Below are 72,089 nucleotides of genomic sequence, written 5' to 3' on the forward strand. Positions count from 1 at the left end.
ATATCAAAGGAGCAATTATACTTGTCGATCATAATGGTGATACCTAAGGAGCAACTATACTACATCGTGTCAGTGATATGACAATTCTTATATTTTTATAGTCATTATTTTATTAAATATATATTATACTCATGCAGATGTCAGCAATTCAGCATACATATCTATAAAGTTCTTTAAAGGAAGCTCATATGGAGTGGAGCAAGGCTACTGATGGTTTTTATGTATTCCCCCTTGTAAGTTGAATATAAACTAATGTCTATTCATTTTTCAGGTTATCAAATTAGGAAAAACAATGACATACCTAATACCCCAAATATTTTTGTTTTGAAGGCAAAAGCTTTTAAAAACTCTTCTTGCAGTTGCGTGCCGAACTGCTGCTCAATTAATAGAGCATCATTGGGGTCAAAGACCATGCTTTAGTTTGGAACTTCAGGTCTGGCATTACAGGGATATGTCTCAATCTAAAACCGGTAGCAACAAAAAAGTGTTTTGGCCTTTAACTTTTTTGCCGCTATGGTTGCATTTCAGGTAAAGACAAGTATGGAGTTGTCATCCTATTAGAAACTTATCACCTCTACGGGTTACAAATCGTTAGATGAGGAACTTAGTTATCAGCATCAACATCTGTCGTTGCTAACTTGCAGGAACTCTTACCATGTATATTCTTTTTTACTCCTTGTGCTAAAAATGTGCTATACTACATCCCTTCTGTCATCTACAGAATATGTTAATCTGGTTTGTCTGTAGCACATCGAATTCATGTATTTACATGCATGTCCCTGCTCATGTCTCCATGATCTAACTTGTTGCTGTAGTACATGCAATCAAACCAGATTTGCTTGCCATCACCTCTAGCATATTCGGCAGGAGCGGCCAACAACAGCCTGTATCCTACGCGACCAAGCAACTGTCTCACAGATCCATGGCTTGAATCTCTCAGCCAGAAAGTACAAAAATATTGTTGTCCAAGAATATTGCAGAGATTATGAATGTAAATGCCATGATCTAACTTGTTGCTGTAGTACATGCAATCAAACCAGATTTGCTTGCCATCACCTCCAGCATATTCGGCAGGAGCGGCCAACAACAGCCTGTATCCTACGCGACCAAGCAACTGTCTCACAGATCCATGGCTTGAATCTCTCAGCCAGAAAGTACAAAAATATTGTTGTCCAAGAATATTGCAGAGATTATGAATGTAAATGTTTTCTATGTTGGGAGAAAAGATACTCCATAATGGTGTTATAACTTAGGAACCGACTGTGGTCAGGGGTCCACCACGACACGAAACGCTAAGGGGTAGGAGGCGATCGCCAGGGCGATGCGACTACGCTAGGGTTAGGGTTTTGCTGCTCGGGGGTGGTTGGAATCGGGCCGAGATCGGGACGGCAACGACGCTCTCCCGGACTCAGGCCTGCGAGTTTGTGATCTCTGTCGTGGAGCAGTGCTATGGCAGGGACTACAGATCGGAAGGAGGCGGCGACATCAGGGAAATCCATGACCACCCCTTCGACGAAGGCGACATCGACGTCGGCGAACAAGGATGGTGGGACTGCAAGCGGGGGATCCTCCAAGTCCCCTGTCGAGAGCAAAACCCCGGATCCGGCCGTGAGTCTTTCAGCAAGGTTAGGAGGCATGGTGTTGATGGTGTTGGGGAATGTAGTATTTCAAAAAAAATCCTAAGATCACGCAAGATCTATCTAGGAGAAGCATAGCAACAAGCGGGGAGACTGTGTCCATGTACCCTCGTAGACCGAAAGCGGAAGCGTTTAGTAACGCGGTTGATGTAGTCGAACGTCTTCGTGATCCAACCGATCCAAGCATCGAACGTACGGCACCTCCGCGTTCAGTACACGTTCAGCTCGATGACGTCCCTTGAAATCTTGATCCAGTTGAGTCCGAGGGAGAGTTCCGTCAGCACGAAGGCGTGGCGACTGTGATGATGAAGTTACCGGCGCAGGGCTTCGCCTAAGCACTACGGCGATATGACCGAGGTGTGTCACTTTGGAGGGGGCACCGCACACGTTAAAGAGAAACTTGTGTGTTCTAGGGTGCCCCTGCCCCCGTATATAAAGGAGGGCAGGGGGAGGCCGGCCGGCCCTGTAGGGCGCGCCAGGAGGAGGGAGTCCTACTAGGACTCCAAGTCCTATAGTAGGATTCCACCTGGAGGAAAGGGGGAAGAAGGAAGGGAGAGGGGGAAGGGAAGAAAAGGGGGGCGCCGCCCCCTTCCCCTAGTCCAATTCGGACCCAAGGGGGGCGTGCGGCCAGCCCCTTGTGGCCCTTCCTCTCTCCCCACTAAGGCCCATCAAGGCCCATTAGTTCCCCTGGGGGTTCCGATAACCCTCCAGCACTCCGATAATTATCCGGTACCTCACGGAACTCATCCGGTGTCCAAATAACATCGTCTAGTATATCAATCTTTATGTCTCGACCATTTCAAGACTCCTCGCCATGTCCGTGATCTTATCCGGGACTCCGAACAATCTTCGGTCATCAAATCACTTAACTCATAATACAAATCGTTATTGAACGTTAAGCGTGCGGACCCTACGGGTTCGATAACTATGTAGACATGACCGAGACACATCTCCGGTCAATAACCAATAGCGGAACCTGGATGCTCATATTGGCTCCTACATATTCTATGAAGATCTTTATCGGTCAAACCGCATAACAACATACGTTGTTTCCTTTGTCATCGGTATGTTACTTGCCCGAGATTCGATCGTCGGTATCATCATACCTAGTTCAATCTCATTACCGGCAAGTCTCTTTACTCGTTCCGTAATGCATCATCCCGTAACTAACTCATTAGTTACATTGCTTTCAAGGCTTATAGTGATGTGCATTACTGACAGGGCCCAGAGATACCTCTCCAATACACGGAGTGACAAATCCTAATCTCGATCTATGCCAACTCAACAAACACCTTCGGAGACACCTATAGAGCATATTTATAATCACCCAGTTACGTTGTGACGTTTGATAGCATACAAGGTGTTCCTCCGGTATTCGGGAGTTGCATAATCTCATAGTCAGAGGAACATGTATAAGTCATGAAGAAAGCAATAGCAATAAAACTAAACAATCATTATGCTAAGCTAACGGATGGGTCTTGTCCATCACATCATTCTCTAATGATGTGATCCGTTCATCAAATGACAACACATGTCTATGGTCAGGAAACTTAACCATCTTTGATTAACTTGCTAGTCTAGTAGAGGCATACTAGGGACTCTCTGTTTGTCTATGTATTCACACATGTACTAAGTTTCCGGTTTAATAAAATTCTAGCATGAATAATAAACATTTATCATGATATAAGGAAATATAAATAAAAATTTTATTATTGCCTCTAGGGCATATTTCCTTCAGATGGACAAGGAGGTAGAAGGCTTTCTGTTTGAAGATCCAAACCCTCCCGTTCGCAAGCTTCGCGGGTGGTCTGCTGTGGGTAAGGTATGCTCTCCCAGGACGATGAAGATGAGTGATGTTGAGAAAACCATGTCGAGGGCGTGGGGATTGCATCGTGAGGCAAAGTTTGCTGAGATTGGCCCGAATATCTTTGAGGTTCACTTTGGCAACGAGGGAGATTGGAGGCATGTGCTGCAGAACGGGCCATGGCAATTTGACTTCAGTACTCTCATCATGAAGGATATGAGGGTGATAAGAGACCGCCTGAGATGGTGTTCGACAAAATTGATGTATGGATTAGGGTTACAGATCTGCCGCCCGATAAGAGAACTGAAGCGTTTGGTCGTGCCCTAGGCAATTGGTTGGGAGAGATTGTAAGAGTAGATGTGGACAAAGAGGGCTTTGCAAGAGGACGGCACCTGCGGGTTAGAGCAAAGATTCCTATGAGGGAGCCATTGGTGCGAGGATTTTATTTGAGGAAGAAAAAAAGGATGAGGGGAAAACGTGGTTTGATTTCCATTATGAAAAAGTACCACACTTTTTGTTTGTAATGTGGTAGGCTGGTGCATAACAATGGAGTGTGTGTTCCACCTGTTGACTCTTCACAGCAATGGGGTGGATGGTTAAGAGCATCACCAGGAAGGAACATATCAAGCAAGGAGGGATCGATGGGTGCAGCAGGAAGCAGCAACAACAGTATGAGCAGCGCCCACACTGGTGAGGCGTATGCCAGACACTATGATCATCCGAAGGTGCGAGATATGCCCACTAAGCGCAACTTAAATTCTGAATTCTCACGTACGTCTAACCCCCGCACTGGCGGGGGCAGCCGTATCTTTAGAGATGAAGTGAACAACCCGAAGAAGGATAGTGAAAGCACGTGAACAACAAGGAACGTGATCTGCTTGATGACCTAGAGGAGCGTCGCGAGCAAGACCTAAGGAACAAGCTCATGGAAAATAGCCAGCAGCGGATGAGAGAGGATGACCGACAGATAGAAAGAGAAAGGAAGGGAAAGGACAAGGTGGGCTACCAGCGAGGAGCACACGCAGGCGGGGCGGGTCGGGGTTATCCACTGGGAAAACTCGATACACATGAAACCCGTGAGAGGCGCCGGGGCTACTATGTACGTAGGCCGAGGAAAGAATGGGGGGAGATATCGAAATGATTCTTATGACAGTAGGAAGAGGCGCCCAGTACAAGTGTGGGTGCCCAAGGGCAATCTTGACAGGCAGGGGGATGGTTATGGTTTTACCCGTGATACGAGAAAAAGGACCAACTCAGTGTTTAACCGCATCTCAGAGAACAAGTTTTCAGCGGCGGACCCTGGTGCTCAGGGCCGTCTAGATTAATGAATCTCCTTGCCTGGAACTGTCGAGGATTGGGGTTGGACTCGACAGTTGGCGAGCTTCGAGACCTGATTAGGTCCTACAACCCAGCGGTGGCATTTCTATGTGAGACAAAGAATAGGGCAAGAGCTATGGAGAAAATCAAATGGAGTCTGGGGTTCTGGAATGGTGTAGCTGTTGATTGTGTGGGTCGGAGTGGAGGCTTGGCTTAGTGGTAGAGAGATAATGTTAGTGTCACTGTTCGGGCATGGAGCTAATATTTCATAGATGCAAAGGTGGTGTGGGAAGGAAAGATCTGTAGATTCACTGGTTTCTACGGAGAGCCATGCAGAGAGCAGAGAAAGAAGTCCTGGGATGCCATTCGCTATCTTCGTGCTCAGGACAATTTACCACAGATTTGCATGGGTGACTATAATGAAGCTATGTTTCAGTCCGATCAACGAGGGGGCAATCCAAGGAGTTTTTTACATATGGAAGATTTTCGTGACTGTTTGGCTGACTGCGGACTTGCGGACTTGGGTTACTCGGGGTACCAATACACTTGGGACAACAAGAGAGAGGGGGATGAGAACGTTTAGGTGAGACTGGATCGGGCTACATGCCATGATGGATTTCTGGAACTATTCTCGGAGACCTCGGTGGAAAATATTATGACCGAAGAATCGGACCACCAAGCTTTACTGGTCCAGGCTTTGGAGACGGCTCCAGGCTCAGATCATAGAGGTGAGAGACCATTCCAGTTCGAAGAGGCATGGCCGAGGCATGATAAATATGATGAGATGGCGAAGGAAGCGTGGGAGGCGTCGGCCACGGGCAATAACAGCCTGGCCAGAGTCTACCAAAGATTGGGAGCCATGACGGGCAGTATGAGGAGATGGGCGCGGGAAGTGTTTGGTTCGATTCGGAGGCAGATCGCGAGACTGAAAACGCAGCTGACGAAGGCGAAAGAGCGAGCCGTACATAGTGGCTACCAACAAGAAATTAGGGAGATTGAGGAGCAACTACGTGAGATTTATGAGAGAGAGGAAGTGTTCTATAGATAGAGATCCAGAGTCGATTGGTTGCAAGCAGGCGATCAGAACACAAAAAACTTCCAAAATAGAGCATCACATCGTAAGAGAAAGAACACAGTTAGAGCTCTCCAACGCCAGGACGGGTCGCGCTGCATGGTGAACGAAGAGATGAGGGATTTGGCTGCTGGTTTCTATGAGAATTTGTTCTCCTCGGAAGGATTGGCAGGGGCGCAAGAGCTTCTTCAGCATGTGGAGGCCTCGGTGACTGAAAACATGAACGCAAGTCTTACTGCGGGATCACAGACGAAGAAATAGAGGTGGCATTGTTCTAGATGGGTCCAACAAAAGCGCAAGGACCGAATGGACTCCCAGCGTTGTTCTACCAGAGGCACTGGCCTCGGTTACGTGAGGATGTTTGTAGGGCAGTGCAGAGTTTTCTTCAGGGAGAGACGACACCGGCAAATTTTAACGACACAATTATTGTTATGATCCGAAAGGTTAACTCTCCGGAGCTACTGACGCAGTTTCGTCCTATTAGCCTCTGTAATGTGCTGTATAAGATAGCAACAAAGGTGTTGGCTAATCGACTCAAAGGAATTTTGTCGGTTCTTATACCTGAGGAGCAAAGTGCGTTTGTGCTAGGGAGATTAATCACTGACAATGTTCTTATGGCGTATGAGTGCGTTCATGCAATACGAACAAGAAAAAGGAGGAAAGCTTTTTGTGCGGTAAAGTTGGATATGATGAAGGCATGTGATAGAGTGGAGTGGATATTTCTCGAACAGATGCTTGCTAGATACCGGTTTGCTCCAGAGTGGATCTCTATGATAATGAGATGTGTTACTTCTGCAACTTTCTCAGTGAATTTGAATGGAGGTCTGTCGAGGAGATTTGTACCTTCACGAGGCCTTCAGCAGGGGGATCCCCCCTCTCCCCATATCTCTTTCTCTTTTGTGTGGAGGGCTTCTCTGCTCTTTTGAAGAAGGCCCAACAGGAGGGTAGCTTGAAGGGGGTGTCGTTTGGGGGCACTGGCCCCCATGTGACCCACCTTCTGTTCGCAGACGATAGTATCATGTTCTTGGAGGGCACAAGGTAGAATATGGAGACCCTAAAAGATATTTTACAGAGATATGAGGAGGCATCAGGACAACGTGCAAACCTTTAGAAATCGGCCATTTTCTTTGGGAAAGGATGTCCGGATGGGACAAAGAACGAGTTAAAACAAACTATTGGGATAGAGGAGGAGGCTCTAAGCGAGAGATACCTAGGCTTACCAACACTGGTTGGGAGGTCAAAAGACGGTACGTTCAAATATGTGACGGAGTGTTCGAAGGGCAAGGTTAGCGGATGTAAAGGACATGGGCTGTCCAAGAAGGCAAGAGAGGTTCTCATAAAATCAGGCCTCCAAGCAACACCTACATTTACCATGAGTTGTTTTCACCTCACAAAGAAGATGTGCCGGAATCTGACTTCTATCTCTTCTAAATTCTGGTGGGGTGCAATGAATGGTGAACGCAAGGTGCATTGGATCGCTTGGGAGAAGATGTGTGCTGCCAAAAAATATGGGGGGCTCGACTTCCGTGACCCTGAGGCGTTTAACCAAGCTCTCCTAGCGAAACAGGCTTGGAGAATCCTTCAAGTCCCTGGATCTCTATGTGCTCGAGTACTGAAAGCACGATATTTTCAGGAGGACTTAATCCTCTCTGCCACTTGTCCATCAGTGGGTTCGTTCACATTCCGGAGTATTCTTCATGACAGAGACCTGCTGAGAGAAGGACTGGTGTGGCGCATAGGAGATGGATCAAGGGTAAATATTCACCACGACAATTGGATCCCGAGAGTTGGAAGCATGAAGCCGCTCGGCCAGGAATTTGTATGGGGCATAACAAAAGTCAGAGACCTCCTGCTCCCCAATGGAATAGACTGGGATGTTGATCGGGTTGATGCAATTTTTGCGCAGGATATAAAGAGGATTGCAGCTGGAGGGCCAAATTGTGAGGACTTCTTGGAGTGGAACTTTACTAAAAACGGTGTGTTCACGGTGAGGTCAGCTTATCACTTGAGAATGTCCATGAACAAGACGAGGTCTGGACGGCCGGAACCCTCGACGTATTTACATGCATGTCCCTACTCATGTCGCCGTGACCTAACTTGTGATTGTAGTACATGCAGTCAAACCAGATTTACTTGCCATCACCTCCAACATATTCGGCAGGAGCGGCCAACAACAACCTGTATCCTACGCGACCAAGCAACTGTCTCACAGATCCATGGCTTGAATTTCTCAGCCAGAAAGTACAAAAATATTGTTGTCCAAGAAGATTGTAGAGATTATGAATGTAAATGTTTTCTATGTTGAGAGAAAAGATACTCCATAATGGTGTTATAACTTAGAGGTGGGTCTCTTTTCTGTATTTTTGCCTTTGAATTGGATGTAGCTACCTTGTCCTTGTGCAATTTCATGGAATGATTTGTGTAGTTTTTAATGGCTAACCTTCATTATAAAATATGAGTAGCACTATTCTAATCCCAGGATTAGAATAACTATTCGGATCACGGTGCCCCGGGCGACGAGGTCCTCCCCGAGAAAAGAAAAACACCCCGGACCGGCGCACCTTCCCCCAACCTTCCCACGCCTGCCTCCACCCGCAGCCGCCGCGGATCGCCACCGCCTCCAATCGCCGCCGTCGTGGATCCCCGTCGCCTCCGCCCGTCACCGCCGCCCAACCCACCGACGCTGGCCTGCCCCCACCCTCTAGTGGGCTGCCGCCCCTTTCTCCCGGATCTGCGAGCCCCAGCGACCACCAGGACCTTGCGCTGCCACTGGCCACCACCAGAATCTCGCGCCGCCGCCCACCACCACCAGGATCCCGCGCCGCCCCCCACCACCACTAGGATACACCCATCTACGCGCGGATCCAGTCTTGCCCGAGGCCACTCCAGGACGGAGGAACACATGTCAGAGCCGCTAGCGCTGGGACAGGCTCGCCGGGCCTCACCCGACAACCTCCTCCCTTCTTCCTTTGGTGCAGGTTACCTGTCGTGGGCTTCCTGGCCAGAGCTCGCTGGCGACAGAGGAGGGGAGCTCTTGCTCAATTCGTGTGGTGTGGGTCTCCCGTCCACCAGCGCCGCCCAACATCTCCCCTTCCCCAGTCGACGCCCCGGGCTCCGATGTGGACGACCCCTGATGCCCCTCGCGCCGTCCACTCCCTTTCCTGCTCCCCATGGCTATGAAGTTAACTGAACTTCAGTATGTTAGATATTTTAACTTCAGATAACAGAGTGATTGCTCTACTGTACCACCTACCTTCAGATTATTACAGTGGCCTAGGTTGTGTGTTCAGGGAATGCATCTTGTGTTCTAAATCATTTGCAGAATATGTGATGAAATGTTGCTAGTTCCTGTGTATTTTTTATTCCACACTTCTGGGCCTACTTAGCAAAAATGCATATGCGCAATCTCTAATGTTTACAACTTAAAAAGTTCAGGAAAAACAACAACTGTGGAAGTTCAGATATGAAATTGCATGATGTTTAGATATAGAAAAAGGACTTTTCTTCTTTGAAAATGTTAACATGCTCTGGCCAGATGATTATGGTGTTCTGTAGAAAACTTGGACAAAAACAATGAAATATGTTTGCTAACCGAGTCCTATTTTAAAAAATGCATGTAAGACGTATAATAAAAAAAGCAGACGGTGAGCTGAGTGATTTTGTTGTCTTTAATTTCAGCTAATATGAGAAAGAAAATTTTCAATCACTCTCTCTCTCTCTCTCTAAAGTTCACTTAAGAATTCACGTGAGAAGTTCAAATAAAAAAAAACATAAGTTCATATATAGTAAAACTGGTTTAAGTACATTTTTCATAGTGAAAGCATACATTCTAAAATTTGGAGAGCTCGTGAAAACAAAAACCGCCACCAGAAAAACACCAACAACAGCTCAAAAAAGCAGCTCTTATGGCTACGCGCACAAACACACACACTTTCTTGTTGATTTGCAAATTCTCTAAAAGAAAAACAAAGAAGAACGATAAAGTAAACACATTGTTTGATGTTTTTTTTAATTGAACCCACTACTTCTATATGAAGAAAGTGAGATCACCTTTGATCCTCAAAAATAAAAAAAGTGAGATCACCTAAAAAATGGATGTTTCATTAATATGACATATAACTAAAAATACATAAACTAAAAAATTCCGCAAAACGGAAACCTTGAAAAGTTCACTCAACAAAAAGCTGATGGTTTAGCGAGAAAACAAAAAAAAATTGAATTTTTTTAAGAATGTTTAATGTGCAAGTTTTTTACAATTTTAATTTTTTTATTATAAAAAGCGATATTTCTCATGTTTTTCAAAATAAACCAAGAACTTCAAATAAAAAAGCTAAGGAGTTTGGTGTTTTTATAAAAAACATATTTTCATCATTACCAAAAAATTGAAATTAAGAAGTTCAAATTAACATAACAGAGGAGTTCTATGTACAAAATATTCAAATTCTTCTTGTTTCTAGGAAAAATGAAAGTATGAAGTTCAATTTAGAAAAGTTGTTCGATGTTTTCTTAAAATTTGATTTTTTACCTAAGAAATAAAACTAAGAATTCAAATTAAAAAAGTAGAGAAGTTTGATTTTTATAAAAACCTAAGATTTACATACTCGAAAGAATTAAAAAAAAGATTTCTTTAGTTACTAAATGAATAAATCAAGAAGTTCAAATTAAAATAGCAGAGTAGTTCGATGTTTATATACCAAGAAGAACAGAAGAAGTTCAAATTAATATTAATATAACTCAAAATTTTCCCGTTACTAACGATTAAACAAAGAAGTTCAATTCCAAAAAACAGAGAAGTTCGATATTTATTAAAAAATAGAATTTGTCCCGTTACTAACGAATAAACCAGGAAGTCCATATTAAAAAGATTGAGAAGTTTGATGATTATAGAAAACTCAGATTTTCCTCGTTATTAAAGAATGGAAACAAGAAGTTCAAAAATAAAAATAACAAGAAGTTCAACTTTTAAAAAATAGAGCACTTGAAAATTTCATAAAAAGGATTAAGAAAATCATATTAAAATTCATAAAAAAACTCAGATATTTTCTGTAACCGAGAGAAGTTCATATTGATAACTGCCAGAAGTTCACGTACTACATGGTGTGCATTTGTATTAAGAAAAGAATAAAAAAGCAAAGGCTAATTTTGTTGTTGTTATAAGTTCAAGTCCTCCGTCGGAGAAAGTTAAAAAATTATTGTGGGAGTGATATGTACAAAAGGAATATCATATGTGTAACACTAATGAATAGATGAGAAAGTTACAAAGGAAAATACGTCACGGAAGTTCAACTGAAAACAGCAGGAAGTTCAACTACTAAAGTGGATGGATTTCAGATGAAAAACTTTTAAAATCGTTGCGAGTATGAAAGAACGATCAACATGGGAAAGTTGCATGTTTACAGAAGCTTTACACCGGTATATCACTTGCTCAATTCCGGTTAGTGTTTTGGTGAGTGGATGTAGATCTACGGGCAAAAAAGCACATGAAAAACAGAGTGAACTTCAGGTAGACATGCCGAGAAGTACAAGTTCTTCACGAGGTGCATATTCGAAGAATCTGCTTCGCAATAAAGGCAGAACGAATGATCCCGCCGTTTTCGAAATTACTTGAAAACGGTTAGGAATCAGAGAAAACCATCAACATAATTTTTTTTCGCATTTTTCGTAGCTTTTCAACGGTATATTATTTGCCCCATTCCGGTAATGTTTGTAGAAATTACAACGAAAATTCGTTTTTAGCCATTTTCAAAATTGACTTAAAACAGAAAGGAACTGGGAGAAATAATATATACCAAAAAGTTTCACATTTACTCAAGCTTTCCAACGGCATATCATTTGCTGCATTCGGACGTACGGTTAAAAAATTAGCTTGAAAATACGAACTCGGTGGAACTTGTACCGTTTTCTAAATTACTTTTAAACCGTTCAATATTAGAAAAACTTTCAACAAGAGAAAGTAGCGCATTTTCATAAGCTTTCCAACGCCATATCATTTGCCTCAATTGGATTAGCCGTTTAGAAATGCCATCGAAAATACTAACTCGGCTGTTCAGTTTGCAAAAGTTTACGATTTTCCATATTACTCTTTAACCATAGGAAATTAGAGAAAACTTTTAACATGTGGAAAAAGCGGTTTTGCAGCAGCTTTCCAATGCCATATTGTTTGCCTCATTCTGGTAAACGGTTTAGAAATACGATCGAAAATACGATTCACGTTTTTTGTATGAAGAAAAAACGGTTTTCAAAACTGCTCTTAAACCGCTTACATTTTGCCAAAAATTTAACTTGGGTCATGATACTGGTGTCCATAGCTTTCCAACGGTATATCGCAAGCTCCATTTGGGCAAAGTTGACGGAAGTTCAACCTAGAAGTGGGAGAAGTTCAGGTTGAACAAGTCGGACAATAAAATTGCAAAAAAACAATTTCATCACGACCCGAGAACAAAATCCGCCAATGAGCGAGATTCCTATTTAAAACGGTATTTAGTTGCTAAAAACGTTTCTAGATTACACTAACATCATATAGAACACGACTAACAGAATAGTTCGCGGGGGAAGCCACGATTGCGAAGATAACCTGAAGGTCGGGTTCGTACAGAGGGAAGTTCAGACGCGTTACTCAGGCAGTTCAGGTTGTGATCAGAATATTATTCTGATCCCGTGATCAGAATAGTGTTTATGTATATATATATCATCCATTTTTTTAATATTATCTATATTTATTTTAAAATGGACGGGCGCAACAATGCACCCATCAACGACCTAGTGTATATGAAAAATACGGCCGGACCTGGCCTCGATCTACTCATACGATGCTACAATGTGTAGTCGTCATTGGATCTCACATCCAATGGTCAGCCCCAGAATATTTTCAGAAAAGCTGTTCGGGAAGCCCATAACCGTGCCCTAATCCACAACCCACAGATATTGGCCGTTGGATGTGAGATCCAACGGCCGAGATCACATCATAGCATGGGAGCATTTTAGCTCCCGTATCACCTGATATTTTTCCCAGCTTATACCTGTCAATTTCCTTTCCAATCCGTGTCTCAATTGAGGGCGTGTTCGGTAGCCCTCTGGAGTTTCGATTTTGATTAGATATTTTTTTCTTTTTTTAGTAAACTGGCATTTGAACCGGTCGGCGCAACTCCCGTATCACCTGATACTTTTGGAGTCGCGCCGACCAGTTCAAATGCCAATTTACTGAAAAAAAGCAAAAAAATATCTAATTGAAATCGAAACTTTTGACCTAGAAGCTGGCTCGAGGCTACGTGCAAAATCGCGGAGCTGGAAATAGCTGGCTCAGTGGAAAACTGGGAAGCTGGAATCGGCAACAATTATGGGCGTATGCCACTGCCAAGTGATCGATGAATTGCACCAACCGTTCCCTCGAGGCCCCTCCACCTCACCCGCCCTGGCCGCCGCTCTGCACCGACAGCGCCGGCGCCCGCGCTTTCCACCGCCGCTCCGCACCTTCAGCCCCGGCGGCCGCGCTCTCCACCGCCGGTCGTCCGCCGCCGTCGCGGACCGTCTCCTTCGTCCCCGATCACCAATCCCCGCCCTGCTCGCCCTCATCCGCCGCTCTGCACCGACAGCGCCGGCGGCCGCGCTCTCCACCGCGGGTCTGCACCTTCAGCGCCGGCAGCCGCGCTCTCCACCGCCGGTGGTTCGCCGCCTTCACGGACCGTCTCCTCCGTCCCCGACCACCCATCCCCGAGCAGGCACTTTCTGGCCTTTTTACCTCGTCAATCGCTCGCAACGAGAAGCTGCAGCACCGAACGGATCGCTCACTCCTGGAGTTGGTGGGAAGCTGGCTGCTCGATCTGGGCGACGGAGTTGAGGATTTTGCAGCTGTGGTGAACTACCGAACACACCCTGAGTGGTGGATCGACTACGACCTGACAGCCCCGTAGCGGCGTGGGGATGGCGAGCAGCAACACCGGCGAGCCGAGCATGGCGCCGCAACCGAATCGGTGGTACGACCTTTGATTGGGGTCCTCCTACCACGACCCCACCCTTACCACCAAGTTCTGCACGCTGATGTGGCCACTTGGTGGTCTTTTTTCCGCTTTTCTTTGGGCGTGCTTGTGCTGTTCCTCACTTTGTTTATTTAGCAGCTTGCTACTCGTTGTATGGATGGTTGCTTTATGTATAAAGCGGGGTGAAAGCCTATTTCGATATATTATTAGTTGTTTAGTTCGACGAGAGGTAGGGGTTTTCTTCAACCAATTGTTGGTATGGTGTGTGATGCCTGTTTTGGTATTCGAGTTCTGGAGTTCATCGAATCGGTTGCCATAGGGTGTCCTGTTACGATATTTGGGTTGTGATTACAGTGGAGACGTGTAACTTGTTAGAGGAATAACAACTTTATCTCTTTTGCATAGGGTCAAGACCAATATACACACAGGTACATGGGAAGAGATAAGTAGGAATCTAGTGCAAATGGAACTACCAATCACTTTTGTGGGCTTATTATTATCTTCTGCTAATATGTTTTGATCTGATGAATTTGTCTTGTTGATCAGATAGCGGTTGTTGAAATTATGGAGTAGTTTGATGTCAATAGCAAAAGAAGCACCGCAAGGTCTTGTACAATGCACGGTGCTGAGTAAAATAAACCGAGTTCTTCTTAAGCACCAGTGCTTATCTCTATAGGAGGGGTTGCCTGATTAGGCATCTACCCTCTACAAATAAGCACAGGTGCTTAAAAAAATCTGGTTTATTTCTCTAAGCACCTCTCTTAAGCACCTTGCATTGTACAAGGCCTAAAGATTTAGTTTCACAATTTAGATTCTTTTGGCCAACAATATGTTGCATTTTATTGCATTCATTCATATATAAATCAGCTTTATTTTATTTAGCATTTCATTGTTCTGGTTCAGTGCTCTGGTATAAAGATTTCATTATTTCTTTGTCCCGTTATTGATGGAATTGATTGCAATTATTTCAATGCACTTTGGTTTTATGAAACATTACTACATTAGTATTTGGAATAGTAATGAGAATTGAAACTATAATACATATAATTTGTTATATTTGCTGATTTTATAGTTGTAGAATATTTATCATATATCAGTAGCATGCATGGTGCATGCTAAGGTGGGTCTTTTCTCATGCATGGTGCCTGCTAAGGTGGGTCTTTTCTCATGCATGGTCACATGTTGAGTTGGCATAGTTGCATGTTAGAGAGAATTAGATATAGTGGCCACATGAGAGCACATGACGAGAATTTTTACCCGGAAACAGTCCGTCCGACCGATTTGGAGCCACCACTGCATTCCACATCTACATGGAATATCCCGCTTCAAGGAACCAACTCATTCCATTCCACCACCTCAACCAAGCACGTGAATAATCTCCAAATCTAGAACCGGCCCATTATATTCCATCTCAGGACCTCAACCAGACACATCCTTATTCTTTCTCTGTTTGGGCTTCCCACTGGTAGTACACAACAGGTGAAAGGTTTATCCTTTCTACTCTCTTTCTAAGTACCTGGAGTTAATTTATTGTTTAAGTGTTTCTCCTTCCTGCTCTCTTTTATTTCCAAATTTTGCCCTTATATACATATCCTGATTTTCAGTAGGAAGTAGCCCCTTTTCAATTGGAGATTCTGAAATGGCATCACTGTGCGTTACGATTTATCTCAAACCCGCTCTTTTGTAATTATATCGAAGTTATTTTTCATAGATCTTAACAAAAATAAGTCTTGGGCATTGTAGCTTCTGTAAGGTTGGGCACCTTTTTTCCTGTGTATTTTCTTACACAAACAATTTGAAGTGGAGCTCTTATCAGTAGTTTTTGTAGCGTCTTTTGTTTCGTACTACAAGGCCATATTAAAGACATTTCACCTTCTCTTTTCAAAAATCCCCAAGAAATAATTCAATTGATTAACCTAAACAGTCTAATTTTGTGTCCCCCATACTATGTGCAATTGTTTGTCTAAGGAAGTTTCCTCTCTTTGATGGCTTGAGATGGCGGCCATTGTTGGGTTGCAGAGTGGCGAGAGTAGCAAATTGCTTTCCTATGTGTTTATCATCCTGCAGTGTCCTTGGTCACGTAGCTTTGTTGAGAATCCAGTGCAAGCACTTTTCCGCTTTAGTTGCCTGTCTTCCAGGAATTTCCTTTCCATGTGACAGTCAAACTTTTCACAACCGAGTAGTGTATCATGCTTTTTTCTTTCTAAAATTGTCACGTGCCATGGAAATGCTTTGGGCCTCATATTGATCTTACATAACCTTCTTCTGTTTTCATGCTTCATGTGATCTAAGTATTGAGCCATGGGGTGATGTTTAGGCATTAATTAGTGACATTTAATCTTTCCAATTATTAACTCCATGTTTCCTCAAGTTATATTTTATGCATCTTCTGTGAATTTCTTGCTACACACTTATCAAGGTAAGCATAGCTCATCATTGACTAGGAAGCAGGCAAGCTTCCTCCTCTATAGTATCTAACAGAACCGAGTACTCTTGTTGATCCATCAATGCTCATGTGTTCTTATTGTCTTACGGTATCAATCATGTTTTGTTTTGCATTAAATCATTTTTGTTTGTTCGATCTTGCAGATGAATTTAAGCCAACATCTATTGACAAGACTCAAGCTGGCTCTCTGCAGAAGAGCAAAGATAACCGGGTAACTGTGGAATTTCATAACAATCAGCCTGGCAGGCCAAAGGTGGCATTCGAGGGAAGCCAAGAAGAGTACAAGGATAATGATGGTGTCTTGTTTTTGATGGTGAGACCTTTCGCTTGGAACGATTGCACCGGGCAGTCAAGAGATTAAGGCATGTCCGGGTTCCGGGAGAGTCTGTAGCAACTTCCTTGGCAGCTACAACTACTGGAATGGGTGAATCTCATTCTCCTCCATTAGCGAAAGTTGGCAAGTTGCCTGCAACGAACAAACCTTCTATACACTCAGTTCCGGTAAGTTCTGTTAGCATGTTACATGCCCTAGCTAAATTTAGGTAATTGCTTCATCATTTGTTCATTTTTAGACCTGGGAAGAAGAGGACACGAGACAATAGGTATCCCGTTATTTAATTATAGGTACTTTCTAAACTAACAAATATTAAAGCACATAGTGTCTTTGTCCAGAGTTCATTGTCACCATCGATGCTTCATCTATATGTACTTGCAACTCTAGTAGATTCCCTAAATCCCACCTCCCATCTAAAAAACTGCCATTTTAAAGGATTCAGGGTGAAAATTCACTCTAGCAGATTCCCTAACCTACCCTCTATCCCTTATTTTTTTAGAGTCCACTCTAAAAACGGAGGGTATTCCTAATTTTTTACTTAGTTTGGCCAGATCTCGAAAAGCATCGGCCTGAGCCAAATACTAGTACGGCCTCTATCTTAGCTCTGCTCTGGCCGAACAGCTTATTATGCAAAATATTTCTATTCTATCTCAAGTATTCTAAACCGGATCATTTTCCTGCTTTCTCTTCATACGTGAGCTCCAACACACAGTTCTGCTGCATCTAGCCTGCTGCACCTGGCCTCTAGAGCTGCAATCCTGTGGCCATTCTCAAACAATGTGTCAACCAATTAGCTTAACTACCAAAACTAAATAATTTGGGCGACCATACAAACCAGATCCAAATTAGACTATCAACACCTCCGTCCGACCTCCAGCAACCAGTACAGAGATGGAACGGACAGACGGATCAGTAACAATCTTATATAGAAGTCGGGAGATACAAGGGAGATTTGGGATGACAAATCAGCAAGCAGAGGATGGGATGCAGTAGCAGCAGGGGGAGAGGAACGAGAAGTTTGAAGACGATTCATCCATTCGCTGTCATGCGGTGAGTTGCCTCTCCTTCTATATAGGTGATGTTGCAGCATAGCCTTGCTAAGCCCAAGTTTCAATAGCCCATTCTGAAGAGTAGGCCCATGAAGAGTATAGGGGCATGACCCTTGGAGCATGACATTCTCGCCCTCTTAAATTGCGGCTTGTCCTCAAGCCAAGGACGTAGTTCCAAGAAACATCATATCCGCCAGGATCCCATTGTGTTTGGACAGGTAGACCAATAATGCCTGGACAAAATCCAAGAGCCAGTGTAGCACCATCACACCATCACTCTAAAATCTGAACACAAGCACCAGGGTGGTCAAGGAAGCAACCTTCAAGGCTCAAGCCATGTGGATTATGGCCGAGAAGCATCAGGTCCCAACCATGGTCTATTCCAAAGGGCAACTCCAACATGGGCCTATCTGCACTTGCATATAGGCACTCGTTCCTCATTTGCAATGGTGCCCAACAATGAAGATATAAGATTCCATCATCCCACTTAGGAAGCACTCGTTGTACCACATGAAATGGCAAGGATGAAACCTGGGAACTCCATGGAGTGCAAAAAGAGGTGGGTTGCATGATCGCGTTGTACCTGTAACATCATATCGTATCAAGGAATTGTTGTTGATTCCAAACTGATTTTTAGTAGCTGTAGCTGCACCAGAGTTCCATGATCCCAACACTTTGTTGTCAGCTGGTGGGCCGGAAGCTGCAGCGTGAAACTGTACTGTGTTTCTGCACATGTTGGGTACAACCATACGCTCAGGGAGGCGAGGATGCTGCTCTCTGTAGTGGGAATTTTTTTCATCATTGTAAATAGTGTCATGAGTCCAGAATAATGCACAAGCATCAGAATGATTTGTGCAAGACAATGCCATGCACATGCACATGCTGCAAGTGTGCTCCACCATTTGGATGTAAACCCTAATAGGAACATAATTAGGCATCTTGGTATCCCAATGTTTTGCAGCCCCCAAATGCAGAGTAGCATCAAAATAGGATTAGCTGGTTGTAGAAATGGAAGAGTGGACCACCAATCCATTAGGTGCAGCACGTTCCTTCTAGGTTCATAAAATGGTGTAGAAAATGCATTCTGAACAAACCACCAAAATAAAGGCATGCCTTCACAACAACCATTGATTTTCCACGAGAAACCAAACTGCAACTCCATGGTTATCCCCATAGTTTCATTTATGTGCAACTCCCCATGGGGCGAAGTACCCAAGCCACGACTGCTACCCGGAGCCGTGTCCGCCTGGCGCGTTTCCGTGACCATGTCTAGCCCACCATTGTATTTCCGTCATTGTTTTAATGGCATATTGCGTTTTATGGTGAGCGACCCCCTTTATAGCATTATAGCGACGATATAGCGACACCATAAAGGTATTGCGAGCCTGGGTCTGTATGGCGATTGACCCCCTTGCTATAGCGACGATATACATACGCCTTTAAAACAATGGTTTCTGTGACCGTGGTCGGCCAGTAGGACCACTATTGGGTGCGCAGTCACCACGATCTCCAGAGCCGGGACAAGGAGCCCGGGCAAGGAAAAGGCAGGAGCGCACTTGGGTGAATGAGGGCAGCGCCGTCGTCGACTGGAGGATCACGAAGGCCTCTCAGCTTTTTTTCGAGCCCGTCGATCATCTGGAGGGTGAGTGCAGTTGCTGACTGGTTTGCCCAAACCCAGGAGGGCCATGGCGACGTGTTGCAGACAACAACAATAATCGTTGATGGAGAGGTCGCCGAGGACGGTGGCGTGGAACTCTTGGCCCAAGTGCAGCGTGCGGCCGGCCTGGTTGTCGAAGTACTCGTGTAGTCGGGCCTAGATCATGTAAACTGAGGATTCTGGCAGAGCGACGACGTTGATCAGGCCCCCTCGATGGTAGAGGGACCACAAGACGATGTTGTTATCCATTTCGGGATCAGTGAGGCGGTTGCATGCCCATGCTGAACATGATCCTGCACATGGTGGCGAGCGTGGAGGAAGTTGATGGAGCTATGCCATTGGGTGAAGTTGAAGGCGTCGAGGCCCATCTTGAATTGGATGAATCCCCTGAGGTCCATCGAGGAGAGCATCATCGGTGCCCGAGGCACGGGGCTGGGCAGCAGAGGTGAAGGGGCACCAGATGCAGGAGGGAGGTTCCCAGCTCCAAGCTCAGCACCAAGGTCGTGGCTTGCTTGGGAGGTAGGATCGGGGGGAGGAAACGACAGCTGCGGCAGTGCCGGAGGTCGACATGGGAGAGGGGGGACGAGAACGTGGCTTTGATTACCAAAAAGGAATATGGAAGTGCTTGATATATTCATTAAATTATTGTACATGATACATATGCAGGTGAGATCCCCTACATGCAGGGCACGATTAGGGGAGGTAGCGATAGGCTAGATCGCTTCTGAAGACTAGGACATATTGTCACAACAGAGGGAGTGAGGCGTAGCTGCTTGATTGGGAGTAGCTCTGCCAGATAGCCATTGGGTGTACATGGCCGATCTGAACGAGGGCGAAGCAGCGGGCGGGAGGAATCACAATACATTGGTGATGCAGGCGGGAAGCAACAGTAGAACTGTTCTGGGGAACCGGTTAGAGAAATTGGTCGGAGGAGACTGAGGAAAATGAGATCAAAGCAGGGTGGTTCAAGATGTGAACGACATGATATGCTGATGAGATTCTATCAAAATGGAGAGGCCGATACCGATTTTTTTCCATTCGGAGGCTGAGTTGCGGCAGCCCCCCCCCTCGAAACCTGGGTTCATGATACCATATGGGAATCTGGACCAATATGGATATGTAAGGAGACCTAGACCAATACTAATACTCTTTAACATGTAGTACCACATAGAAATACTCGGAATAACGGGGATAGGGAAAACAAAGGAAGTTGAGTGGTAGAAATCGAATACTTCGGGATTTTGGTTGAGGATCTTGGCTTGGAGTTCGAACCTAGTTATTTTGCTTGTGCCGCTATTGATAGTATGGTTGTCCTTAGACTCATTGTGCATTTTGGGTTCACCAAAAGCCTTTAAATTACATGCATGAGCTAGGAGGCAACCACTTGGTAGCACAAATATAGGGGTCGCCACTCGCCAACGATGTTTCCACTTAGGGGCGTTTGGTTTGCTGGCCATCCATAGGTGGTTGAGGGATAGCCAGATTTTCAGATGGTACCGCGCGTTTGGTTGAGGGGATAGAGTGGCTAGGGATAACCAGATTTTCAGAATACTCTTGTCAAAAGCTGGTTGGCCTCATCCACGAAAATCTTGTGGATGATGGCAGCCACCCATGCTCGGCACCTGCCGAAATGTTATCTTCTTATCTCTCGCCCTCCCTTTCTTTCTCGCTCGCGAACGGAAAGTAGGCGGCGGCGGCGATTTCGCATCAGGTGGCGACGCGGTGAAGTAGGTGCTGCCCCTCTACTTCTCTACCTTTTCCATTTCTCTCGACGTGTGGGTGATCCGCCAGCGGTGGCAGCGTCTGGTGCTGCGTGCCCTCTCTTCCTGGTCTCTCTCTCTCTCTCTCTTCCTTGGATCAACCGTGGAGGAGGACAGTGATCGACGTACTCATGACGAACAGCTCACGAACATAAAAGTTCGCCGCGCAACTTGCTTGCGGTTTTGCTGTTATCCTTCCCTTGTTTTCCTTGCGTAACGGACGTGCGATCCGATCACCAGGCCCTCTCTGAACGTGCCATCCCACGTCCTATGGATCAAGGCCACACATGCAGCTACTGGCCCGTCGTAAAAGAAGCACGACTCGGCCCTACTACTACGCAAAGAAAAACAAACTAACGTGACACCATGCAAGGTCGTCACCCACATGCTCAGTTCTTTCTTTTCATCTTTTGTACAGCGTATTCTCACCTGAGGTACTGAACAACCCATCCACTTGTCATCCTTCCAAAACAAACATAAAACTGGTTATCCCCAACCACGATTTATCCTTCCAACCAACAAATGAAATTGGCTATCCTTAACCAGGCGGACAGGGATACCCTCAGCCCATCCATTCTCGCCTTCGAACCAAACTCCCCCTTATTACCAAGTACTATTTTTCTGATATAGACTTGATAAAATATTAGTCCTCTTATTTGCCTTGTCATTAACCACTAAAACACAATAGGGCTATATGATGCATTTTAAATAGCGCCAACAAAAAGTCACACTTTTGCCTTAGTTCAACACTAATCAGTTCAAAAGATTGCCAACAGCCTTTGGAACTGCACAAGATAAGTCTTATGTTTGTGATTTGCTAAGTAAATCATTTCATCGTGCTATTTTATGACATACCCAAATATTGGTTGCATTTTTAACTGAACCTTGAGTTGCTTATTGAAAATACAGTCCCGCTGATTGCTGTGTAAACCGTAGGGTCCTATTTGGAATATAAGATCTCCATCATTGTGCATAGGAATTTCTATTCCATGGCAATAGGTACTGTTGTGCTGTTTGGTTTGCACTTTGCAGGAATCAATCCAAAGGAACGCTGTTGCAGGTCATAGGAACAACGTGGTTCCCTCTAATTTCACCGGAATTAAGGTCCGAGCTCTTGTTTTGCGGAAGTCCAAAAGACCAAGATAGAGTTCAGATCCCACAAATGCAACTTTTGTTTCTCATGGGCGTGGTTCAGGTTTGAGGCGTGTGCGAGTGTAGTGTGCACGTGCGCCGGTGCATGGCTTGTGTCTAGGCAGGTCGGGGGTAGTGCATGGGCTGTCCTCCTACAACAATTGCATTGGATCTTGGGGATAGGATGGCTGGTTCACAAAGACCATGCTGAAGAATAGGTGAACGTTAGACCACTGGTGCATAGATGGTGCTGCCTGAATATCTATGTTATGGTTGTTTCTTTTGCTCAAAGTTAATTACCCTTTTACCATTCCTGTGTGTTGGTATTCCTCTGTTTCAACCGCCAGTTTCTTTTATGTCCCTGTGTTTTTCCTCTGTTTTAACACCTGGATTCCTTACCCATTCCTGAGTATTTTCCGAATCAGTGTTTTCGGTTCCCTCCGTCCCCATTCACATGGCACCCTTGTTTTTCGTGTTTGAACTTTGACTATCAGTTTCACCAGTAATAATTAATTATATGAATTATATGTCATAAAACTTACACCATTGCTAACTATTTTACTACAAATTGGACGGTATAATTTTTGTGACACATAATCCACCCTTTGTCAAATTGATGTTCAAAGTTGAACCTCGAAATATGTGTGCGCCATGTTAATTGGAACAGAGGTAGTATTGTTAGTTCAACAGTGATTCCCAGCCTCCCACCCATTGCCACTACAGTACAACAGTTATTCACAAAACCATTGCTGCCTCATCTACTTGTTGTCGTGCCATTTCACGCTCACCTCCTACAATGCCGCAGTCGTCCTCCTGTATTGCATGTTGTGGCACAAATCCTCCTTTCTCTCGTAGATGCACCTCACAGGCCTGTGCACGCTAGTTCATTTGACTGAGTTTATATTCAAACTGCATCAAGTAGCAACTGCACTTGCACAATATTTATAACACAATATTGTATCGTGAGTTTGTGACTAGATTTACCTGCAAATGTGCATCAGTGTGCGCCCTAAATTCATAGTTAAAATTGTCAGATGATGAATCTGTGGACATGGTTTATACAAGTATTGTCTGGAATCTTAGCCGACCTTCATGATTTGATGCTGTACAATTTCAGTCTAATACTAGATATTTCAAGAGGCCCTTGTATCTAATCATGATTCTGACTATCCTGCAGTTTGAGGTTGAGCACATTGACATTGGTGAACCTGAAAATCCAGGTAACTGCTTTAATCTGCTTATTCTTGTATATGTTCATGATGTGGAAATTAAGTTATTTAGTTTCTTTTACTGCCTTGAATACGGGCCTCTTTGATTCTAGAAGATCCTTTAAGTATATTTTGTAGGATTGTATTGAACGCTTGTAGGTAAGTCTGTCATTGCAATTTGCAGTCCTGTTTTTCAGGTTTTACTTTCCTGAGATAGGCTAATTCACTCCTTTGGTCTTATTTAAATCTGTAACTTGTTGTGGCCCTGCAATGTTGTTTCTTTTATCGCCCCTTGAATGTTTCTGTAGAAGAAAACGAGCCATGCCAAGCCCAAACAGTTGCACATGAGTATTTGGATAAGTAGCATCTGTTCCGAACATTGTCTTTGCGTTTACGGGATATTGGCATACCTATTCGTGATAACCTCAAATGTTTTGTTATAAAAAACGAGGCATGCCAAGTAGCATCGGTTCCAATGTTTGCGGGATAAGTAGCTTATGTATTCTTATGGTTAGGATTTTTAAGATGGGGGGGGGGAGAGAGAGAGAGGGCTCATACCCTAAGTGAGGCATCACGCAAAGTCTTAATCCTTCTGTTTCTTGTTGGATCTCAAAGCGGTGAACGTGCTAGTCCATTATACATAGAAACCACTCGTGGCTTGATCCACAGTTGAATCCAAACTTTAACTCAAGCCATTTGGCTAGCACGGTTGCTCGGTGATCTGAATGGGAGAAAGTTGACACCGTCAAGCTCAAGTTGGACAGCATGTCCACACTGGCACTCAGCATGAACCCAGTTTTCCACTAGCGGAGCAAGCATATCGACGTCCGGTATCATTTCATTCGTGAATGCATGGAGAATGGGAGCATCTCTGCTGATTTTTTTGGCACCAAGGACCAGCTTGCAGACATCCTAACAAAGGCATTAGGGCGGGTTCGTTTCCATGAGCTTAACACAAGGATTGAAATGGTCAAGATCAGCGCCAAGTAGACACACAAGGATCAGGGGGAGAATGTTAGGAGTAATCCTTGTGTTACATTTACTTTGCTAGGGAGTGGTAGTCAGGTCGGCTGTACCTTCCTTAGTCAGTAAAAGGTAGTATATGCATATGCATCTAGACAACTAGTAGTCATTTTGTTTTTTGCATGTACTAGCAGCGGCTAGAGCTGCATGGTCGGTTTAGCATTAGAACCGACTTCCCCATGTACTCTGTAGACCCAGAAGGCAGCCGTACAAACTATCCTGTGTTCAGCCCAGCTCCCCTCTACTTCTATACTTCAGCTTATTTCTAACACTCCTTTCTCCATATCTTTCTTGAGCTAACACACCGTAGCTTTGATACCAAATATTTTTTTAACACGGGAAAGGGGACCAGAATGTCCCCGAAGCTGCTTCATATATCAAAAATGACGGTACACCACAAAGAGGAATGATGTAGGGCCAAGCCCTTTTGCCAGATCTTCATGAATTGGAGGTGCATTTGGGGAGAAAAACAAGGCACAAGGGGAAAACACTCTTTTTGACAAGATCCACACACAAGATACTCAGATCAGAAGCCCAAGGGATAGTTCTCAAGCATTCAACAACAACAAAGGAAAAGATATAAAGGCAGTTCATCCAAATCTATAGGAGAGATGGGTCTTGATAATCTACAAGAGGATCCTTTCTCCCTTAGGCCTTGTTCGGTTAAACCTCTCCTAGAGGGGATTGGAGAGGTTTGGAGGGGATTGAGTGAGATTTTGACTTGTATGGGATTTAATCCACCCCAATCCACTTCAATCCCCTTCAATTTTGTTGCAACCGAACAAGGCCTTAGGAGGCCTTGACAACGATGGATGGTTCTTCTCCACTTGGGAGCCTTCATCTCCAATGGAGGAATCCCACTAGGGTGTGGCGCCCGGATAATTAGACTACAGTAATCCCGCGTTAATGATGCCATGTCACCACGATTACTGTTGTTAATCTTTTGTTAGTTCAAAATCGATTCGAAATTCAAACTAAAAATAAAGTCAAACGGTAAAGATTTTCAAATATTAAAACTAAAATGTTGGGGTGTTGCCAAATAATGCATAGGTAATTATTGTGGAGAAACCACATTTTTATAAAAGGTTTAAATACACTTAAATGATTAAAACAGTAGGTAAAACTATTAAATAAATACCTTTTGAATATTATAAATTGCTAAACTATTTTGATCAGGGGTAAAACTTTCTGTGAAAGTAGTTGGAGTTGTAACTCTATTTTAGGTACGGGTTTTACTTTTGTAAAACTGTAATTTACTAAATAGATAAAAGAAAGCAGAAAAGAAAAAAAGTAGAAATAAAACAAAGCAAAAAAAAGGAAGAACCCCCCCCCCCGGGCCAAGTGGCCCAGCTGGCCACCGGCCCAACTAACCCGAGGCCCAGCCGGCGCCCCCTTAATGCCCACTCCCCCCCCCTGACCTAGATCGGGTCAACTCCTCCCGCACGAACCCCCCCCCCCCCCCCCCCCGCACTCCCTCTCCCTCGTCCCACTCCTCCTCTGCTCCCCCGATCTGGATCGAGGGAAACGGCTCCCCGACCCCGTTGCTGCGACCTTCGCCGTCACCTCGCCAACCGCCGTCGCAAGGAGAACCACCCCGCCGCCCGGATCGACCGCGCCCGCCGTCGCCGAAGCTACATCGTCTGACGCCATCGCCGCGGTTCTCTCCGACGCCGGTGCTCCCCGTCACCGTCGCCGAAGGCGTCCTCGCCGGTCTGCCTCCTCCTCCTCGCCACCCTCTTCGTCACCGACCTCGTCGCCGTCCTCCTCCCCACGGGTCGCCCCCGAGCCTGCTGCCATGCCCCTCCCGCTCCCCTGTGAGCGCCTCCCTCTCCTCCTCTCTCCCCCACCGCGCCGCGCCCGCGCCCGTCGGCGCTCTCGCGCGCCCCTGTGGTCGAGCCCCTCGCTCGCGCTCGTCCCCACCCATCGCTGGCCGCGCCCAGTGCCCCGCCATGCTCACCGCCCCGCCTCGCCCACACTCGGCGCCGCGGCCCACGTCCCTCACTCGCTCACCGCCGCCCCGCACCGCTCCTCCCGCACCGGCCCACGAGCCTCGCCGAGGCCACAGCCTCGTCCCGCCGCGCCGGGCTATGGCCACCACCGGCGCCCCCTTGATGCCCCGTTCGGGTGCACGGGCGCCCACGCCACACCCCGCGCCTGTTAACCCTGTTGGCCCCATGGGCCTATGACAAGTGGGCCTAGCCCCTGAACGAAAAAAATGATAAAAAAATAAAAATAAATAAATAAAAATAAAAGATAATAATAATAAAAGTAATAAATTAATTAATAAACATTAATAAATATATAAATAAGAATAAATAATAAAAATAAATAAATAAATAATTAATTATTTAAGATAATTAATTAACTTATTTAATCATGTTAATATTAATTAATTAAAGTTAATTAATCCTAATGAATTAATCTAATTAACCTGTTAGTTTAATTAAACAGAATTAGTTTAATTAAACCCTAATTAACCTAACAGAGTATGACACGTGGGTCCCACTGGACCCACGCGGCAGTTTGACCCAGTCAACCCCTGTTGACTGCTGACGTCAGCATGACATCATGCTGATGTCATAAATCCATTTTTGAATTAAGTTAAATAATTAATTAAATTCTAGAAATTAATAGAATCTTTAGAAAATCATATCTTTTAATCCGTAACTCGGATTAAAATATTTTCAACATGAAAGTTGCTCAGAACGACGAGACGAATCCGAATACGCAGTCCGTTCGTCCACCACACCTCCCTAACCTATCGATCTAGCAACTTTCCCCCTCCGGTCCGTCTGTCCGAAAACGCAAAACATCGGGAATACTTCCCGGATGTCCCCCCCTTCGCCGGTACCACCTACTGTCGCGTTAGGACACACCTAGCACTGCTCATTGTCATGTCACGCATCGTCATGTTTATGTTTGCATTGTATTTACTGTTTCTTCCCCCTCTTCTCTCCGGTAGACTACGAGACCGACACAGCTGCTGCCCAGTTCAACTACGGAGTTGACGACCCCTCCTTCTTGCCAGAGCAACCAGGCAAGCCCCCCCCTTGACCACCAGATATCGCCTATTCTTCTCTATACTGCTTGCATTAGAGTAGTGTAGCATGTTACTGCTTTCGGTTAATCCTATATTGATGCATAGCCTGTCATTGTTGCTACAGTTGTTACCCTTACCTGCTATCCTACTGCTTAGTATAGGATGCTAGTGTTCCATCAGTGGCCCTACACTCTTGTCCGTCTGCCACGCTATACTACTGGGCCGTGATCACTTTGGGAGGTGATCACGGGTATATACTATATACATTATATACATGACACATGTGGTGACTAAAGTCGGGTCGGCTCGAGGAGTACCCGCAAGTGATTCTGATGAGGGGGCTGAAAGGACAGGTGGCTCCATCCCGGTAGAGGTGGGCCTGGGTTCCTGACGGCCCCCGACTGTTACTTTATGGCGAAGCGACAGGGAAGGTTGAGACCACCTAGGAGAGAGTGGGCCTGGCCCTGGTCGGCGTTCGCAGATACTTAACACGCTTAACGAGATCTGGGTATTTGATCTGAGTCTGGCCATTTGGTCTATACGCACTAACCATCTACGCAGGAGTAGTTATGGGTATCCCGACGTCGTGGTATCAGCCGAAGCTCTTTTGACGTCAGCAACTGAGTGGCGCGCGCCGCATTGGCCCGTAAGCTCGTGCTTGTATTAAGGGGCTAGGTCTGCTTCCGGCCGCGTACGCAACGTGCAGGTGTGCATAGGGCGATGGGCCCAGACCCCTGCGCGCATAGGTTTAGACCGGCGTGCTGACCTCTCTGTTGAGCCTAGGTGGGGCTGCGACGTGTTGATCTTACGAGGCCGGGCATGACCCAGAAAAGTGTATCTGGCCAAATGGGATCGAGCGTGTTGGGTTATGTGGTGCACCCCTGCAGGGAAGTTTATCTATTCGAATAGCCGTGTCCCTCGGTAAAAGGACGACCCGGAGTTGTACCTTGACCTTATGACAACTAGAACTGGATACTTGATAAAACACACCCTTCCAAGTGCCAGATATAACCCGGTGATCGCTCTCTAACAGGGCGACGAGGAGGGGATTGCCGGGTAGGACTATGCTATGCGATGCTACTTGGAGGACTTCAATCTACTCTCTTCTACATGCTGCAAGATGGAGGCTGCCAGAAGCGTAGTCTTCGACAGGATTAGCTATCCCCCCCTTATTCTAGCATTCTGCAGTTCAGTCCACTGATATGCCCCTTTACACATATACCCATGCATATGTAGTGTAGCTCCTTGCTCGCGAGTACTTTGGATGAGTACTCACGGTTGCTTCTCTCCCTCTTTTCCCCCTTTCCTTTCTATCTGGTTGTCGCAACCAGATGTTGGAGTCCAGGAGCCAGACGCCACCGTCGACGACCACACCTACGACACTGGAGGTGCCTACTACTACGTGCAGCCCGCTGACGACGACCAGGAGTAGTTAGGAGGACCCCAGGCAGGAGGCCTGCGCCTCGTTCGATCTGTATCCCAGTTTGTGCTAGCCTTCTTAAGGCAAACTTGTTTAACTTATGTCTGTACTCAGATATTGTTGCTTCCGCTGACTAGTCTGTGATCGAGCACTTGTATTCGAGCCCTCAAGGCCCCTGGCTTGTATTATGATGCTTGTATGACTTATTTATGTTTTAGAGTTGTGTTGTGATACCTTCCCGTGAGTCCCTGATCTTGGTCGTACACATTTGCGTGCATGATTAGTGTACGGTCAAATCGGGGGCGTCACATAGGGGAGGTAGATGAGCTAAGCTCTCTTTTCTCTCAATTCTTAGCTTACCCTAATGAGTAGGCGGGGGAGATATATATGTATATAGGCTAGTCCATGAAGGGGTAAGTGGGAGAGGGATACATGTACCTCGGGCCCGAAACTGCACGCAGGCAGGGGATGCTGGCTTGAGGGCCGAACCTTCTGATATCCGGGCTTGAGTCCGGATGTGGGCAGGCTGGATGTTCGGGCTTGAGTCTGGATGTCCGGCGGCTGAGCAGGACAGTCCTTCTCTTGTTCTTCCGTCTTCGTTCCCATGCTTCCCTCATGGATGGTGTAGTCATACTCTTCCGCATGAACTCCTTGCCATGTGTGAAGCTCCGCTCAAACCTATGTATGCACGAGGTAGGAGGATCAAGTAGTATACCATCCTCGAAGGGGACAAGAAGACACATGTATGAAGATTCACCTTTATATCTTTGAAGTAGATGTTGCGCGGGTCTTGACAATGGGGCTCTTGACATGGTGATGTCCGAAGGGTGCTCCGCACCAAGGACCCTGAAAGAAAACTAAGATTACAAAACATGTCCTCCCTTTTCACAAACAGCGAGATTACAACCAGAGCTAATGTGGATATGGCCGCCGCGTTATTTGCCCGGAAGAAAGAAAGGAAGAAATTCTGGTTGGCAGCGGGAGTGAGGAAGGAGGGTGGCCAGAGTCCAGCACAGGGCCGAAGTCAGTGACCAGCTACACAAATGAGAGTTCGGGGGAGGGAGGGTCCATGTAGGTTTCAAATTGATCTGATACCAAATGTTAGAAGTAGCTAGACAAGCTCTCGCCCAAGGACTCTCCTTTTTCTAAAGGATGTGATGCACACACACACACCTTCCTCTCTTTGTCTTGATATGTTTGTGTATTTATCTTCTCAATGTAGCACAGGCCAGGGGGTACACAGCCTTTTATGTAGGACTTATAAACTGTCCTAGCCCCAACTATCTGTTTACTCTTCTACAACTAATAGATAGTTTGGCGCTTGTGCTATGAATTTCACTAGCAGTCAGCTTACTTCTGAGTGCACTTACTACCATGCAGCTGTGATATAGCTGGACTAGAAGCTTTAGGCAAGTTGTATACAGCAAAATGAAAAGCTACAGCTGCTGACATATGCATGGGTAGCTAATTTTTCATGCCTATTGTACAGCATCCACAACTTGATTATGACTAGACTAGGAAAAAGGCCCGTGCGTTGCAACAGGTATGAAATAAATTTAAGAACTCGTGTGGTAATCAAGAGTTTACCTGCCGGCAGTATCAATTTGTAGGTTCCAACACGTCTGCTTCTGCTTTAACTTCCCTTTGTCTGAAACTACTGGGAAGCCATGCCACTATCAAGATGCGACGCTAATCCTTAATAATCAAAAAATGGTACTATTTAGGTATGGATGTGAAACTGGCCTATAAAGAATAACTTATTGATCAAGCTGATTAATCATGGCAGATTTATGCTACTTCCAGAGATTACACAAATAATGAATTATTATATTTGATCGTCGTCCACCACCTCAGCCATGTATGCACAACAAACCTAAGCGGCAATCATCCTCGAAATCCAATCCCATCCCGCAGTTCTCCTTCAGATCCTTACACAAGGCATCTATTTTCCTATCTGTTAGGTGTCAATAATACCACATACTAACTCCATGCTAAACTGAAAGTTTTGAATTACATTGCCTTAATTTTTAGACCCTCTAGGTGATGCTTTTTCATGTCTAGAATTGACCCTCGAGGTGATGCTTTTTCATGTGCTTGACGTGCTTGTTCACTTGATGGGACTGAGAGTTGGCTAGATGTTAGCCCAGATTTTCTTGTTGCTTGCCTACGGGCGGATTATAACTGTATGATACTTCGTTAATAAAGCTCCTATATTCGATGCAAAAAAAGGCAAGAGCGTAATCAATCTATACTCCTTGTGGACTAACATTGAGAAACATAAAAACAGTAAAAGCTTTGACACATGCTGCGCCACTCCTTTGTTGATTCGCAGTTATGTCGACTAAAGCATTGTCTATGTGCAATATCCTATTTATTTAAGAAATTAAGACATAATATTAGGCATGAGAGACCAGTCCAATTTTTGTTGTAAAACTGCAGGATGTTTCAGGTCCTCTAAATCAAATTAGATAAAATTAAACACTTAATTACTCATGTCTATGATGACCCAAAGAAGGTGTCAAGCAAAGCATATCAGAATAACTTTATTGTGTGCTCCTTTATCATGGCCGAGAATAGAAGGATATATGAAAAAGAAGAGTAGGAAGACCAAAGTAAAACAATAGGATCTGCTTAAAATTTTACCATACTAGATGATACCCCGCGCGTTGCTGCGGAAATTGTAGGAAAAAAATGGATATAGACAAAGGAATATAAATAATTTGAAACACTTGTTAAGCAAGCAAGGCAGGGTACAATACATCATGAATAGAGAGAGTTTACTTCTTAATATAGGAGTATAAACGCAAATCTATGAAAACACCCATAGCTCAGAGAAGATATCAAGCAAAAGGACTCCTTTAGAGACCAAGCATGTATTCATGGGAGATAAATGGAAGTAGTCGGCAGTCGCATTTCTATTTAAGGTGATTAATACACCTATAAGTAGTTCATGTTTGCAAAGAATGGCAATGCGAATTACTCCCTCTGTCCCAAAATAAGTGTCTTAACTTTGTACTAAGTTTAGTACAAAGTTGTGACACTTATTTTGAGACGGAGGGAGTAGTTGGTAGCTGAATGTCCCAGCACTGATTGAATCACATTGTAACTAGTAATTTTCCCTTTTGTCCTAGAAAAGTAGGCAGTTGGAAACAAAAAGATGGGGTGCACACAAAATATAGGTGTTGATCAAACAAAGCAAAGATGGAGTCTTCATTGTTCTAATCTTAAAGCCGAAGAAGCACAAGAAATGCACTATGTGAGACAAAAGAGCAATTCACAAAGATGGAGCACACATAAATGGTGCTCTGAATTCATCAGTTTGATAACAAACAGATAAATGGTTGCTCTGAATCCTTCACTTCACTAACCAACTAAACTACACAATCATGCATTATAATTCACCCATTCTTGAAGAGCAACAAATTTTTTTGTCAGAACATACTTTGAAACCAGCATGTTACAACCAATTGTCTTGAAGCTGAGTTGAGTAACTAACATCACAATCCCATCCTCCTACGGCAACACCACGAGAATCACATCACAACCAATTACTCAAATCAGCAAAAGAAATGACAAAATAACAAAAACATAACTTTTTTTTGCAGCAAGCAAAAACATAACTAAAGGACGAAAGTGATAAATCTAAAAATTTGATCTAAACATGGTACCTCTTTGAACATAGCTAGACAACTAAAATGCATCTATGTGTTCTCAAATCACCTCGGACTTCTCCAAGTTTCTAATATTGGAGAGAAAGGACATAACGTATGATCTCATCCACGTACTGTAAATATAAATGACTCTGGTTCAGAAAAGTAATGAGTGACTTCTAACATATCAATGTAGACACATAAATCATATGGTATGGTCCCAATAATAGTGGCATAATTTATGTCCTCGGGAGTAAGTAATATCACGTTTATATTGATATAATGTGCCCAAAAATAAAAATAAAATTTAGTTTCATGATATGATATCAAGACGAATTACACACCAAACCAATTAGGTTCAGTAACTTGAGCTTGAAGATGTCTCACGTGAACCACTACTACTATCTGTACAAACTTCAAGTCAATATGAACATGATGTATGAACCGAGAAAAACATTTCCCAATTGATTAAATAGCCAAAGGAAGGATACTTAATTAAATAGTATCCAAGTTGACCGCCTTGAGCTTGGAAACAGCGACAAAAATCTCTGGCTAACTCTGCTGCGACAATGTGACAGATTTGACCATAGAGTAGTATGAGCCATGGACTGAATTGAGATAACGTCCAATTATAATTGTTCAACAATAAAAAAAGAGATGCATAGACATGGAAAATAAGTTGGATCACCATAACATGTCTAGCAGGATAACTTCAACAACTAAAAACCTTGTAAACACATAATATTTTGATTATCTAGACATACATCTAGCATATATCAGTAATCACAGGAGATTATGTGTTGAACGGCAAATAAGATTATGGAAGTCATCATACCATCAAAGGAGATTGGTGCAAGCTAATTTCTTCATAGGTTAGCAGATTATGTGTTGAACTACAAAGGGTGGAAGCTGTACCATTGTCAGCGCCACAACGAGTAAGCAGAGCAAGGGAGCCGCTGCCATGACGACAGGAGACCAGAGCACTACCATGGCAGTGAAACAGGCCCAAGACGGCTACATGGCGAGAAGGATGTCCAGCAGGCCCAAGAGAATCATTCAGCCCAACAGAAGGTTCATCGGGCCCGGCTGGACCCGCTGACCGCGTCGCCACCAGCTACTTAGTCCGGAAGCATCGATTGGATCGGCATCCATAGGGATCAGGCAAAGGACGGCGGCTCTCTCTTCCTCACCTACTTTCCCCTTCCTTCCTTCCCCCGCAAGAACACCATCGATGTATGAACTGAGTTGAATTCTTGAGAGTGTAATAGATCGATCCGGTACCTTAACATCCTGGTATCAGAGACCACCACCACCACCAATCTCCGCCGCGACATCCTAGAAACTCGTCAACGCGTCCACGCTCGGCAAGTCTTCCTCGCCGCCATGGATCCGACGCTCAAGGAGTACCTCGACAAGCTCCATCAGGACGCGAAGAGCGACTCCGCAAGCGTCCTCAAGCAGCTGCAAGCGCAGACATCGCAGATCGAAGATCTTCTCCGCTGGAAACCCGATCTAGAAGCCCGCTTCACCAAGCTGGAGAACACGGTCGCCCTGATGCGGGCGACCCCTCCCCAACCAGCCGCACCGCCTTCGTCGAGTGGAGTGACGACCCAAGTTCCTCCGCCACCGCTGCTTCAAGCGCGAGGAATACTCCACGGGCCCAGTGGCCACGGCGACGTCGATCTCACCGGGGGGCTCCCGTCGGTGACCATCGAGTCACCGGCGGCACTCCCAGTCACGGGTACGTCTCAGCACCTGACACTCGCCCCTCCAGAACCCATATCTCCATCATTCCTCGCCAATTTGGGGTAGAATCCACCCCCATGAGTTTTCCTCTGTTCACCGGCAAGAACCCGTAGCTCTGGAAAACGCTCTGTGAGCAATATTTCCAGATGTTCGCCGTTCATGATGCATACCGCGTTCCTATGGCAATTTTGAACTTCTCCGGCCCTGCGGGCATCTGGCTCCAGTCAGTTCAGAAGAAACTGATTGGATTAGATTGGGAGTCGTCCACATCCCTACTCTGCACTTGATTCGGGCGTGACAAACACTAGATGCTCATCCGTCAGTTTTACGCTATCAAACAGCATACTACTGTCGCGGATTTCATCGAGCGATTTGAATCACTGATGAATCACCTCATTTCCTATTCTGAAAGTACTCACCCATATTTTTTCCTGACACGTTTTGTCGAGGGATTGCGACCGGACATCCGCGCGGTGGTGCTTGTGCAGCGACCACCGGACCTGGACACGGCTTGTTCGCTGGCCCTACTTCAGGAGGAAGTGGCCGACGGCGACTTGCCCCCTACAGGCGCTTCTCCAACACTAGCCAAAGGCCAAGCCACGCGGTCAGATCGACCCCACCCTCCTTCTTCAGTCGACCAGCGACACCCGCAGATGGCTCTGAAGATAGGCGTGGGACCGATGCAGCTCGAGCCACATCTGAAACAAGCAAGATCGCAGCACTGCTTCAAATCCGACGAGCAAAAGGGCTTTGTTTCAAATGCGGCGAACGCTGGGGCAAGGACCATGTGTGCCCACCAACGGTACAAATGCACATCGTCGACGAACTGCTTGCCATGTTCAGCCTGGATGATCCAACTGGTGATTCACCACCTGATTCGCCCGTTTCTGAAGAAGAGAACCTGTGCACTATCTCACGTCAGGCTGAAGACGGATCATCAGACCCCAGTGTCCTGCAACTGCAAGCATGGGTGCAAGGGCAAGAAATACTTATGTTGGTGGACTCCGACAGTTCAACATCTTTTGTTGACAGCACCCTCGCGGCCAAGCTTACTGGAGCTACTTCTTTGCCGAGACCATGCCGCGTGCGAGTTGCAGATGGAGCTACCATTCCATGCACTCGTTACATACCTGCATGTCACTGGGTCACACAAGGACACGAGTTCCAAACAGATTTCAAAATCCTCAAGCTGGGGTCGTACGATGCTATCCTTGGTATGGACTGGCTCCACAAGCACAACCCTATGGACATTGACTGGATCGAGCAATACATGACAATCACTACACCCGAAGGCCAACTGAAACTGACTGCAATTTCTTCAGACCAGACGCAATGCTCCGTCATATCAGCTCCAGAACTGCTCATAGCTTGTAAACAAGGCTCGGTCGCCCATGTCGTACACCTGAATTCACTGGATGGAAGCAGCAAAACTGACACCCCAATACCAACTGAAGTTTTGCGCTTGCTGGAACAGTTCACTGATGTGTTTGAAGATCCAAGATGCCTACCCCCGCGACGCGAATGTGATCATAGAATTCCCTTGATGGCGGGAGCACAACCAGTCAACCTGCGGCCATACAGATATAAGCCTGAACTCAAGACAGAAATCGAGCGGCAGGTACAAGAGCTACTCGATGCCGGCATCATTCAAAAAAGCTCCAGCCCGTTCTCCTCTCCAGCACTACTTGTCAAAAAGAAAGACGGTACCTGGCGTCTTTGCGTCGATTATCGACGACTCAATTCCATGATGGTGGCCAGCAAATACCCAATTCCCCTCATCGACGAGCTACTGGACGAGCTTGCGGGCGCCAAGTGGTTCTCCAAATTGGACCTGCGCGCGGGGTTCCATCAAACCAGAATGGCAGAAGGCGAAGAGTACAAAACAGCATTCCAAACCCATTCTGGCCATTGGGAGTACCGCGTCATGCCATTCGGGGTCACCGAAGGACCAACTACATTCAACGGCGCCATAAACACCACTCTCCGCCCTGTCAACCGTGTCTGTGCTATCTCATTCTTTGATGACATTCTCATCTTCAGCAAGATGATGAAAGAGCACATTCAGCACATCAAGCAAGTGCTGCAGTTGCTTCGAGCAGATCATTGGCAAGTGAAGCAATCCAAGTGCTCATTCGCACAGCGATAGATATCTTACCTTGGACACGTCATCAACGAACATGGCGTTTCCACCGACCCCAGCAAGATTCAGACAATTGAGAACTGGCCAACACCCACTTGCGCCAAGGAGGTGCGCGAGTTCCTAGGACTGGCAGGGTACTACAGAAAGTTCGTCCAACATTTTGGAATCATAGCACGGCCGCTCTTTAATCTGCTCAAGAAAAATCATCAGTTTGTGTGGACCAGTGATACACAGCAAGCATTCGATGCTCTGAAGCAAAAATTGATCACAGCTCCTGTACTGCAACTACCAGATTTCAAGAAAACCTTCACTGTCGATACAGATGCTTGCGCCTACGGGGTGGGTGCAGTTCTTCAGCAAGGTCACCCCATAGCGTACATGAGCAAACCCCTCGGTCCCAGAAACAGAGGGCTGTCCACATACGAAAAAGAATGCATGGCGATTCTTATGGCCATAGAGCAATGGCGCCCCTACCTGCAGAATGAAGAGTTCATAATCCAGACAGATCAGCGAAGTCTATTCCACCTCGACGACCAACAACTCTCCACCCCGTGGCAGCAGAAGGCATTCACTAAGCTCCTTGGTTTGCGCTACAAAATCTGCTATCGCCCAGGCGCTACGAACTCAGCTGCAGATGCGCTGTCGCGACGAGCACCTGATGCAACAGCGACAGCAATTTCAGTCTGCAAACCAGTGTGGTTGGATGATATCGCAGCAAGCTATGAACACAACCCCAAGTTCAGAAGATTATCAGTGATCTCAAGCGACGACCGGACCCTAAGCAGCGCTTCTCCATGCGCGACGGCCTGCTGTATTTCAGAGACAGGCTCTGGCTGGGTGGTTCCCCTACCCTCCAACAACGCATGCTCCAGGCCTTCCATGACAGTACAGTGGGTGGCCACTCCGGCGTGCCCGTTACCTATCGCCGCCTCCGCCACCTCTTCGCCTGGCCAAAGATGAAAGAGCACACCAGACGGTACGTTCAGTCCTGCTCAATCTGCCAGCAGGCCAAACCAGAGCGTGTGCGCTACCCCGGCTTGCTCGAACCAGTTCCAATTCCAGACGGCGCATGAAAAGTGGTAACCATGGATTTCATCGACGGACTACCATCATCAGGCAAGTTCAATTGTATCCAAGTTCACGCGCTACGCGCACTTCTTGCCCCTCAGTCACCCTTTCACGGCTGCCAAAGTTGCTCACTCTTACCTGGAGAATGTGTACAAACTGCATGGGCTACCTGAAGCTATCGTCTCCGACAGAGATCCAGTATTCACTAGTAGTTTCTGGCGCGAGCTGTTCAAGACAATTGGCACCGAACTCAACATGAGCACGCCGTACCACCCGCAAACTGACGGGCAAACGGAGCGCGTCAACCAGTGCTTGGAAATTTATCTCCGGTGCTTCACACACGCCAACCCACGCAAGTGGCATCAGTACTTGGCCCTTGCAGAGTTCTGGTACAACTCCAGCTTCCATTCTGCACTGAACACTTCCCCCTTTGTCGCGCTCTACGGCCACGAGCCTCGCCATTGGGGAATTGAAGCTGCTTCCACTTGCAAGATTCCACAGCTCCAAGACTGGCTAGAAGAACGAAAGCACATGCAACAGGTCATCTCGGAGCACCTCCACCGCGCTCGCAATATCATGAAGGCCCAGGCGGACAAGAAGCGCACCGAGCGCTCCTTCCAGGTGGGCGATTCTGTCTTTGTCAAGCTACAACCTTACGTCCAAACAACAGTGGTACGCCGCTCCAACTACAAGCTCTCCTTCCGCTACTTCGGCCCCTACAAGATCATCCGCGTCATCAACCCCGTCGCCTACGAACTCGAGCTACCCGCCGGCGCCAAGGTCCACCCCGTCTTCCACGTGTCTCAACTTCGCCGAGCTCTCTCCCCCACCACCCAGGTCGAGACGGTGCTACCAGTACCCACAGACGAGCCATTGAAGCCGGTGGAGATCATCGACACAAGATGGCGCCAAACCCCGCAAGGCCGGCGAGAACAACTACTCGTGCGCTGGTCCGACCCGTCAATCATGGACGCCACATGGGAGGACGCCAAGGCCACGCGCGAACGCTACCCCACACTGCTGGCTTGGGGGCAAGCCACTTCTCAAAGAGGGGGGGATGTCAGCGCCACGACGAGTAAGCAGAGCAAGGGAGCCGCTGCCATGACGACAGGAGACCAGAGCACTACCATGGCAGCGAAACAGGCCCAAGACGGCTACATGGCGAGAAGGATGTCCAGCAGGCCCAAGAGAATCATTCAGCCCAACAGAAGGTTCATCGGGCCCGGCTGGACCCGCTGACCGCGTCGCCACCAGCTACTTAGTCCGGAAGCATCGATTGGATCGGCATCCATAGGGATCAGGCAAAGGACGGCGGCTCTCTCTTCCTCACCTACTTTCCCCTTCCTTCCTTCCCCCGCAAGAACACCATCGATGTATGAACTGAGTTGAATTCTTGAGAGTGTAATAGATCGATCCGGTACCTTAACAACCATCAAAAGAGATTTGTATCACCATACGTGGCTAGCAGGTTAGAATTGCCCATAAAGGTAACGTGCAAACACTATTTTGATTATCTATAGATACATCAGTAATCACAAATAGAAGATATGTTGAACGACAAAATAGATTATCAAAGCCATACCATCAAAGGAGATTGGTGGAAGCTAATTTCTTGACATATCTTCAAGAAAATCAGTGCAATCCTGCTAACAAAATTGAGGAACTGGAGTTACCTTAAGTAACACGATCGACACAATATGCTAGAGAAGATTGGAATAGTCGGTAGCCCAATCTGCAACTTGAGGTTGAGGTTGTGCGCCATGGAGAAGATGGTCATCATGCGGTAATTGACGGGGTGGGCCTTCACGGGCTAGAACCTGCACATGATGGCTAGCGACATCTTCATCTGCAGGTACACCATCTGTTTGCCAAGGTAGATTGCGGCCCCGCCTTGAACAACGACGTGTTGTGGAGTGCCGTCGTCGCCGATCCATCGATCTGGCCAGAAGCTAGCGACGTCGACGGGCTTCATCAGAACAATGCGAGCACGTTCAGAGCAACCGTGGCGGCGGCCCCCGCGGGACCCACGGCTGCGCCGGCAGGGACGGTGCCTCCCGTCGTCGAGCCCCCCGTGACCGTGATGGTGATGGTGGTCGGGACGCTGTCGTCGTTGCGCAGGGAGTTGCCGCCGAGAAGGTGCCGTACTCGTAGCCGCTCTTCCTGTGAGCAGGCGTCGTAGCCGATCTTCTCACGGGCGCGCACCATGGTGTCGTCCGGGTCCGGGAGCACGCTTCCCTCGATGGGAGAGAGCCACCAAGAATTTGTGAGGGTCGGCCCGTGAGGGAGAAAGATGCCCGTGGTCAGCCTATGGTGGGTCTTCGCGGTGGTAACTGAACGCTGCTGGGCTCCACCTGTAAGCCGATGAGGAAACGCTGATGTGGCTAGGTTGGTGATGTGGATGGCCTGCACGTGAAGAGAATTAGTTTAGTGGGGATGAACTACTTAGGTATTATAGATTTGGCAGATGTCAATGAGCTTCCATAGCATGCAGTGCTCTGCTGACTTGCTGAGTACGCAGTCTGCAGCTAGGACCTCCACGGGACAATAGTTAGCCCACTGTATTGTGTGTTTTTGGTCCACTTGCACTCATAGTTCTTCCACGAAACAGAAGCTTCCCACTGTGGCTCTATGCATGATAAATAGAATGCAGTAGCCAGTAATTGCATGTGACGGTAATTAGTCATGATCTCATTGAGTTTCTGCATTAAATTTCCATCGTTCATGTCAAATGCCTAAGCATGAAGCCTGTCTGTCTGTACATAGCTACAAAACAGCTGGACAAACACGCAACATCGGTCAGAGCAAATTGAAATTTTAGCAGTGTAATCTGGCTGCCATATTGATCCTTGATTTTTTTTTGACTTGCATATTGATCCTTGCTTTTGAAACTTTAGACATAGATCAGTTGAGGAGCTACAACTATTTGTCAGGCTCTACCCACAAAAGAACTGTCAGTCAGGCTGATGCTTTGACGCTTTGTGCGTACTACATGCATGCTCGCTGTATATCTACGCCTCCGAGGAGCTCATGCGACCGTACCTGGCTACGAAAGTGTATTCGTGCATGATGGCCACGCGGATGTGCAACGTGCATCTTGTAGCGTGGCAGCTTCCATCGGCCCATCGCCATGTGAACTTTACCCCCGGGGTGAACATAATGCACGCTGACCTGCACCTTGATACTCTATGGCTTCACTCACACAGCATGCCGGTTGCCAAACTGGGTTCGATTGCGGCGCCCTTGTCCATGCACTATCGTGGCTGGCCAGGTTCAACGATGGCAGCCTGCTCCGTGGGTCGGCGTGGCATGCTCTGACCGGGTTCGATGGCGGCAGCCTCTTCTGTGCTCTCGTCCCCGTCAACCGTCGGCACCCTCGTACATGTCAGCTGCACCAGCCCCTCACAGTGTCGGATGTAGTATGGCATGGACGCCCTTGCGGTTCATGTTCTCCACGGTGGTAGAATCCTTCCGCCCGTCGGCATCAGCCATGTACTCTGGTTGTGTTGAATCCGGATGAAGGCGTGGGACGCGACTCCCGACCAGACCAGACGAATGATGAGCGACTTGGCGAGGGTGCAACCATCGACGATGAGCACGGAGACCTTACATCCATGGATGGGGTTCAGTCGTGCATCAGATCGATCCAGCCTACTTCGCTGGGCCCGACCTCGCCTGTGAAGCGCCCGTCTCCTTGCCGCAGCACGGAGGATGGGCTGGATCGGGTCTGGTCTGCTTTGTCGTGCCTGACCTGACCTTGGCAGCGTCCATCTCCTTGCCATGTCAGGGAGCAGGGGGCTGGATCAAGAGAGGTGCGCGACGTACGGCATGGGACGACGTACGAAACGGACGTCATGGTCGAAGAGAGGAAGGCTGCTGCCGATGGATTCATTGGGATGCCGGTGAGGGAGATGTCGACCAGCCGGCGGCAGCAGCTGCAGCATCCGCGGCAGCGAGGGGCGGACGTGCGTAAGACGGTGCTATGTCTTTGTGGGAGGAGGGGCTCCCGGACGCTCACAGGAGAGGCGACGGCGGTCGATGTAGTTCCCGATGGGATAGGCCTTGACATACACCTCATTGTGACCTCGTCCGCCGCTCCCCCGCTTCCCGCGGGATTCACCCGTCCCCTCCTCTCTATCTAAGGGCATGTACAGTTGTTGATAAGATACTTATCTTAAGTCTTGCATGAAATTTAGAGACGACAAAAAAAGTCTACAATGGGTTATCTCTTAGTCTTATCTTCAATAACTAGTCATTTCTAAAAATATGGTGAGACACATTGTGCTAAGAGATCATCTCTTGTCTCTGAGAAGACAAGCCTTTTCTTATGAGTTCTCTCTCCTCCACTTCATCATCTATCCTACGTGGCACACCTGAGATATAGCACCATCGTACATGCCCTAAAATCTGAGGCGTTAGTTAAGACAGATTCCAAGTCAAGTCAGGGTCCACAAATTGAGTTGAGGAAACTGCGTTTGGACGAAAAAAATAATACAGAAGACGTGCATGCGGACCACAGAAACCGGTGCAATCTATGAGATTGCAGGAGGAAAAACCGACCGGGTGAGGTGGACCGATGAAATTAACGGACGAAATTACGGTGGTAAGAAGCAATAGCCTCTTTATTAATAGGTATAGATATAGATATAGATTAGTACCAACGATGACATAGCAGCCATGTGGTATCCACGTCATCCGAAAGCACTTGTGGAACCACTCTAAGGTCAAATGTGGACTGTTTGAATAGTTCAATGTTGCGTTTCAAATGGTTTTGGAGTTCAGGGTTGAAAAGTAAACTTTTGCCTTCCTTGAGCGTTGATAAGTGGACCTTTTCTTTTAAATAATGTGATCATGGTGATTCTTCACCATGCATCCGATGCTACAATCAAGTTTGCCATCCGATTCAAATGGAGCAACGAGAAAAAAACATTTATACTCTAAAGTGTTGCCAAAGATTGTGTTATTTATGATATGCTAAATTTCTTGATTTGCCGGCCAAGATTGTAATAAATTTTCATTTGCCCCTTGCTAATGACAGGACCAAGAACCAGTAACAGGAGCTCTACATATCAACCAGTCACCACAGACCCATTTTCCTCTTCGCCTGATCCCAATGACCAAGATGAAAACCTAGACATACTCGGCGATGATGACAATGGCTCACCCAATAATATGGCCTCAGCACAAGGGACGTCTTATCACGGTTTTGACATCAACTTACCAAATCAGCTCGACATGGATGATGAGGTTGCTGATGTTGATGTAAATGACGAAGCTGAGGAGGGACTTAATGCAGCTGAGGCGCTGCGAGCTCAAGTCAATGCAGAAGGACGGCAGGTGGAGCAGGCCACCTCTAGTTCAAGTGGAAGCAGCAGCGGCAGCGGGAGCGGAAGCGGGAGCGGCAGCAGCACCAGTGGTAGTGACGGCAGTGATGGCGATTCACCCAGCTCCGGAGGGGATGTTGATATATGAGTTTGGTTTCAGGCTGCTGACCTAAATTGCTGTCTATTTTTTTCATGAATACGCAAAGATTGCCTATCATTCCATTGATAGGTAGAAAAAGAGTTATGGTACAAGTGTGCTACTTTTGCGGCTGTACACATCTAGCTGGCGACGACAAGAGAGCAAGCGAGCCGTACACATCTTGCTGTCTATGAATAACATTCAGATTCCTCCGACCCATATTTCTACTTTGTGCTAAACCAGTGTCAATTAATAATTAATATGGACAGGAGGGAGCAGATCATTACTAAAGGAGGTGCGACCGATGCTTCACTTGTACTTTTTTTTATGAGGGATACTACTACGATACCTGCTTCACTCTTACGATACCAGTACTTTTTTCGTCCTATAATGTAAGAACGTTTTTATGTTAGTATAGTGTCAAAGACGTTCTTATATAAGAGAGCAGTAACTACTACCTCCTTTTCGGTTTAGACTAGTCATAATAAGTAGTTATTTAGACTAGTAACATGCATATATTACTAGGCTATGTTATTACCTTTATAGTAGGAAGTAACATATGTGTGGTGTCATGCAACACTTCATTTATTAGGTTGTAGATTCATCTTATCTTGGTATGTGTGATGTTACAGTAACTAGCTATGTTGTCACATGCCTTTTTTTTCATTAATAGGGCTCAATTTAAAAATCTCATCAACCAAGGTAGATGATGAGTGATGTAATAATTTTTGTAGTTTGTAAAAGCACTTAATTGATGTACTCGTTTTCTTTAAAGAATTGTGCTTACTAATGCATTAATTGCAATGCATGTATGCATGAAATAATGCATTGGTCAATTTTCTCTTAATCTTTGCATGCAATGAATTAATGTATCTTAAAATTTGAACATGTTATGAGGAACAATCAAATTGCGACTTACAAAACGAGAACCTAGAATTTTGAGATAAGCCCTATAAACCGAAAAACCGAAAAGGAGTGAGTATATCTAAGTTACATTATCGCTGGGTTGGACAACTGTGCTATCATTTATTTGTAACCTCATCGAATGTAGGTCTTCATTGAAATATATGTAAATCAACAATAATCTTTTAATAAAAATTTGAAGCTAAACTCAGTTTTTATGACATGGTCAAGAAAAGAATTTCGATAGTTCAAACAGAGGGCTTCAATGATTTAAACAAAGGGCTTCATGCAAAGCACACAGACACGATTGAAGCGCATGATTTTAATAATTTGAACACGAAACCATAGTTTGCCGTAACAAGTCAGCTTATTGGGTCAATGTTAGGGCATGCCCTTGATAAAAATGTTATACTCGTATCCTTACCCATGACTTGGGTAGGGTTTGGACGCAACTCATGGACATGAAATGAGTGCATATATTGCCTAGCAAGTGACTATTTTTTTTCTAATCTTGAGATGGAATTGTAGTACCTTAAGAGCATCTCTAGTTGCCCAAAGAAAAAAACACAATTTTTTTGCATCCTTCGACGAACAATATATGAGCTCCAACGACTGCCCTAAACGCAAAAATATGTGGTCCCATTTTAGGGCTGCCCAAAAACCAGTCGCAAGTGATGTATATTTGCATCACCCGATTGCGTGCCCAAACACATGAGCTCCAACAGCTGTCCTAAACGCAAAAATATGTGGTCCCGTTTTAGGGTTGCCCAAAAACCAGTCCCAAGTGATGTATATTTGCATCACGCGGTTGTGTGCCCAAACACAAAACCGGCTGCCGACCCGCGACCTCGTGGCTGAAACTTCCAGCCGCAGCCGCGTACGTGTCTGCTTCCCCTTTCGCCGCGCCGTCTTTGCCAAATCTCCTGACTTTTAGTCATGGCATCGTCGTCGCCAAATTTGCAGGCTTACGACCACCGTCTGCCGCGGCACGCTACGTCGTCGCAGATCCAACACCCCATGCCTCTCTCCGGTTGGTGCATCCCTCACATCGCCACCACGTAACTCGCAGCCCGCCGCCTCCACCGCCATGAAATCCGGTCGCCTGCGCCCTCGCCGTCACCAAATCCATCGCCGTCGACCCTCACGCCGCAAATCGACCGCCACCTCTCCTCTCTCCGACCATCGGGAACTTCTGTTGCCGGGATCCACCATGCCATGCTTCGCCGACCAAGGAGCTCCACCAGCTTCCACGGCATTCGTCGACGGGACTCCGGCTATTTCTCAGCCGAGATCATGTAGTAGGGCGTGTTGTATTGGCTCAGCACGTATGACTCGTCGGACATCGCCGCCCACGCCTTCGACAAAGCGTGTTTGCGGCTCGGACGACCAAAGCGAGACTTGAACTTCTCGGAGATCAAAACTCAGGCAGACGCGGAGCTCACCGGTCCCGAGATAGATATGAAGACCGTCGTGGAGGAGACACAAATCGTCTTGTATCAATGCGACATTTGCCAGCGGAGTGAGGCTGCCATGGCGAGGTTTCCGATGGAAAATCTGCACCTTGTGCATGTGGAGTACTAGTTCTAGGTGCACCAGAACAAGCCAGTGAAGGAGGCGAAGGTGGTGAGGAGCACCCTACGGTCATCCCCATGAATTCTACCCCAAGCGTCAAGTTATAAACCGACAAAGATAAAATGTTTTATCCATTGAGCTCGACTTGTTGCAAATAGTTTATGACAAGTTCAAGGAGTTGACTACGACGAGATTGTCTCACCGTAGCAATGCTTAAAGTCATTTTGGGTAATATTAGCAGTTACCGCATATTTCAACTATGACATATTACATATGGCACCAAAAGGATTTTCGTGAGATAGAAATATAACTAAGGATATGTATATGATAGAGTCCAAGGTATTCTGTTGATCCCGGGGATGGTAGTAAGTGTGCAAACTCCAAAGATCCAAGAATGGAATGAAGCAAGCATAAGGGAGTTGGAATTTTTGTTTCGATGAAATGCTCAAAGAGTTTGTTTTCATTGAGGATAGCGAAGATTGTTGTGTTCACAAGAAAGTATGTAGGCGCATAAAAATATTTCTAATACTTTGTGTTCTTGACACATTGTTGATTGGATTTTTTTTAAAATTTCTTGGTACGAATAAAGACCTCATTGAAAAATTATTTTTCGATGAAGTACTCAGGCTAGAAAGCCTTAGTATTAGGCATAAGAAAGTAGTTGAGTATGGAAAACACCAAGAAACAAATTCTTGCCAAGGTCATATGGAAGGAGTTTTCACAAGATCTGGTGTCCTATAACACTAATGAGCAAAATACATGACTGAGATTTCACTCACATTTGTGTTTGGATTAATCATGGTTTATGAACAACCAGATATGTCGAGTACTCCAAATAAGGTGCAACTAAGTTACCAAAGTGATCATGGTGTTGCTCATGGGACAACAGTGAAAATGTTGTTAAGTACTAAAGTACTACTAATGGCATGTCTCTCGCATATGAAGATAATGAAGAGATCGTTGTAAGTAGTTACATTGATACAGACTCATTGTAAGTAGTCACATTTTATACAAGCTTCATGATTGCTCCAAGCGATTTTCAATTTGAATAAGGGGGTTTGCGTTACACATGAAATGGTATAACAGTAAGCTGGAATTATTCCAAAGAGGTTAATGTGGCGGATTCTATAACAAAGGCTAATTATAGTGCCACTTTAGAAGCGGCAATGGAGAGTGTTGGATCAAATAGTTCATTTCTGAACTTAGTGCGGTTTCAAGATGGCTTATGCCAATGGAACACTACTGAGGATAGTGGCTCCATAGTTAAGTCTAAAGAATCAAGGGATTCTTAATATACAAAGCTAGTACCATATAAATTATGAATTTTGCGAAAGCGTGAAGGCGCGTGGATACGCAAAGATACACATGGACCTGAACTTATCAGATCCGTTGAACGAAGTCCATACCACAAGCGAATCATATTTTACACCGGTGGGCCATAGGTATAAAGTGCATTAGCATTGACAAAATTATTGACTCTAGTGCAAGTGGGATACTGAAGGAAATATGCCCAAGAGGCAATAATAAAAGTTATTATTTATTTCCATGCTCGCAATTAATGTTTATTATCTGTGCTATAATTGCAATGGTTCTTGAGTCTGCAATAATCACAAGGCTTGGAGAAAAATTGACATGTCTAGAATAATAAATGATAAATATATTCCTCGTCTCACCTCTAAGACTAGCTCAAATGTTACATGATGGTTCCGTTTTCCCAATCACGGGGACAAGTTAGTGTAATGAGGATGACTACAACTTTGAGGAAACAAGGACACAACATTAGAAGAACACTTGTGTTGGATTGGCCCAAATTGAATGTTATACCAAGAGATCCTTTGTCCCAAGTTTATAGTATATACCATAGAGATGTCAACATATGCACAATTACTTAGACCATGAGAGTATCTAGTTCCTTGATACGTCTCAAACACGTCTATAATTTTCTATTGTTTCACACTATTATAATATCACCTTTGAATACTTTTTAGAGCATTTTATATTATTTTCCTGGACTAACGTATTAATTCAGTTACCAGAGCGACTTGCTGTTTTCTACATGTTTAGTTTTCCAGGAAAATCAATATCTACGGGGGCCAAAACATCACGGGCATTTAATACAATTTTGTTTCTCAACATGGAGAGTCCAGAAAGTACCGGAGCCAGCCGGGGGCGCGGCCAGGAGCTAACCCACGCCCCAAGGCTATGTGCCCAGCCTTAGCTCCATTCTCCTGCCTATAAATCCCATATTTCTCAAAATCCTCAGTACCATTTTTTCTGTTTTTTCCCACCGTCACAAGTTTTTGTTTTGAGGAGATTCAATCTGGAGGCCTATTCCGGCACCCTGCAGGAGGGGGAATCCCTCACCGGAGGCTTCTTCATCAACCCTGTGACCTCCATGACCATGTGCAAGTAGTTCCTTTAGGACCTTAGGGTCCATAGTAGTAGTTAGATGGCATCTTCTCTCCCTTGTGATTCAATACAAAGTTCCCATGAGCTGCCTCACTGTAACAGCCCGAGACCGATGCTCCAGATGCCTTCCACGTTTTTCGTGATAGCCGCATTAATTATTTGTTCATTGCATTCATCATCGCTGCGTCATTCCATTATCGTCATTTTCCAAAAACTTGCATCTGTTCGTAGTTCCCGCTTCTCCTCGTTGCCTTTGTTGTCTGTTCCGAGACCAACCACACTTGCAACCTGGATCTTCGTTTTCTCTCTTGCCTAAGCCGGAGTATCTCTGCACATTGCACACCCCCCCTCGCGTGTGCGTCCGAAACTCCCCCCGGACCCGAACATCCCCAAACATCTTCGGTTTCTTATTTGGACCTCCCTAACCTACTTATTCTCGATCGTCCGATTATGATTGGAGGGTCCGAATCAACCCTAAACATCTCCCGTCCCTATATATAAGAACCCCTAGTCTATTTTTGGATAACCTAGACCAAATCCCTTAAAATCCTTCTCCATTCCCGGTGCGCCGCCGCCACTCTCTCAGATCAGGATCCATCCCTAACCAACGAGAACACACACTGCCTCACCTCCCACCTCGAGCTCCTTCTAGATCACCACGCCGCCGCCACCTGGTCTCCCCTTGTTTTCAACGCCCGACTAACCAGCACCCGAGCTCCCCTCGGTCAAAACTCGCTATAGCTAACACACAATTCCGAGCCGCCCTGCTCGATCTGGATCGAGAGCTCCTCCTGAGCCTCCCATGTGCTCAAGCTGGACCGGATCCAGCCATCTCCGCCGGTTCCCTGCCTCACCGTCATCGCGCACACCTCCTGCTACAAGACACCGCCAGCCTCGCTGGACCCAGCCGCCGCCCTGCAAAGTACCTCGCCTATGTCCTCACGTCAAGGCTGGGACGAATAGCAGCAACCCCAACCCCACATCGCACCTGCCTCATCTGCATGCTTTTGAACGCAGTGGCACACACCACCTTTGGCGTTGCGCATGCGCGTTGACCAGTTCGTCGACCACTGCCGTATGGGCCCAGCGCTAACAAGACCTAGATCTGCCTTGGCCTGCCTCTGCGCGGCTCGACCCGACACCCCAAGCCCATTGTTAGCCTCGCCCAACCCCCCTATGCATCGCCCAGTGCGCGATTCTTTATGTTGCACTCAACTCTGTTCAACCCAGTAAGTCCAGATGCGGCCCGTATATGTTTTTTTCCTATCTGTCGATTTTGTCTAATTATCCACAGTTTGGCAGATTTACAGAAAATCCCTCAAGCTCATGCATTTAGTAACTAAATAACCGTGCATGTATTTAAATGATGTATATGTAAAATTCTTACAATTTTGTGTAGATTCATAATATGCAACTCTCACACATGATAAAAATGTTTAAATTGATGTTTGCATTAATTTGCATAATGACATGTCAAAATAGTTTATTTCATAACTTAATAACCCTAGCTCTGAATTAAATGAACTATATATGTAATTTGACTAGGAAAATGTGTAGATTAACATGGTGCACTTACTTTTACTATTTAACAACATTAAAACTGTGTTTTAGGCAGAACAGTACCAAATTCAAAAATTACATATGGTGATTTTTTGGAATTGTTATTTGTTGTTTCTAGCCTCATTTAAAATTGCCTAGATAGGTAGTTTACTTATGCTTCCCCTCTTGCCATGTTAAACACCATTTACTATTGATGAGTAGCATAAACAGGATGGAACTGAATATTGAACGTGAAGTTTCATCAATATGCAACTCGTTGCATATTGATATTCACTTGATGTGTAGCATTTGATTGTTGCATTTTGCCATGCCATGCCTCATTAAACCGTACATGCATCATACTTGATTGTGCATCATGCCATGATTATGCTTGTGTGTTTACCGTGTCATTTACTTCAATCTGGTTGTGATTCTTCTCGATAGTTCCCGGTAACATTGCGAAGTGTGAGGATTTGTTCGACTACGCTTGATTGACTACTTCATGGATTCTATCTTCTTCCTAGCGGGATCCCAGGCAAGATGACAATTACCTTGGATATCACTACTACCTTGCTTGCCAGTTGTCTCGATGCTATTGCTATGTCTCACTAACTACCACTTGTTTGCCAAGCCTCCCAACATGTCATGATACAACCTCTAACCTCCACCGTACTAGCAAACCGTCGTTTGGCTATGTTACCACTTTGCTCAACCCCTCTTATAGGGTTGCTAGTTGCAGGTGCAAGTTGTTCCATGTTTGGGACATGGATATCTTGGGATATCACAATATCTCTTATTTAATTAATGCATCTATATACTTGGTTGTGTGTGGAAGGCTCGGCCTTTTGCTTGGTGTTTTGTTCCATTCATGCCGCCCTAGTTTCCATCATACCGGTGCTATGTTCCTTGATTAGCATTCCTAACATGATTGGGGTTTATGCCCCCCTTGACAGTTCGCTTGGAATAAAACTCTTCCAGCAAGGCCCAACCTTGGTTTTAAATTTGCCTAATAACAACTAAAACCTGCATAGGGACTTGCCAGCCCCCGTGGATAATTAATCAACAACCCGGGCCAGTGCTCCTCATGAGTGTTGGTCCAAACTAGGTAATGTCTGGCACCCCTTGGGAAACCGGGGTCTCAGCCAACCCGACGTCTTGCCCATCTGGTGTGCCCTGAGAATGAGATACGTGCGGCTCCTATCGGGATCGTTAGTACACGGGAGGTCTTGCTGGTTTTGTTTTGCCATTGCCAAAGTGCCTTGTGCACCAGGATTCCGATGATGCTTCAGGCTATCTAGATGTTGATGTCTTCCAAAGCTGATTGTGATGGACTAAGTTGGGACACCCCTGTAGGGTTATATACTTCGGAAAGCCGCTTTCGGGGTTATGTGGCAACCTGGAAATTTATAATATCCGGTTGTAGAGAACTTTACACTAAACCTGAATTAAAATACACCAACCATGTGCGTAATCGTGATCGTCTCTTTTTGAGGGATGTTCAGGAAGAGAACACGGTGGGGTTATGAATGACTCATAAGCAGGTGTTCAGGATCACTTCTTGATCATTACTAGTTTACGTCCGTTTTGCGTAGTTTACTCTTCTTATTCTTGTACTCATAAGTTAGCCACATATAAATGCTTAGTGCTTGCTACAACCTCACCACTTAACCATTCCATACCCATTAAGCTTTTCTAGTTTTGATACCCATGGTAATGAGATTGCTGAGTTCCGGTAGCTCACAGATTACTAAACAACATGTCCAAGTACAGCTAAAGCGATGTTTTGGCGTGAGAGCGATGCTTGTTCTATTTGGAGTTCTTCTTCTGTTTCTTCTTCTTCCTTGATCATAGGATGGGTTCCTGGTAGGTAGCCTGGGATTAGCTGGGTCGATGTCATTCTTATTTTCGTTTGATTTCATCTGTAGTCGGATCCTGCTCTTCTGTATGATGATTGCTATGTATGATGTATTGTTGTATTCATGTTGTAGCTTGTGGCGAGTGTAAGCCTTTATCTGGTATTCTCATCTATTTAGTACATGGTATGTTGTAATGAGATCCACCTTGCGAAGCATCTCTGATATGCGCTTCTATCCTTGGCGGGACTTCCAAGTTCCTCAAGGATAGGACCGCATATTGGGCATGACAAGTTGGTATCAGAGCCTCTACCGATCGCTGGAGCCCCCTAGATTGGTCGAAACTTGGCCGATGTTGAGTCTAGAAAAAACCATTTTGAGTCTAGTTATATATCGGAGAGTAGGAATTCTTTTTACTCCTTATCCCCTTCGTATCTCTAGTGAGGAATTGTGGCATAGTTGTTTTGATTCTGCTACTCTCGTCACTCAAATTTTTTTAGGATCATGCAGGTATTTATGGAATAGTTGCAATATTGGTGTGACAGAATTTTGTCTTGATGCCTCCTATCTTCGGAGGTGTTCGGGGGAGTTGAGCTCCAAGGTGTTCTTGTCACATTCGCTATCGTTTCAGTTCCTGAATACCAGAGTAAGACAACATGGAAACGCTTCTATACTTTTTGTGGTGGCAAATAGTGCTGCGACTTATCCCCGGTACTGGTGGAGATAGCACAGATGATCTGCCATGACTGGTACTGTAGTGTTTTTGAAGGTCTGAGGTACACGAGTTTTCGAGGTTTCTTGGTTGTGTTGAACGCAGTCGGAACATTGGGAGTTCCAATAGGGTAGCCTGATCCGGCTATGCGCCGTACTTCGATACCGCCCACTTCAAATATGGAGCCCCCTCGATGGCGAGGGGCGAGGCAGAAGAGCTTTCTCCATAGTTCGAAATGGGCCTCGCGGCCCAGAAACAGTTCGCAAAGAGCTACGAAGACTGAGATATGTAGAATCAAACCTGGGGTGAGGTTGTGCAGCTGGATTTCGTAAAACTCCAACAGACCCCTGAGAAAGGGATGGATCGGAAATCCTAAGCCCAGCAAGAGAAACAAAACGAAGCACACCCTCTCCTCCTTATTGGGGTTGGGGAAATTTTCGGCTAGAACATCGTTGCCAATCGAAGCCAACCCGCTCGCGCAGAGACTAGATCTGCGAGAGGGAGATATCCCTGCGCCTGGAGTCAACTCAGCTAAAGATGAGACACTGAGCAGCTCTGCCAATCACCCTCTTGAGGGCCATGAGGGCGCGAAGAAGAGCTAGGAGCACTTGCCATGTCTTTGAAGTTTTCCGTGGCTAGTCTTGTGTTCTCTGCACGATGTAGATGGAACTTGGGGATCTAGCCTCTTTATATAGGCGACGTCCCTGTGTGGCCAGGTTTTTTTGGTAAATAATAATTATGGACCATTCGCATTCGCCCGGTGTGTGGAAATCAAGGCGACGACAGGGAAGGAGTCATAAAAGCAGAACGTGAAGGTCAGGGCCGGACTGTTGTTTGTCCGAAGTATGATGAAGAACCTACCTTGCAAAGCCGAAGACGCGAAGCCGGATACTACATCGTCATTTGAAGGCAAGTTCGGGGCTACTGAGGGAGTCCTGGATTTGGGGGTCCTCGGGTGTCTGGGATATCTGATATGGGCCGGACTGATGGGCCGTGAAGATACAAGCAGAATGCTTCCCCCCATGTCCGGATTGGACTCCTATATGCGTGGACGGCAAGATTGGTGTCCGGATATGTTTCCTTCCCCCACGAACCGATTCTGTATAACCCTAGACCCCTCCGGTGTGTATATAAACCAGAGGGTTTAGTCCGTAGAGGCTATGATAATTCTCATAGGCTAGACAGCTAGGGTTTAGCCATTACGATCTCGAGGTAGATCAACTCTTGTAACCCCTATACTCATCAAATACAATCAAGCAGGACGTAGGGTTTTACCTCCATTAAGAGGGCCTGAACCTGGGTAAACATTGTGTCCTGCTCGTCCCTTGTTACCATCAATCCTCAGACGCACAGTTCGGGACCCCCTACCCGAGATCTTCCGGTTTTGACACTGACAGGGGGATGGGCACGTTGCACAAAGAGCGGAGAAGCGTAACATAACACGACAGAGATCACACGGGCAGTTTTACCAAGGTTCGGACTATCGTGAGGCGTAAAACCCTACTCCTGCTTTCGTGGATTGATGGTGGAAAACTGGTGGAGACGCACAACGCTCTTGCCCTGCAGGGTTGCCTCGGGGCGAGAGGGGCTACGTGCGTATGAGCGTGAGGGGGTCCGAATCCCCTCTACGGTTGCCATGGGCCTCCTTTTATAGATCAAGGGGTTACCACAATGGCAAATCAGTCTTTACATACTGATTAGATAGCAAACAGTGCTATCATACCTAACTTTGCAGGCTGACAGAGCGCATTAAATGCGCCGCTCAATGTCACATCATAGCTTGCCCGGCAGGCCCTACCAGGCTGTTTTGCCAGCTTCGCGCCTGCATTCTTGACACGTCTCAGGACGGGTGTCACTTGGAGGTATTTTATGTAGGAAGTGGCTGCCATGTGGCAAATAGCAGACACTTAGTCACTTTGCGGCTTGACACCACACTAATCGATGACCTGCGTTGCTCGTGGGGTGGAGCGGTGGAGTAGTTGGCCTCCGCGAGCCCCGGCAGGCTTGCCGGGGTGCTCTTTGGCGGCTTGCTTCCGGGGCAACCCCAACCTTGCTAGGCTCGCCTATCCGGCAAGGGAGGTCCTTCTCGTGGTGGAATCTTGTCTTTCTGGCTAGTCTTGGTCTTCTTGATCTGTACTTTGATCTTCAATGAACTGGTCTCTTGTGCTTCGATCTGATCTTGGTATTGTAATCTTGTTCCTGCGCCTGTTGGCTTACTGTCCGTGCATGAGTCAAGGGAAAACATACACCCCTGTTTGTGTTCCCCGACAACTGGAATCCGGCATGCCTCTCCTGGCAGAGCTCCTCGAAGCCCCCGGCAGAGAGCTTGGCAGGAACAATTCCCTTTGATCGGCAAGCTGCACCCTCCCGCCAAACTACCGACCTCTGCGGTCGAGGAGTGCGCTCCCGTGAACGAGGAGGTTCCACTTGTCCTTGTTGCCGAGCCTCAGGCTCCAACTTGGGCACGACACATCATCCGTTTCCTCCAAACAGGAGAACTTCACGAAGAGCAAGAAGAAGCTGAAAGAGTAGCCCGGAGGGCCAGTATGTATCAGTTCGTCAATGACACGCTGTACAGAAGAAGGCCCAATGGTGTGAAATTGAAGTGCATTTGCTGGGAAGAAGGAAAGAAACTGCTGGCGGAGATACACAAGGGTATGTGCGGCTCCCACATTGGATCAAGGGCCTTGGTTGGGAAAGCTTTCCGACAAGGTTTCTACTAGCCCACAACCCTTCAAGACGCCATCAAGCTGGTTACCAAGTGTGAAGCCTGCCAGTTCCCTTCCAAGAATATCCATCAACCTGCCTAAGCTCTTCAAACAATCCCTTTATCATGGCCATTTTTGGTCTGGGGGCTCGACATCTTGGGCCCCTACCCCCGTGCTGCCGGGGGCTTTGAATTCTTGTTTGTTGCAATCGACAAGTTTACAAAGTGGCCGGAAGTGGAGCCTGTGAGAAAGGTGACTGCACAGTCAGCTATCAAGTTCTTGAATTGATTGGTGTGCCGCTTCGAGATTCCTGCCTGAATCATCACCGACAATGGCACCCAATTCACGAGCCGCGCCTTCATGCAATATGTTCATGCCCTCGGAAGCAAAATCTCATTTGCCTCTGTTGCTCATCTAAGGAGCAATGAGCAAGCTGAGAGGGCGAACACTGAAGTGCTATGAGGACTCAAGACAAGAACATCTGATAAGCTGCAAAAGTGTGGTGGGCGATGGATCGACGAGCTGCCGGTGGTTCTTTGGTCCCTCAGAACGACACCAAATCGAGCTACCGGGCAGACTCCCTTCTCCCTAGTCTATGGGGTAGAAGCAGTTATCCCCACGGAACTCATATACGGGTCACCTTGAGTGCTCGCGTACGATGAAGTAGCGCAAGAACAGCACCAGCCTGACGACGCTGTGCTACTTGAGGAGAACCGTCTCTGGGCTGCTACGAGCGCTGCATGCTACCAGCAAGTCGTGCATTGCTATCACAGCTGCAGGGTTCATGCCCAGAGTTTTGAGGAAGGCGACCTTGTCCTTAGGCACGTTCAGTCTGCCAAGGGTACAAACAAGTTGACGCCAAAGTGCGAAGGCCCTTACCGGGTAGTACGAGTCACCAGACCCGGCGCAGTCCGTCTAGAGACCGGAGATGGCATTCAATTTCAAAACTCATGGAATATTGAGCATCTTCGTAAGCTCTACCCGTAAGGCGCGACTGTCGGGCCCTGCCCAGCAGCCACCCATTTGTACAAGCTTTGCCGAAGTTGCATGTAACCCTTTGTACAAAGCCAAGCGCCGACCCCGAGCAACAGAGAAATGAATGAAGCGTTGGGGGCCCCAAAGAAGATTGCATGCATGCATAAGCATATCATGAGCATAGCATGATCATGTAGATAAGGTCGCATGTGGCATAATTTTCATCTCCACTAAGCTGCAGGGCTCTTACAGTGGACTTGGTCCCGAAGGAGAGAAGAGAAGACAAGCCTACATTGCGATCCCCGGCAAGCCAAACAGATAAGTCCTTTTATTATCCATACATGTTCTGTAAGTAGAAATTTGTGCATATGAAAACCTCACCACCTTCGAAACTTAGGAGCTCCCATCCCTTGACTCGGACGTTGCTTCGGTCAGGACGGTTGTAGTGGCCTTTGGCGGAAAAGGTCTAGCGGGGGGCTGGTCCCTCTTTGTGATTTGTGCCCAGCAGGCCTAGGCTCGCGGAAATAGATTGAGGGTACCAGCATGATAGCCTGCCGGGGAAAACTTGTTTACTTGAATGCATAGAGGCATTTCACCTCTGCATGGATACGTTACATGCACAAGTACCCGGCAAGGCTTGTCTTTTTCATTAATATGTTGATAAACAAGTACAGATCTTACAGAACACAAACATGGGTAAAGAAAATTACATAATTTAGACTAAAGTTTGGAAAGTTCCTACATGTTTTAGATTGAAAAAAGATAAGTCACCCGTAATCCCCTTTCTTGTCCCTCTCCTCCTAGGCACTACGGTGGAAGGTGAAGAGGGCAAAAGCAGTGCCTGAGTAGATGCCCGCCCCGATCCCGTCAGGACCTGTTGAGCGCAGCCTGACAAGATCGGGAGTGGAGAGGCTGCGAAGGACGAGGACGGAGGGAGCAGCTCGGCGGTGCCCTGGCCAGCACCCCCAAGGCCAGCAAGAAGCCCCAGCACAAGCACCGGCGGGGAAGACCGTCGGGGCTCAGGTGGAGGACTGCTAGAGGAGGCGAAGGCACCAAGAGAGCGCCCTCCTCCCCGGTAACCGTCCCGAAGAGGCCGGTGATGATGGTGCCAGGGTAGGAGGGGAAGAGCGAAAAGATGAGGCAGTGGGCCAGCAATACGAGACGAAGGCGTCGGTGCCATCGTACTCCGACTTGACGCCATGCCACCCGCCTTCTCCATCTTCCCTCATTTTTTCTCCATCACCACCACTCCAGGGAGACACTGGACCCCGTCCTGTCACCTTCCTCGGAGAGGCGGCCGACAATCGAGACAGCCGGGGGGCGCATGGAGCACCGCTCCCCACCTTGGCGGGCAGGAAGGCGCCACCTTCTTCACATCAACCCCGGTTTTGCTGGAAGGAGCAGTGCTGGGATTACCGATGATCCCGAGCCCTGCATCCCAGACGGGCGCCAGAAGCTCCAAGAACCCGGTCGTCAGGGCAGCGAGGGCTAGCACCCCCACCCGAGGACCATCCCGCGTGGGGGTGATGAATGTTTCTCCATTCTGGAGAAGCGCGACTCCTCCCACATTGCGGATGACTCGACACCCACATTTTCGACCACCGCATCCCTTTGGGTCCCGGACCACACTCACTCCCCGGGTGTCAACGCGAACGTTCAACGTCATCAACCCCAAGCTAGAACCCGGGGCCTAGCCCCGGTCTCCCCCTTTCAGCATAACAAGAAGAAGGCAGGGAATGAGGAGGAGATGTGTGTGGATGAACACTCCCGCTCCTCCCCACCCCCTCTTTTATAGACCAATTGGGGCGGGAGCTGATCCCTCGGCGGGTAACCGCCATCCTCCTCCACCAATCCAAGAAGACCGGGCCCCTGCCCTGACGCTCTCCCGCACCACGCGCCTCCGTTACCTACCCCACTCAATGCATGCAGCATACATGGCAAGAGGATAAGAACGTGATGAGATGAATTGGCAGTTACTCCCCCATGCGTTAAAGTCATTCACGGGCCATTACAGACATGGCCCCACTACGATTGGCGTTACGCGATGCGCGGGAAAACCAGAAAATTCTTCGATCTCAGATCAACGAAGAAGCAAAGAAAATCAAAGGACAAGACACTACCGCCCTCTTGCCTATGCACTGGATAGGGCCTACCACGACGAGGCCCGACGCGTTCAGGCCAGGCCCCAGGGCTCCTGTCGGTACAACAAACCCTGGGTGTGTTGCCCAGACCGTACACATGCTCAAGAGCAAGGTTGCAACATCTAAGACCAGACCAAACAAGAAGAGATCCGCTCTTTGAAGAATCAAAGGGCGGATCAAGAAGACCAAGACAAGCTAGATGACCAAGATACCACTAAGGAAGAACCTCCCTTGCCGGGCAGGCGAGCCTGGTAAGGTCGAGGTTGCCCCGGAGACAAGTCTCAAGACCGTCCCGGCGGGCCTGTCGGGCACGATGAGGGCGGACTACCCCGCCAAAGCTCCACCGCCCCACCTCACAGCAACGCAAGTCACCGATCGGTGTGGTGACGAGCCCCAAGGTGACTTAGTGGCTATTATTTGGCACGTGGCAGCCACTACCTATGGAAATCACCTCCAAATGACACCCGTCCAGAGACGTGTCACGCAGGCAAGCGAGAAGGTGGTCGAACGGCCCAACAAGGCTTGCTAGGCTGCGCTACGATATGACACTAAGCGGCGCATTTCATGCACCCTGACCTACCTATGGAGTGAGGTATGATAGCACTGTTCGCTATCTAATCAGTGCACAATGACTGATTTACCATTGTGGTGACCCCTTGATCTATAAAAGGAGGGCCATGGCAACCATAGAAAGGATTCGGACCCTTGTACACTCAGTCGCACGTAGCTGCTCTCGCCCCCAGGCAACCTTGCCGGGCTAGAGCGCTGCGTCTCCACCACAATCTCTCATCAGTCCACCAAAGCAGGAGTACAGTTTTACACCTCGCGGTGGCCTGAACCTGGGTAAAAACGGCTCGCGTGATCTCTGTCGTGTTGTGGTACGCCCTCTGCTCTTTGTGCAATGTGCTCATCCCCCTGCCGAACCACAAGGGGCTGATGGCCCCATAGGTGGCCGTGGTTTCCCACGACAAAAGGCATAACACTAACACCAGCTCCTAAATCACATAAAGAAGTTTTCACATAGTTACTTTTGATGGAGCGAGGTATAGTTGTTATCCCTGGATCTCCAAGTTTTTTAGGTACTCCATCCTTAAAAGAATAATTAGCAAGCATGGTGAAGATTTCAGCTTCAGGTATTTTCCTTTTATTAGTGATGATGTCTTTCATATATTTTGCATAAGGGGCCATCTTTAAAATATCAGTCAAGCGAGTACGCAAAAAGACTGGCCTAATCATTTCAGCAAAGCGTTCAAATTCTTCATCATATTTCTTCTTAGTTGATTTGGGTGGAAAGAGCATGGGTTTCTGAACCCAGGGTTCTCTTTCTTTACCATGTTTCATAGCCACAAAGTCCCTTTTATCATATGTTTTATTTTTAGGTTGTGGGTTATCGAGATCAACAACAGGTTCTATCTCAACATCATTATCTGATTCTTTATCATTGTTTGGTTGGGTGTCTTCATGAACATCATCATTATCTTTTTATTATCACTAGATGAATGTTCATTACCAGATTGAGTTTCAGCATCAGAGATAGAAACATCATTATTAGCTTCGGGAGATTTTTCTATCTTAGGTTCACTAGAGGTATGCATAGTCCTATCATTTTTCTTTTTCTTCTTATTTTTAGAAGGACTAGGTGCATCAGTGTTAATTCTTTGAGAGTCTTGTTCAATTATTTTAGGGTGACCCTCATAGAGTGGTTCCTAAGTCATTCTACATCCTCTAGTCATTACTCTAACTACATGATCATTCATATTATTATTCATTTAATCAAGCAACTCTCTTTGAGATTTAGCAACTTGTTGTAGTTGAGTTTGAACCATAGAAGCATGTTTTCCTACACCTCTAACATCACTGGCAATTCTGAATAACAAGTCACTCAAACGCGCAATCATATCAGAGTTGTATTTCAATTGTTTCATAACATTTGCATTGAAGTGATCTTGTTTTATAATGTAGTTATCAAACTCATAAAGGTATTGACTAGGATGCATATTATAAGGATCGTCATTTTCATCAAATTTCATTAAAGATTTTACCTCTACCACCTTGGGTGGTGGTGTATCAAGCCCATGTATTTTTTCAATAGGAGGTAATTTTTTGACATCCTCGATTTTAATACCTTTTTCCTTCATACATTTCTTTGCCTCTTGCATATCTTCAGGACTGAAATATAAGATACCTCTCTCCTTTGGAGTGGGTTTAGGCGGTGGTTCAGGATGAGTCCAATCATCCTAATTTTTCAATATGTTATTCAATAATTCCTCAGCTTGTTCAACGGTTCGTTCCATGAAAACACAACCATCACAACTATCTAGGAAGTCCCTAGGAGCATCGGTTAGTCCATTATAGAAGATATCAAGTAGTTCATTTTTCTTAAGAGGATGATCAGGCAAAGTATTCAGCAATTGGAGAAGCCTCCCCCAAGCTTGTGGGAGACCCTCTTCTCCAATTTGCACAAAGTTAAATATTTCCTATAAGGCAGCTTGTTTCTTATGATCAGGATTTTTTTAGAGAAGTAGTAAATCATATCCTGGGGACTACGCACACAACCAAGAGCAAGATTATTGTACCATATCTTAGCATCACCCTTTAATGAGAACGGAAATAATTTGAGAATATAATAGTAGCGAATTTTATCCTCATGAGCAATAAGGGTGGATATATCATTCAGCTTAGTACGGTGTGCCACAACAGTTTCAGTTTCATAACCATGGAAAGGATAAGATTCGACCAAAGTAATTAATTATGGGTCGGCAGAGAATTCATAATCCTTATCATCAACAAAGATAGGTGAAGTAGAAAACTTAGGATCAAATTTCATTCTAGCATTCAAAGATATTTCCTTCAGTTTGCATAATAGTTTCTTAAGATCATCCCTATCATTGCAAGCAAGAAAGTCTCTAGTTGTCTCCTCATCCATAACATAACCTTCAGGTATCTTAGGCAATTCATATCTAGGAGTGCTAGGCCTAACAGGTGTTTCAAGATTTTCAGTTTCAAGTACTTCAGTAGTTTCAATAATTTCATTAGTTTCATCATTCTCAAAATTTTTAGCTTTAGCAAGTTGTTCATCAAGAAATTCACCTAGTGGCACATTATCATCAAGCAAGGTACTAGCATCATCATGAGTATCATTCATGGCAGAAGTAACATCATCAATGACTTGCGACATATTAGGATTAATAGCATCACTACAAAAAAAATACACTTCCGTGGATACGTGTTTGTCACAGTAGCTCACCTTTTCTGTCATGTATGTACATCCATGACGATTTTATGACAGAGTCAAGATAGTCATACCTGTGCTGTCGTAGAAGTGTTCCATGACAATACCAAAATTATCATCACAGAAGTGTTCACTTCCATGATGATAAATGACACGTCATGGACGTGCTTTCATCAAGGGTAGCCGACACGTGGCATCCACCATAACGGGTCGCTGTTAAGATATCGGGTCTGGTTTTGGATCCGATAACCCGTTAACAGCCCGGACCAATGGGGATTTTCCACGTGTAAAATTCTCCTATCTTTGTTGATGATAAGGATTATGAATTACGTCCTGTTAGATAGGCGCCTGTTATGCCCGTGACAAGATTAAGCCTTTGTTGTCTTCCAGCCTGTTAACGGCCCGTTATCGTGCTGGCCTGATACCAATTACGTCCGTTTATGGCCCATGTGGGCCCATTAATCTGACGGCCGGAGGCCCACCGATTCTACAGCCCGTTGGAGGCCCATTTATCCGATGGCCCGTAGGAGGCCCATGGATCCTACGGCCTGTAGCAGGGTCAAGGTTACCACGGTCCGTATATGGCCCATGGTTGTTGCGGCCACTAGCAAACCAGGGGAAAAGAAGACTAGGAAATAAATAAGCCCGAATATAACGCTAGGCTATTAAGGCGATTGCACAAATTACATCCACTGGGCATCAAAGTTCGCCACCAGTGCAAATATAGGGAACACCCTACACTATACAAAAATGGCTTACTGTTTTCTTCAGCCGGTGGCTGCATGTTAAGAACAAATTTTGTATCGCAACAAAATAAATTACAACCATAAAACAAAGGGATTTTTATTTCTGTGCCCCTGATTCCTTAGCCATACTCATTCATCCCCACGCTCTTAACTTTTGCTCACTTTTCCCCACTCCCTTGCCCGAAACCCTCAGAACTGGTCACAAACGGTGGATGTCGTCGGGTCAGTGCTTTGACCGTTAACTCTGACGAGTGGGGCCGCGCTGACGGTGTCGCCCGTTGGACCTGATGAGTGGGGTCGTGGCGGACGGTGCCGCTGTTAGCCTGTTGGGCCGTGGTTAGACTTGGGCTATGCGCGTGCTGCAACGAGAGAAGCCTGTTATGCATGCACGACATGTCCAGCTAGCCTGCATGCATGCACGTAGCTAGCCTACGTGCATGCACCACCGCCCGCCGCCACGACGCGCTGACCGACCTCTTTTTCACACGAGCCGCCACGGACGCTGACCGGCCTCATTTTCACGCGAGCCGCCACAAACGCAGGGACGGTTGCTGCCGCTGGTTCGTATCATCTCCCACGCGTGTCTCCTCGATGCAGAGCATTGTTTCACACTTTTTGATCCACTCGCATCTATTCAACGTGGCAATTAAAACCTGTTGGCAATTAAAGTGGCATATCGATCGACGCGGCTCGTTTGAACATAGCAAATCCAAAGCGTGGCCGGTGCCATTCCCCTTCCCTTCCCCTTTCCCTATTTAAACCACCACCTCTCCACCTATTCTCCACACATCCATTTGCGCCGCCCCCTTCTCTTCTTCACCCAAACCCAGAGCACTCTCAAAGCGAGGCGAGGATGCAGTACAACGGCCCCACCTTCGAGCTCCCACCGACCGTGCCGGAGAGACAGTATCCGGCTGGCGTCGTCGTGGAGAGGACGCTCCGCGTGTGAGCGTTCTCACGCTGGAGGGGTGCAAGGGGGTTTGCCGAGTGGTTCCTCCGTGCGGGCTTCGCCCACCTCCCGGCGGGCTCGCCGGTGATGTTCCGATTGGCGGAAGTGCGTCAAAACTCCAGGACTCCGCCGATAGGGCTCACCGTCACCTTCACCAACAGATTTTATGCGTACTACCTCCTCGGCAAGGTGTTTTGGTGTGGATGTGAATTCATCGCATTCACAACCCACAACATCTTCACAAACTTCGAATGTATCTTCCCCACCCGCGATGGTATGCACAACCTCCCCTACTACATCGACCAGGACGGCATGCAGAGGGAGCAGTGGAGATGGGGGTGAAGTCCCGGTCTCGATCATGAGCTTGTCTTGCCCTAGGGTGTTAGGGATTTTTATCTTTTATATATTTCTATCTTAATTATGTCGTTGATTGTACCATGAACTTTTAATCTCTGTCGTGTTATCCTATTTGATATGTCGTTGGTTATCAGTGTTTTTGCTTGCTATTTCTATCTTATTTGACGTGAGATAAATCGCTAGATGGATATGGTGCCGTACACGAGCCCTTCTGCTAAATCAATCAATGATTGAGTATTCCTCAATGAAAACCAGCAAGTTTTCGCCCCTTTAGAGTAGGGTCAAGTTTTCGCCCATTTAGAGTAGGGTCAAGTTTTCGCACGCGCAGATAATGGAGTAGTTGAAGTGTCAAAAAGGAAACAAAAGCTAGAAAAATGAGCCATGTTGATGTTGAAAAGAAGAAGAAGAAAAGTTAATTTTTTTGAATTGTTGGTGGCCCTATTCCGTATATTATATGAACAAAAACAAGCTAATGTTTGAATAGTTTGTGGACTATGCTATGGTTTAGGGTACCCTATGTTTTGTGTAAGAAGTATGCAACTTTTTATGTTATGGATGTATGCTTGCTGAGATATCGGTCGATGGATATGGTGCCATAGCCGAGCCGTAGACAAGCTCTCTAGATGGATATGGTGCCATAGCCGAGCCTAGACATGCTCTCTAGATGGATATGCTGGCTAATGGTGCCACCGGACTTTATTTTAGACGTGGTTTCAGATGGATATCATGATCTACATAATTAAGTCTGACATGTTCTTAATAAAAAACAAAAACAAAAAATCATGTATACAATATTTTTCTTGCAACAAAAACTTGTTTATAATATCCGCATGTCAAAAAATGAAAGTGTTGTGTCGTAGGCTATATACAGAAGGAAATTGCCATGATATGTACAAATAAATTTGACATGTGCAAGTCCAACAATAAATCGATTTACCATCATGCACTATTTTTGTTCGGCATGGCAATAAATGGATTTACCATGGTAGTAATCAAGGGAAAAAACAGAGCCAGCGCGTGGGCCTTCGACACTCAACGCAATGAGACGGCCCAACCAGAGCTTAGTTTCAATTTGGGCCCTAGAACTATGGTTTTTTTCTTCTGAGGTCGGTGTTGTCTGACGAAACTGAAGAAACTGAAAGTGTACAAAACTGACGGGTACCCGAAACTGACATGATCCACAAATTAAGCAACACGGAGCATAGAGCACATGATTCACAAATTAAGCAACACAGAGCATAGAGCACATGATCCACAAATTTAAGCAAATCGTAGAGCACATGATCCACAAATTTAACCAAATCCTAGAGCACATGACACCACACTAATAACATCTCTAACGAGTGATGACCAGCAAGTAAGCAAATCCTAGAGCAACTACACAAAAATAAAAGGGATAAAATCCTAAAGCTATCCGATTCGCCTGCTTGTTCAATTGAATCATCTGCTTCAAGTTCTTGTTCATCTTCTTTATTTCCCCCTTCAGATCTGCATCCCCAATTGTCAGAGCAGCACTTTCAGAGACCAAATTCATTGTTGCTGACAGCAGATTGAGCTCCCGGGTTGGGGCCCCATTGAATTGAATCCGCTTAACGTAGTCATCCAGCCATTCAAAATGTGTGCATTTCTTCACGATCTGAATCGAAAAAATGAACCCTAAATCCCAGATCAAAAAATAATTAAAGCAAATAGAAAAAGAAATCAGAGAAAAATCATGAGATCTAACCTGCCCCTCTGGCTTGCTCTCGCATTTCACGAACTCGCGCCCATAGTTGCCATTCTTGACCTCCTTCGAAGTCAACCATATCAGTGGCGCACTGCATGGGCAGTCAGGACATCGCTCCATGGGAAGTGGACCATACTGGGTCCACGAGGGGCGGGAGGCTGAAGTGGAGCTCGACATATCGCCCAAAGTCGCCGGAGAAGAAGAAGCAAAGGAGTGGCTCCTCTCGTCGCTGGAGAAGAAGTAGCAGAGGAGGAGTGGCTCCTCTTATCGCTGCAGAATAAGCACCAGAATAAAGGGGGTACCCGAAGAAAGGGGAGGCACAACCAACAAGCCTCGCGGATCGCCTCTCGCGGATCGCCTCTCGCGGATCGCCCCACGATCCAACAATGCAGAGCCGTCCATGTGATCCAACGGCACGGAGCCTAGTTGCAGCATGCCCTCAGAATTAGTTCTAGAAGACCACATCTGAGGGCTGTTGCTTGGCGCTAGGGTATGATCAGACGGCTGACGTTCGGAGCTAGGGTTAGGCGAAACCCCGTGGGGTTTTGATCTGTTTCAATGCTTTGACTGAGCATAAAAAATATGAAACCTTCGCCGTTCGTCGTTTTATAGGACACACTAATGAGGAAAAATACTAAACTTGGTATACGTACATTTAGAGAAAAAAAACCTAGCTAGCACAATTGAGGTAAAATGAGCACCATTAATTAAAAAAATCAAAAAAATATAAAACCTGCGCACAATGTTGTCTTGTGTCACATGTTACCAACCAAAAATCATAAACTTTGTCTATGGACATTTTCATGAAAAAACCTTCACACATATGAGCTATCATGTACAATGTTTCATAGAGACCAAGGAGAGGAGGTAGGGTTTCCCTTCGGTTTTTGAATTTTTTTAAAAAAGTCAAAAAAAATCACCAAAGCTTGATTTCAAAGTGAATAAGAAGGATCTCAACTTAGTTTTCCATTTTCATATGGTAAACGTGTTTTTAATGGTTTTTCTATTAAAGTATATTTTTTTGAAAAAAATGTAAAAATAGAAAGATTAATTCAATAAATAGTGATTCTTAGAATCTACACTATATAGATTGATTTGGTGTTAATAAAAAAATATTTGGCTCATTTGGAGTAGGTCCAAAAAAACTTGATTACAAATGGGGGTGTTTACCCTAGCTTGGGAGCTCATTTGGAGCACATTTCTCATGACTACAAGTTTTGTAGACGCAGAAGAGATCGGATTGATCACCCTAACGTTTATAATAGTTCAGCAAACTGTGCAACTCACACCACAGTGGAATGGACTGAACTGTTGGTTCAAATTCAAAGTTTGCCTAAAATTCAAAATTTGCCTCAGTAGTTCAAATTCAAAGTTTACATATAGAATTATTACACCTTACAAGTTTTCACAGTACTTCAAATTGACGACATAATCCTTATTACAAATCTTTAAAGTTCAAAGGTTATGACTTGCATTCAAGTTCAAATTCAAATCTTTGCCTTGCTCCTTGTATTCCGGGATGGGTTAACCGTCTTGCTTCTGGATTCCCTGGCTGGGATATTTTGTGCTTTTGAAAGCTTTGTCTTGTTGCTTCTGATCTTCACTTCTGGTGGTGGCAGTTTTGTTGAGCTTTGACTGATCGAGCAAGTGATGACCAATTGACGGTCATCTGTAGGCTCACTAATCTTTAAAGGAACTTCAGACAAAATAACTTCCTCCTCTCTTATAGCTGCAAAACCTTCGTAAGCCATGGTTTCAAATTCCACATCACATGATGGTTCAACCGAAGTTTCTTCCTCTCTAGGTCTTTTCTGTCTTGTGCCTCTAATTATCATAGAGCTGGGTTAAACAAAAATAAGCTTAGCCATCGATAAAAAAGAGAACAAATGCAAAGAAATGGAAAGATTGCTCCCTTCATTCTTAGTCCTCTTACCTTGGCATGCAATGCCTTAATCAGAGATGGGAGCATAAGATGGCCAACATATTGTGTTTCTGCAATTCTTTTACAAAGATCTATCTTTACCATGATCATCTGCCTGATCTTATCAAATGCTTGCCACAACAAAAACCCTTTCACTGACTTGAACTTTGCATTGAAACACTCAGCGAGGTTATTGGTCACATAGTCTACTTTGCAGATTTCATTGAATTTGCTTCTTGACCACAGCTTTCCATGATGTTCATCCATGTACTCCTTCACCAAAGGATTATGAGCATACAACACTCTCAAATGGTGCTCATGCTTCCTCAAGCAGCATGTGTATGATGCTGGCCATAGATTCTCATCATAGACTTTTCCTTTGAATTTATTTTTAAAATTCTGCGCTAGGTGTCGCATACATTCCCTATATTCCACTCCAGGGAATACAACTTCTACTGCCGTTTCTAAACCCTTGCAAGCATCTGTGGGTATAACTAAACCTGAGGGTGTACCTATAATCTTGCGCAACTGCTGCAGAAACCAAACCCAACTCTCCTCACTCTCTACTTCCAACACACCAAATGCAACTGGGAATAGACAGTTGTGTCCATCAACTGCAGAAGCTGCTGCTAGCTGGCCTCTCCATCTTCCATTCAAAGCAGTCGCATGGACAGCCAAATAGGGCCTACAACCATTCAGAAACCCCTGCCAGCAAGCCTTGAAACAAACAAAAGCCCTCCTGAAGCATTCCTTCTCTATTGCCTTCCCTTTTAATTTGTACTTAACTGTATGCTTGTCAATCTCTACAACACTCCCTGGACTAGCCGTCTCCACTTCAGCTTTGAAGGTGTAAAGCAACTGAAAACTCTCATTCCATGGACTATTAATCCTATCAAGAGCCCTTTCCTTAGCATAGAAAATCTTCATGTATTGTACATTAATCTTGTACTTCTCAAATAGCTTCCCATGGAGTGCTGTTGGACCAATTGTTGGTGTTTCCCTCACCCAGTCCAAGATTGCATCTGTCACCCACCTAGTCTTTGCAAGCTTAGATTTGTCCTTTCCCCCTCCCCCTCCAGGTGGGCAAGTGTGCTCGTGTGGGTTGCTTTTTATCTGAAACAAAATGAAAAATGATGTCAAATACAATTAAGAAACAGTACACATGATCTGAATATAGAATGGATAAATAATCTGATAACAATATTCAGTTGTAATACCTGAATCAATTTGCTCTTTCGCATAGTGGATCCATGCAACCTCCACCTACACCTATCATAAGGGCAATGGACAGTGAATCTTCCAGGCTCACTCCTATCAACCTCATAAGAGTTTTTAGTGAGAATGCAATATGTAGTCACTGCATTACGACAGTCCACCATCGATTCGAATACGGTTCCTGGAGTAAGGTCAGGATTCTCCCTGTTCCACTCAATTGTTGGCATGTCCTCACCATCATATTCTTGTAAAACTAAGGAGTCGATGTTCTCCTCCCTCTCTTCATCATCAGTGTCATCAAATCTAGCACGGCTGTTAGGCTCCTCTGCATATTCATCTTCCACTGCCTGTTGAGTGATTCTATCTACCAGTTCAGGGAATAGAATCTCGTCCTCATCATCATGTTGAGGCACTTCCTCGTCAGGCTCTGCATCTACTTCTACATCAGGTGCAGAAGGGAGAGGAGAAGTGGCAGAATTAGCGGCAACCGACATGTTGTGGCTTTCAGAACCACTAGGTTTACTTGGTCTCAACCTACAAGGAGTGCGAGGACGCTCGCTATTAGTAGAGAAGATGATGTCTGAACACCCTCCGGGATGCGTTGTTTGCGTGCCTGAAGCACACCGATATGGATTTTACCGAAACGGCTGTCAACATTCAAACTAAATAGCAATCCCAGATGCTCATCACAAGTTATTGGGAGAAATCTCTGCTCGGTACTGTCGTAATATCTCAGTTCAACAGCATCGGCAGGGCTCCACGGATACTCACAACAGAGTGCCTCGCAGAAATCTCTGAACGAAACGCTGGTTTCTACCACTTTAGGATAGAAAAATCCAGAAATCACACACGGTTTAGTTCCACGCAGCTCGCTAGTTTCCATTCTAACCGCTAGCCAAAAAGCAAGTGCAGGATCAACCCTATTCGATTGAAATAAGATAGAGGGCGCAGTTAGGCAGAAAAATTTCAGATAAATTGCGCTGATTCACGCCAACGGTGGTCAAATATAGCCTAATTTACGGATCTCCTAATCAATTTGAGAGGAAAACAATGCTTACCCAGGTGGAATCCATGAATTATCAGCCTCTGATTCGACCCAATCATCTCCACGGTCGATGGGCCGGACGGGGTGCCCCCCGACATCGCTTCCTAATCCTAGATGGGGAGAGAGGGTAGATGCGGCGGAGGCGGCAAGAGTGCAGCGGAGGCGGCACGACGGCGGCTGATGATGAGGACATAGACCTGGGGTAGGGTAACAGGCCTGACCTATACGTCCTATCCAAGGTCACTGTCTTAGAAGCAAAGAAGCTCAAGAGACAACAAGGAGGGCCCAACAAAGGTGTCGAGTGCAATCCACTCGACCTACCAGTCACTCGGAGACCCCTCCTTCCTTAGGTCACTCGACCACTCGATCATTCGACCATGCAAGAATCCATTCGACCTGTTTGAAGACCAGGAGTCATCTAGAACAGCAACGGGCAAGCGTCCACTCTGTAGTCTTTAAGGCCATTGAGGCATTTAAGGCTGGCGTTACCAGTAACGCCACCTCTTTATGGACATTGAACTCTTGGTAACGGAGTATGGCCAGGGTCCTGGCGCACTCTATATAAGCCACCCTCCTCCTCTGGCACAAGGGTTCGCACCCCCTGTAACACACACACACATGCATAATCCAGTCAACCGCCTCCGGGCACCGAGACGTAGGGCTATTACTTCCTCTACGAAGGGCCTAAACTCGTAAAACTCGTGTGTACAACTTCACCATAGCTAGGATCTTGCCTCCTCATACCTACCCCTCATTCTACTGTCAGTCTTAGATCCACGACAGTTGGCGCCCACCGTGGGGCAGGTGTCTTAGCGACTTTTTGGTGAAGTTGCGATTTTTTCGATTCCCATCATCATGGTTTCCGGCGGTGGATTGGCTGAGGGCCGCGAGATCCGTCTCGGCGCGCTCGTCTTCGTCGCCGACGACTCCGCCTGGCTTCAAGAGGCTCCACTCGACGTTGAGGTGCTCCCGGCGGGGCGACGCACTTTCGCGCGTGCGTCCGCGGCGTCCTTCTCCGGCAGCCGTCGATCCAGTATCGGTCGGCTCCTGTGGTGTCCTCGCTCCCCGCTGTTCGCCGGTGCAAGCATTCCGGTCGGTCGCGGCTCCAGCGGTGGGTGAGACACACGGTGGCCCGTCAGTCGGCCACCCTACAAGTCACGGAAATCAAGCCTGACGAAACTCTCTACGACATGTTCGACTGGCTCCATTGAGACCGCATCCGAGTGCGACTGCAGCGATCCCGCGGCGGAAGTCTTGATGGTCAACAGACCACGCAGTCCTCCTGGCTTCCCCCGCGACGACGGTGGCGATGGCGGCGGCGATCCGTCGCGTGTTCACGAGGAATACCGCCCCGAGCCCCTTTCTTCGCAGCAGAGGGAAGAGCTTCGCCGCCGCAATATGGATGCACTTCACACTCCTATCGTTGGAGAAACCCCCGAGGCCCGGGCCTTGGAGGAGGCGCGCCTGGCCAACTTGGATGAGCGCACTCGACTGGAGAACCTCCAGCACGCACTCGACGAGCGTGCTCAGCAGCGGATTCCTGAGTCCAGTCGACGACAGCTTTTTCCGCCTCAAACTCAGGTATACCGAACTCCGATTCAAAATCTCACAGCTGCAGCCCGAATAGCAGAGTCGATCCAGCCATCCCAGTCGGAAGCTGGCAGAGGTTTGATGCTGATCCGGGCTTTACTCCGGGCAGCAGGAGAGCAGAACACAACAGTATCTCAGTCGCGGAATAGGATTCATAGCAGATCTGTGATGGCAGACACAGTTTAGTCGGCTCATAGTCCAAGATCACCCCCGCGGCATGAGGGATGTGGATACCGGCAAGATTAGTACAGAAACCGCAAGCAGTATGATCACCGACTCGACCACGATAACCGTCGTCGAGTGCCCACGCCTCCCCCGAGGAGTGGGTCATACGTGCCTCGGCGGCATGATGACAGGCGCCCCCACAGCGGCGAGCAAAGAGTACCAGTCGACCCAAGGGAGCCGGGCTTTGATGCGAGATCTATTCTCGTGCAAGGTCTGGTTGATAGGAACAGAGCACACAGAGAGGGTCATGACAGAGATCACCCGACTGGCAGCAGAGTGCATGTTTCAGGTCCAGAGTGCTTCAGCAGAGCCATAAGGGCTGCAGTGATTCCTCCCAACTTCAGGTTGGCGACTGGAGTCAGCAAGTTCACTGGTGAGTCCAAGCCTGACACTTGGCTTGAGGATTACTGAGTGGCTATTCAGATCGGTGGTGGCAATGATGATGTGGCTATGAAGCACCTTCCTCTGATGTTGGAAGGCTCGGCCAGAGCATGGTTGACTCAGCTGGCGCCTGGCAGCATATACAGTTGGGAGGAACTCGCCCGAGTGTTTGTTAGAACTTTTGAGGGCACTTGCAAACGGCCGACAGGGTTAACAGAATTGCAGCACTGCGTGCAGAAGCCGAATGAGACCTTGAGAGATTATATCCAGAGATGGATCACATTGCACCATACAGTGGAGAATGTGTCAGATCACCAAGCAGTTTGTGCCTTCAAGGAGGGTGTTAAGTATCGAGAGTTGAATCTGAAATTCGGTCGGACAGGGGATATGTCCCTGACTCGGATGATGGAGATTGCCACCAAGTACGCTAATGGTGAAGAGGAAGGCCGACTCCGGAGTGGCAAGCACAAAACAGTCGCCCAGGAAACTGGAGGAGGGAATTCCAATCGGAAACAGAAGCGCAAGGCCGAACCAGCTGCTCCTGGTGAGGCTTTAGTTGTGACTCAAGAAAGTTCAAGGGGAAGCCCAAAGGGCCCTGGAACCCCAAGAAAGTGAAAGATCAAGCCGGAAATGATGTGTTGGATTTACCATGACACATTCATACCAAGAAAGATGAAGAGGGTAATCTCATTTACCCTAAACACACCACTCGGCAGTGTCGACTCCTGATCCAGCAGTTCCGAGAGAAACTACCCAATGAGAAGGAGAAGGAGTCGGACAAGGGTGAGGATAAGGAAGATGATGATGATGGTTTTCCCAACGTCAATTCCACTCTGATGATTTTTGCTGATGTTGAGAGCAAAAGTCGACTGAAAGTTATCAACAGAGAAGTGAACATGGTTGCCTCGGCAACACCCAGTTATTTGAAGTGGTCTCAGACTGCCATCACATT

General features: G+C 46.4%; 1 pseudogene; it reads left to right on the plus strand.

Moving 5' to 3' along the window:
• The first annotated feature begins 13,194 nt into the window (after positions 1–13,194).
• Positions 13,195–42,978, plus strand: LOC141042934 (uncharacterized; annotated as a pseudogene).
• Positions 42,979–72,089: the final 29,111 nt, after the last annotated feature.

The sequence above is a fragment of the Aegilops tauschii genome, chromosome 3 (assembly GCF_002575655.3).
Source record: "Aegilops tauschii subsp. strangulata cultivar AL8/78 chromosome 3, Aet v6.0, whole genome shotgun sequence".
Lineage (NCBI taxonomy): Eukaryota > Viridiplantae > Streptophyta > Magnoliopsida > Poales > Poaceae > Aegilops > Aegilops tauschii.